Here is a 72089-nt window from a genome sequence, read left to right as displayed (position 1 = left end):
CAGATCTAATAAATTATTGTCGCCTATCTGGCCATATAGTAGAACACCAGACACCAGTGTCTCGTTCAGTATAGTCACAGCGGGCACCCGGGGCAGTCACATCACAACACTCGCAAATAATAACAAACCCTCTTTCGAGAAATATTCACGCTATTTTACCGACACAAATAAATATATTATTAACAGTTTTTTGTGTTTACGTTTATTTTAATTTCCTGTAATTGTTTCCGTAAACCACCACGGAACATAAGTATGTAAGGGCCAGATTTTGTTATTCTGGGATTTTTGGGGTAACTGAATACAAATACGTAATCAGGACCGATCCCCGAAGCATCTGGTGCTCAGGGTTACTCCTAGGGCACGTCATATGCTGGAGTCTCAAGGGTTTTCGGCACTAAATTAATAAAAACAGATTATTCGGGTGGTTGTTGGGGTTGCTGAACACGAATATCACACCAAAACTCACCTTCAGAGCACCTAGTGCCCATAATGTGCCCAGCTTATATTTACGTCATCTTCTGGAATTTCGAGTGTTTTCTGGTTTTCGAGATCGGTTCTGCTGGCGTATTCGTATTCAGCAACCCCAAAACCCACCGAGTAATCCATTTGACTTAATTTAGTGTTCGAAAACCTCGAAATTCCAGAAGATGGCCTATATTATATCAGTCACCCTGGATACTAGGTTCCCTAAAGGTCGGTTTTGATATCATATTCGTGTTCAGCAACACCAAAAACCTCCCGTATAATGTGTTTGTCTGAATTTAGTGCCGAAAACCCTCAAAAATCTAGAAGATGACGTGCCTCAGCAGTGACCATGGGCACCAGGTTCTCTGGGGACCTGTTCTGACGACGTATTCGTGTTCAGCTATCCCAAAAACCTCCGAGTAACCAATTTAGTACCAAAAACTCAAGATGACGTGCCTTAGTAGTAACCCTGAGCACCAGGTGCTCCGGGGGTCGATTCTGTTTACGTATTCGTTTTCTGTGACCCTAAAAACCCCCTTAATAATAAAATGTATCTTTTAATATACTTATTTTAACATTTTTAGTCACTTTTAGGTGCATATTATGCACTTTAAAGTGCAGTTATGCGTTTCCACCCATTGTTTAGTAGACTTTTTTACTGACGTCATTCTGAACACAGATAGATACAAGTGTGTACTTATAATTTTTTGGAAACGAATAGAACTTGAATTGACTATTTCTTGTTTTATTTTTACAATACTTAAGACAGCCTTTGCTAATAGTAGCCAACCAATTATTCAGCCGCGTACTATTGGTAGACAACATTTATTTTGTAAATTCTAATTTTAATCTCGCGTAGTTGATATTTATATTTTTTTACTAATTAAAATAAAAAAAAGGTGGTGGAGATAGTATACTATTCTACTCGCATGTAATGGCTATTATTCTATCTGATGAATTTACGACATTCACCTTTGGCTGTGTCACAAAACTTCATCATCATGAGTCATAACCATCATTACACATGCTCGTTGAATAGTAAAACCTACTAATATTATATCGTTTTTTACCAGTGTCTCCATTATAATTATCATTTGATGAAAAAATTAGACCAGTGTCGCTCTATATTTAAAAAAAAAATTCTTATACTTTCTTACTCACAGGTATACGATCAGTAGACACAGCTTGTAGTCTCCTTTTTTAGGATTTAAACGTTCCGTTTAGCTATGCAATTTGTAACACGATAACCAAAAGCAATAAACTTATTAGGGCAGTCAATGAGGGTATTTGGCTCCGAATTCTATCCTACTACATCGATTTACTGGATATTTTCACAGTAAGTAGGGAATAGATCGAGAAACAAAGTCTCCCCTATGCCGATGTGTGCTTATATCGTGGGGGTGGCTCCCACCCCTTCTCGTGGGTGGAAAATTTTTTGGTTAAAATAGCCACGGAAATGGCTAGAGAACCTAATTCTAAGCAAAAACTGTTCTATAATTTTTTTTTTTTGAAAATTAAATAATTTTTGAATTTTACGTGGTTGAATATTGACCATTTTCATTAAAAAATGACCCCTTTGCGGACGGCTTGTTGCGAATACCCTAAAAACTATGCATCTAACAAAAAAAATATATAAAATGTTTTTGTAGCTCATAAAAAAGCCAAAAAAAAATTCATTTGTTCATAATTCTTCTAATTATAATACAAAAAGAGATATGGTAGGAGAGAAGAGTTTGTTTTTTTGGTGTATGCTCAAATCGGTATATTTAAGCTGAAATGACAGAGAAACGGCAGATTTTACGTGTATGATAGTACTAATACTTTTTGTAGTGATTGCAAAGATCTTTAAAATGAGCAACATTAAATTACCATTACATTCAAATTGAGCGAGATATGCTGGAAAAAATTAATGACTAACGTATTTAAAAAAAAAAAGAATGTGTGTGTACTTTGTACTCACGTAAGAAGTTATACTTCTATTATAATATAATTTCAACGAAAGAAATATACCTACTTAACAGTTACAATACAAAAAATTAACAATAATTACCAAAAATGAACCAAAACTTAACAATGCCAAATATAAAAAAAAAAGAAAAAATATTAATCGTCCGGGATTTGAACCCGCAATCTCGCGATTTTTTGATCTCTGGTCCAATGCTCTACCAACAAGGCCATCAAGCCGCATGCTACTTACCTTTCAGATATACATAATTATACGTCACGGTGACAAGTGAAATATAAAAATAGATGTTTTATTATTTTACGCCCAAGGAAGACAAATCCAAAGACACAAAATTATAATAAAAAACCTTTTAAACCACCTTTTTCAAATTGCGCAAGTTGTATTATTAATATTAATGTTGATAAATGAAATATAAATATTTTGACGTTTCACAATTTGACAATTCACTTTTAACTGCAGTGCCTTAAAATTTTTAAAGCACTAGTGCCTTAAAGTAGCACTTTTCACGCTCCTATGAAGTCCTAAAAATTGCATTTTTAACGCGTTTGTAGAAAAATATATTTAAAAACACTAATATATTCTTTCCACACCTTTTCTGGACTGATACATATATAAATTAAAACATTTTGAAGTATAACTTCAAAAATATAATATGAAAACTATTTAAAAAGGCAGTATAACTATTAACTAACCTTTGTCGTTTCTCTTCCCACAAATTTTAAAACGCAACAACCATACATAACCAAACCGTCAACCGTCCAAACCACAGCTGCGCTACAGCTGCCATATTGGATAATTTTTGACATGTCATTTGAACATCCAATCAGAACAAAGTTATAATGCGCATGCACCGGGATCGTAGGTTTTAACATATAAAAATTCACCCTCATATCGCGCGTAAAGAAGTATAACTTCAAAAATCAGAAGTACATTTAACCCCTTATCCGTCAGAATTTAAATACATCGTTTTTCTTCTACAATACTTTTTATTGTAGTGTTATTTCTATGTTCAAAAAGTTGGACGGATTTAAAATGAATGTTTTTTGAAAAAAAAAATAAAATCATGTAACTCAAAAATCATAAGAGATACGAAAAAAAGATACTGCACAGAATATAGGATCTATTTAGATAAAAATTTTGTTTTTATTTTTCAATACTGTATCTCTTTTAATTTTCAAGTTGCATGAAGAAAAAGGACGATTTTTAAGAAAATTTAAAAATGCGCTCTATAATTGATCCTATTTGTTTCAAAAATCATTGATTTTAAACCCGTCCAACTTTTTAAACATACAAACAACACTATAATAAAAAGTATTGTAGAAGGAAAACGATGCATTTAAATTATGATGGATGAAGGGTTAGATATACTTCTCATTTTTTCTTAAAATACATTAGCCATCAATACATTTTTTGAAGTATATCTCGCTTAGTTTAGTTTGAATGTGATCGACATTTATTATTGCTCGTTTTAAAGGTATTTTCAACCACTACAAAAGTACTAATAACATTATACACGTAAAATCGATTTTTCTGTTATTTCAAGTTATCTTTTCTTAAATACACCGATTTGGGCATGCACCAAAAAAACTCTTCTCACCTACCATATCTCTTTTTGTATTATAAGTAAAAGATTTATGACCAAACGAATCTCTTTGTTTTTTTAAAAGCTACAAAAATACTTTGTATAGTTTTTTCGTTAGATGCATAGTTTTTAGGATGTTCGCAAAAACCGTCCGCAAAGGTGTCATTTTTCAATGAAAATGGCCAATTTCAACTGCGAATAACTCAAAAAGTATTGAGTTTTAAAAAAATATTATAGAACAGTTTTGGCTTAGAATTAGGTTCTCTAGCGACTTCCGTGGCTATTTTCACCAAAAAATTTTCCACATCCGAGAAGGGGTGGGAACCACCCCCAAGATAAAAGCACACATCGGCATAGGGTAGATTTTGAACAAAGAGCTAAGTAGAGGCTATTCCCAAATTTTTATTCCCAGAATTTGGAGGCAATATCCAATTCTTGCTCCCATTGACTGGCGTGTATGAAAAATTTCATTTTTTTAAATCTTTAAATTGATTCTGATGTCTGATCCTGTGTATATACAGGGTGTCCAGAAACTCTACCGACAAATGAAGAAGGAGATTCCTCAGACAATTTTAAGACAACTTAACCCAATTTACCTAGTCCGAAAATGCTTCCTAAGGGACCTAGATGTGTTTGAAGATAGCGTCTGGTAATTACAGTCGGAAAAATGAAAGAATTCCCATGAACGAACATATAAAACACGCTGCATTTTCCTGTCACCGTGTCACAAAGAAAATTGCTCAGCGCAAGTACATGTAATAATAATTATTACATGTACTTGCGCTGGCCAATTTTTTGTGTGATACGGTGACAGAAAAATACAGCGTGTTTTATATGTTCGTTCATGGGTATTCTTTTATTTTTCCTACTGTAGTTTTTCTTAAATAACTCCAGAACGCTTTAATTTACAATCATCAAATTGGTACGCTTATTTATTTTCCAGAGATAAATCGACTGAATCCATTGCGAATTTCTAGTACTGGTCATAGGCGTCCGTTTTGGGTAGTTCAACGGCTATTTTATCGCATAACTTTTTTGTCTTTAATTTTTAAGCATTTTAGACACTAGATTATGAATGAGGTATTCCAGTACTAAAAGTTACTCTTGCTTTAAGTTGGTAAAATACACCGTTTTTTTTTAAAATAATTTTCAATTTTTTTTTTAAATTAAAAAAACGAAAAATTTTCAAATCGTTTTTTCTATAAAACGGTATGTCCTACCGACTTAAAGTAAGAGTACCTTTTAGTACTAGAATACCACAAAATTTAATAATCTAGAGTCAAAAATGCTTATAAGTTATAGACAAAAAAGTCATGCGATAAAATAACTATTGTCCTACCCAAAACAGACGCCTATGACCGGTACTAGAAATTCGCAATGGATGTAATCAATTTACCTCTGGAAGGTAAATACGCATACCAATTTTCGTCTTTCTAACTTGAAGCATTTTGGAGGTATTTAAGAAAAACTAATTACATAACGCCATCTTCACAGAGCTCTAGCTCCCTTAGCAAGCATTTTTGGACTAGGTGAATTTGGTTAAATCGTCATAAAATTATCTGAGGAATCTCCTGTCTTCGTTTGTCGGTAGAGTTTCTGTACACCCTGTAGATATATCCGCATAAACAAAACGCTCGTAGTCAGGATCCTCACTTGCTGTCCCGAGACGCGAGTCTCCATCAGTCGATCGCGCGACCGTGAGTCTGTGGAAGTTGGAGCGTGCGCCAACGGATCAGGCTGGCCGAGCGGATCTCTGACGTCACATTGGAGGTTGGAAGCAACGTCATATCCAGCATCTCCCGTGGAAGCTCACCCTCGATGACCGTGAGGACGGTAGCGGATGGCAAGAAGTGGAGCAATCGGTGGCTGCGACTGGAGGGATTATTCGAGTGAAACTGCGAGCGGGATAAAATAGAACGCGAAAGAGGGTTGCGATAGGATACCGCTTAAAAGTAAAAATCTGTATACGTTGTATTGATATCGCTTACTAAAATACCATTATCGACCATTATAAATATTAACACTAATATCTAATTACCTATAAGATTCCACAAAAATATAAAAAATCATATTTGAAAATTATTGATTTTATAAATATTTTAATAACTATTTGTTTAATAGACCTGGATCCCGCGTACCAAAAAAAGTTGATTAATAGCAACCTGAAAATTTGTTAACAGCTTAACGGTGTCTAGTCGGACAAACTTTGATGTATGGGAACATCAGTTCCAACACGGAACTGATAGAAGTATTAATTGTGGAACAGGTTAAAAATTTGGAACGTCAGACTACGAAAACGTTCCATGTATTTTGTCGGACAGAACTTCCAATTGATTTGTTACCACATCATTAAACTCTCATGTAAAAATCAGACTGGTATTTATCAACAACTGGGCATTTTAATGAGTGGAACACGAAGAACATGTAAAATAACAGGAATCATGTTGGTTAGTAATAGCAGTCTGATTTTTGCATGAGTGTTTAATGAAAGGGTAACAAATCAATTGTATGTTCTGTCCGACAAAATACATGGGACGTTTTCGTAATCTGACTTCCCCTGTTCCAGTGTTCCGACTAGACACCGTTAAGCTATTAACAAATTTTCAGTTTACTATTCATCATTATCAATGGTGCTACAGCCCTATGAAAGAGCCTCGACCTTCCCAAGTCTATTACACTAGTCAGTCCTATCCATTGCCAACCGTTGCCAGTTTACTGCGCCTATTTTTCTCCCATCCTTATCTACACCATCCTTCCATCTAAGTTTTGACCTACCCCTACTACTTCCCATAGGTTGTGCCATAAGGATTCTTCTAGAAGGGTTGTTTTGTTATGCTGTAATCTTGCTAGATGTCCTGCCCATCTTAGTCTTCCTATTCTTATGAGAGATACTACGTCTTTACCACCAAATATATGTTTATAATATCTGTGGTATACTTCGTAGTTGTACCTCCTCCTCCAAAAACCATTTTCACAGATGCCACCGAATATGCCTCTCAGGATCCTTCGTTCAAATATAAGCAGAAGGTTTTCATCTGCTTTGGAGCAGTGGCGTAGCTGAAGATTGCGGGGCCCCCCGTGACAGTTTTTGTGGGCCACCGAATTATAAACATAACGGCAACTAATAACACTATAATTACTAAATAGGTGTAAATAACAATATTTGGCCTTTCTTTAATAAGTCTTCATTAGATAGCGTTAATAGATTTTTTGGGAATAAACATGAAAACCGATACATGTATCTTAATCCGACAAACCTATTAGTAAGTTGTTGCAATATTATATCTAAATTTACATTGAAAACATTAACTAAAAAACTTTTTGAAATTATACTTCTTTAGGCACGAGGGTGAATTTTTACATTCCCTGGCGCATGCGCACACCGACAGTATGTGGTTAGTTGCTAAATCATCCAAGTTATATATGTACCAGCGCAACTAAGGTTTGAAAATAATATATTAGTGTTTTTAGTACCTAAATATATTTATTATAATTTTTGTGTCTTTGGATTTGTCTTCCTTGGGAGTAAGATAATAAGTATTTTAACCATTTTTATATATATTACTTCAATTGATCTATTTTTCACCGTCGTTTGTAATTACGTCCCAGAAGCCGTAAAAACAAAACCCTGATGGGTTATTGGTAGAGCATTCGACTACATAACGCGAAGGTCCCGGGTTCAAATCCTGATACGGACAATTGTTATCCTTTTTTTTTTTTTAATTTTTGGTGTTGTTTTAATAAAAACATTTTGAAAGTGGTAATATCAAAATTAGTTTATTAATTAAATAAAATACAAATAAACTTTTAAGTATGTTTATATATCATATATCATAAATCATATAATAGAAGTATAACTTCTTACGTGCGTACAAAGTACACGCACGTTCTTTTTTTTTTGTTAAAAGTTATTTTTTTGTAGCAGCTGAGCTCATCGTAAAATTTTTTTATATGTTTTATCCGTTTATTTTAAATTCCGGTATAATACCCAACTATTCTGCTATTCTTGCTGCTTTTGCTAAAGTTTCGGAAAACGAATTTCTCATTTCTAGAATATTTTTTCAAAAACTTTTATGGCGACCGTTTACTCTGCCGTTTCAAATTGCAAAAGTGTTGATGTTAGATTAATAAAGTTAAGTATTTTAGATTGAATAGTAGCTAATGTTAACGACAAATTCAAAATTATTCATATGCTCTAATAATCCATTTACTTATCATTTTTCATCGTTGTTTAGATAGCAATGAAATTTTCGTTAAAGATTTCATTACTTGTCGAAAAGTTCGACACAAAGCCATAACAGCATCATGTCTTGATGACCACCGGGTTTCACATAACCTTTTAAGTTTTGGTAAACGCGATGAATCCAAATAAGTCATTCAAATAATACATATTACATCCTATCTTTTAACACTTGCACTAAAAAACATAATCTGTTTAATTGTATCCTAAAGAAACCAACTCCTGTACACCAACAACGGCATCATTCAACACTAGGTTCAGATTATGGGATGCACAATGAACATAGGAAGCTGTTTTTTCAATATCAGTTAATACGCCTTTGTACGCCTGAATATACACCACTCATAACGCTTGCCCCATCATACCCCTTTCCTCTGCAGTTGTGTACGGAAAGGTGCCTTGATTGTTTAAATTTTAGAATTTCATTTACAAGACCTTTTGCACTTTGGTCTAACATGCGAATAAATCCCAAAAACTTTCAACAACTTTTGCTTTAGAAGGTAAATTATTTTCATCGCAAGTTACATACCGGAAAATAATATGAAGCTGATCGTGTTTCGAAATATTTTGAGTGTTATCAAGAATTAGTGAATAAAATTAATTTTTTGTTTAATTAAATTAATCAATTTGTTTTCAGTTTCTTGAGCCTGCAAATTTATAACTTCGTTTCGTATTTGGGGACTCAAGTAATTTGTTTTTTTTTTTAAGTTATTGTATTTATCGATTCATTTAGCTAAAACAGGATCATATTTAGCTACTTAAAGAACCACCGACAAAAAATTACCTTTTTGGGATTCACTTTCATCTAAACTACCAAGATGTCCACGAAAGTACGAAACGCTAAATTGCACCCGAAAAGAGAAGAGTTACGTCAATTACCCGGTTCATTATTCCTTCCAAATTCCCTTATTTTGATGCTTATTAGGAAAATATGTTTTGGTCCCCAATTTAAAAAAGGTAGAAGTATTAAGTTTGAAGGCTTTAAGGCCTTGGAGATGGTCTATGTCTCCGATCCATATGTCAACACTGGTTTTATAAGGGTTTTGTATATGGTTATTTTGTTTTTTGGCCTAAGTTTCTGCTTTTCATATGTCTACTCAGTCCAAAATAGCACTTGTTCGCTAGGATTATTTTTCGCTTGATTTCTTCCGTCATGACGTCAGGGAGCATAAGTATGTGAATTTGTCCACCACTTCAAAGGTAGAGTTATCAACAGAGCATTGGTGATCGATGTTTCTGGCTCTATTGTTGGGTGTTGATGCCATCATCTTAGTTTTCTCCTCGTTTACTTTCAGGCCCATATTTTTTGAGGCATTTGAGAAGGTGGTATACATTTTTTCTAGTTTGCGTATTGTGCGGGCAACTAGGTCCACGTCATCGGCATATGCCAAAATTTGGGATGATTTATTAAAAATATTTCCTCTGTTTTCTATTCGGGCACCTCTGACCGCCTTTTTCAGAGCTATTTTAAAGAGGAGATGCGCCAGCGCATCTCCCTGTCGCAGCCCAACAGTCGTTTCAAACGTCTGTGATTGTTCGCCCTGTATTTCGACTTTGCAAACGACTTTACGCATTGTAGCCTTAACCAATCTGCTCAGTTTATCAGGAATGTGGAATTCATCCATGGCTTTATACAATTAATTTCTTAGGACACTATCATAGGCCGATTTAAAATCTACGAAAAGATGGTATGTGTCGATATTGAATTCATTGGTTTTTCCAGTATTTGCCTTAGCACAAAGATCTGGTCTGTTGTTGATAGACCAGGCCTAAAACTACTTTGATATTCTCCAAGAAGTTTCTCTGAATGTGCACTTAGGCGACCATATAAGATACTAGAAAATATTTTGTAAGCTGTATTAAGGAGGGTTATTCCCCTATAGTTTCTACATTCCAATTGATCACCCTTTTTGTGTAGCGGGCAAACGATTCCATTACACCACTCATCCGGAATTTGTTTTCATTCCAGGCTCTCAGTATTATTTTATATATTTGATTAGTCACAGCACCTCCATATGTAATAAGTTCCGCGGATACTCGTATACCATCACTTGCTGGAGATTTATTATTTTTTAGGAGTTTTATTGCATCCCGTACTTCTTGAATTGATGGAGGCTCTAATGGTGTATTGTTGGTTGCTCTTGGGTTTGGTTGATTTCGATCTTTCACTTCGATAATAAGTAGTTCTTTATAGTGTTCCACCCATCTTTTCAATATTTCTCCTTTTGTATTGAGTATGTGCCCCTCATTATCCTTACATAGTCTTAGCCTTGGTTTGAATTCCTTTCTTACATTATTCAGAGTTTTATAGAATGTTCTTGTTTGATTTTCCTGTTTTAATTCCTCAAGTTCTTCCAGTATTATATTTTCATAAATTCTCTTTTTTCTTCTATGAATGCACTTCTCTTCTCTTCTAAGGTCTTTATATTTTTGTTGCTTTTCTCGGGTTCTTTGCTGCATCTGTTTATATGCATCCTTCTTTCTTTTTGTAATGTCCTCACACTCAGACTCAGCATCGAACCAGTCATTGCATGATGGTGGTTTTTCTGGCCCTAGAATATTATTTGCTGCGTCTGTAATATTACTTTTACACATTTCCCAGTTGCTATTAATCAACTTTATACAAAAAAGAATAGAAATAAAACAAAGAAAGATAAATCAAAATAAAACAAAGAAACATAGTCAAATATAATGATATACATAATATACAAAATATTATAATGTAACTTACCTCCTTTACTTTATACTCAAAATTATATACTCAGTCAATTTTTTATTGTTCTTACGATTCAAGAGAGAAGAAAAGAAATAATAAATTTATATGTTGAAAATCAAACATTTATTGAAAAACAAAAAAAAATTAATCTCTGATCTCTATGTGTTACAATTAGAGATCTAGATTATCAAATAAACAAAGATGAAACGAAAAAGTTTTACGGACATAAAAATTATACCTTTACAATGAATGTCCTGTTTTCTTCTGTTGGTTGGTTGGTATGTCCAAAACGCTATTTCACTACGCGAAAAAACACTTCACTGTTAATAGCTACAGCAAACAGTACATAAGGTTATCCATTGTTTATAAAAAAAAATTATAGAAAAATTCAGCATTCAACTCGAACAAAAATTATTTAGTTAGACTCGAACATAAATTATTTAGTTAGACTCGAACATGATTATTGAAAGTTCATTAAACTGGAACAAAAATATACTTTTACTCGAACAAAAATTATCAAAAGTTCATTAACTTTGACCAAAATAAAGTATGTGAGCATACTCCATGTTTTAACTGCACTGTTAAACATAGTAATGCGAAAATTGAAACTCTTCTCTCCTACTTCTGGTTCTGACTGCTTAAAAGAAATTAGTTGATACTAAAAATGGTATGAAATTATAACGACGATTCGCTTAGAAACAGCGAAAAAATCGCCGGAGCTCACGATACACCATCTATATGCCGGGCTGAATCAACTCAGCCGGCTGGGAACTGGAAACTACATCTTAAAAAAAACTGACTGGAACTCAGAACTAAACTTAACTCGATGGCTGCACTACAGGAACTTAACTGAACATCATGATGGAACTAATGGAACTTCTTAACTCTATCCTTCTTAACTTGGGCTCCTTCTCCAAAAAAAAGCAGTTACCTCCTACCTTGACCAATAGCGGCCATACCAAACATTTCTGTACCAATCAGGTGGCAAGAAAACTTACTCAGGACATCCTACAAAATGAATCAATTTTTCTTTCGACCAATTACGAGCTCGCTATCTTTGCAATAACAAGATTCCTAAGTTCTCACGGAATGCGATGACTCACACTATACAGTTAGTTTTGAGAACCAATATTACTAAAGACATCGGCTTATTTTAGGTTGAGCCTTCCGGTTCTGATACACATACAATAGGTTTCTTGTCTGTAAATATCATAAAAACCCTTTACCTTCTAGTCTGCAACAGTCTACAGCATAGTAGGGGTCCTTTCTCTAGATATTTGGATATCGACGAAAATAACTCTGAGTCTATACTTAACGTGGGACCTCTTTGAAAAATGTTCCGTTTACAATTTTGTAGGATATAAACAATTTGGGGTACCTTAGTACACCAAATTTCAAAGAATCGTACGAACAACGAAACAAACATCCAAACCCGTGAGAAATGAATAACGTTATACTCTGCATAAAGACAGTACCGTTTTTCTCAGTATTGTAAACAACTGTTCAATATACACGGAGTAGCGAAAGTGTTACAAATGTAAACTGGGTCGGAGTTTCAAATATTTAGACGGTAATTTCGGGACTGTTTCAAACTAAGGTACATTTTAAATTTGAAAATCAATTTATGTGACGTTTCGATTCAGAACAGCTTTGTTTGTACATGGTTATGGTTTTATATTCAGCTTTTCGTCAATGCTGAAAAAATAGTATATTGTGCAACAAGTGCAGAAAGGTACTTTGAAAAGTATGAGCACAAGCGAATGCCGGAATTTAAACGAGTGAGAGATTAACTTTCTGCACGTGTTACACACTATACTTTTTCTACAACCACAGTTTTTGCTAAAAATAAAAATTACAATTTCCAAACGAAGATTTATTATAATATAAAATTATAAATTGAAAACTGTATTTAATTAATACTAATCAATTTAAACCCCTTATTCCTAAACAAGTTACACAGAAATCAGTTAAAATATGAATGCACTGCCTTAATTTGTTTGAATTTAATAGTAAATTATGCAACGAGCATTTAATGATGGTCATTATGAAGCGAGTATGAGGTTACGAAACGAGCTGTATGCGGCGAGTTGCGTATAGAGTACGAGCTTCATAATGATAATTAAATGCAAGTTGTATACACTATTTTTTCTATGATCATTCACAACAAAAAAAATTTTTAAATTTATTCAGTAGTTTGTCAGTTTGACGGTTTGTTTATATATTGAGAACTGTAAAAACGTATGTATTTGACTCGCCATTGGTCACTGCACTGCGCGTGTACCACCTTTATCCCGAATGCCATATCGCGATTCCATTGGTTGAAAATCTGTATTATGATACAGGTAGTGACATCATAATTGATATATTATAGTATGATAATAGAAAAACTATTTTAAATAATTATTACAAAATAATGTCATATTCGACGTTATATTTATGCAGTCACAGAGTTCCACCAAACCTACTTCATTCGACGTATCTTGTTACGGTTGCTAAATCCTTATTTGTTTATTTCATAATTATAAAATGTTTATTAAGAGGAAACAGTAGCGATCAACAGGTAGCAAAAACGCGTTCCAAGATTGCGGCTGTAATTTTGAATATTTTTTCGAGATATTTGGCACACGTATTCGTAATATAATAAAGAATGGCGGTACAGAGCCCAATTTGAAAAATATATTAATATGTGGAAATTACTCTGTAATTAAATAAAATATTATAAAAACGAGCCTGTACCGCCATTAAGAAGAACAAAAAAATACACTTTCTTCAAGTAAACTTTTTTATCCGATGCCTAGATTTTGTATCATTTTGGAACTACTAAATTTTTTTATTTCATTAGTAGTTCCAAAATGACACAAAATCTAGGCATCGGATAAAAAAGTTTATTTGAAGAAAGTGTATTTTTTTGTTCTTCTTACACCGAGAGAAAAAAATTCTTGACATAAAGAAACTTTATTAATATCTAAGAAATATCGACTTGGCATATTGCCTAAGAAATATATCGTTGTATGTAAGATATAATTTTCTAAAATATTTCAAATAAATTCTACTATAGCCAAAGAAATATATCTTAAACATGATTGAACTATCACTTTCTGGCAAACTTTAAACCCATTTATCAGAAAGAAATTACACTTGATGTTAATTAATTTTATTAGTCATAAAAATATATTTTCTACACATTAGAAAACTATTCTTTCTGAGCAATAATATTTCTTAGTAAGGAATATTATTATTTTACTATTAATAATTAATTTATTTAATGTTAAGAAATATATTTCGCAGAGATAAACGTATATTTAGAGTTAAGTTAATATTTCTTGAAAATAAAGTGATATTACATAAGGCGAAATAAATCATTGTGTTAAGGTAAAATCATTATTTATTAATAAAACAAGATATGAAACCTTATTATTACATACAAATATTTTCTCCACTCTCAAACCACTGGCTTCTACACAACAAGAAAAGTATGGAGAGGCAAATCCAACTTCCTCAAATTTTCTTTCTTTTGTTAATAGCACTTTGTATATCAGCAATTCACTAAAACAAAATCGTTATGTAGAAAGAGTAAACTTACTTTAATAAAACATTTTTTATAGAGATATAGATATTTATTTTGACAAATTTAGGAAATACCAAAAAAAACAAATACACGGCCCCACATAGGAACTATTAATACTAATAATAATCAATCATATTTATTTCAAACATGGCATAATTTAACCTACACATCTTTGTTTATTTTTTTCTTTTTGTTAATGAAATATTAATTATTTATCTGTATAATATTAAGTCACACAATAAACATTGTTTAGCTAAAACAAGAGGGAATATACAACCAATGTAAAACATTGAAGCAGACATAATAATATGTAATTTTCTTAATTTTTATAATCTAAAAGAGACAGCATACCTAATCATTAAGAAATTTTATTACGGGAAAGTGTTATTAGTTTACATCTAAGTCGTTTAATGCATATTAACTAATTCACGGTTTTCGGCAATAACATTTCTTAACCATAAACATATATTTCTTTTAGACTAACTGATTTCTTTATCTCAAATAAATTAACAGAAAAACTCCTCAGCGTTGCACCCGCCATGTTTGATATAGCGTTGTATTGTATATTTTTATAGAAGACGATACATTCAAGAAACCTATTATAGTTGATACATAAGTATACACATTTTTAAAAAGGTACTTACATGTATGAAGTTCTACCATTTCTGGAAGGCCTCGAAGTTGGTTAATAACTCCTTTCTTAATATTGTTCTGAAGCTATATATTATATAATTCTATCCCAGCTTTAAATTGTGACATATTTCCCAGTTAGAATAATAAGCTCCTTTATCTCAGAGTCGTCCATCATTATACCTAAAAAGCATATAAAGATACTATTATGTTTCTTTTTTAACCATTCGGATACGCAACGATATTATTATTACATCTTAAATTACTCAATTTACTTTTATTTAATACCTATATATGTACGTACCTTCAAAATATCCGATAATTTTTAAAGCACACCAATAAATCCAACATCCATCTATATGAACATGAACATATCACGCCATCTTGACAAACACTGACGACTAAATCATAAATAGTTAATCTGCGCAATTCTTTTGTGGAAGAAAATCTCTGTGCAAGTAACATTTCGGCATTAATGACAAAGTTTTTATTTCATAACCAGAGTTACTACAGAGGGTATTTCTGAAGAATTATTTCTTGTGGTTTAAAATATTTATTTGATTGCAAGAAAATTTCTTGTTCACAAATATAAATATGGAATAACTTAACATTATATTTCTTATACTGCAAAATATTTGTAGTTTTCAATTTAAGAAATAAAAACTTTAGGATAAGAAAATTAAATGTAACCATTAATGCATTTCTTAGTATTGAAGAAATTATCTGTAAGAAATTATTGAGTTGTGTTTAAAAAACTCGTTTCTTTATATGTGAACCGGTATGTTTAAGTTAATAGGATATGTTAACTTTTAAGAAATATTGCTCAAAGAAATCGGTGTTTTAGGAGAAAAGAAATTGTTCTCTCGGTATAATCTCTAGTATATTTTTCATATTGGGCTCTGTACCGCCATTCTTTATTATATTATGAATACGTGTGCCAAATATCTCGAAAAAATATTCAAAATTACAGCCGCAATCTTGGAACGCGTTTTCGCTACCTGTTGATCGCTACTGTTTCACCTTAAGAATAAAATTGTAAAATAAAATAGTTGTAACGTCCATAATTTAATTTCTATTCTATAGTTAAATATAATAATTGTCTTATAGGTTATAATATTTGTCTAAATTTTAACCACGGATGTAAACAGAATATGCCGAACTTTTCCACCTACCTCTGCCGAAAGTATATACTTTTCCGGACCTGATTGTAGGGAGCAAAGTTGTACTTTTCCTCCCTAGGGAGGAAAAGTAAAAGTGACGTCATGATATTTCATTCATGAAATATAACTTATTGACGCCCTGTACAATATCTATTTTCTATTACGTAAGTATCTATACATTTTAATGTTTATTTATAAAACACCCTGTATTTTGCAGAATGGTAAAAAACAATAAATTGTTATTTTGATTCACCAAGGTTTACATTATTAATTTGACTTATATTTGACAGTTGACAGTTATATTGTACCTACTTGTTAGTTTTAGTTCTAATAAATTTTGTTGGTTAGTTACATAAATAAATTAAGTAAAAATGAAAAAATGACTTGTTATTTGAGAAAGGTGGAAAAACCATAATATATAACATGGGAGTAAAGTGCCTTTTCCTCCCTTGAATGATTACTGCCCTCCGCTACGCGTCGGGCAGTAAACTTCCTAAAAAGTAGCACTTTCCTCCCTTGTTATACAAATAGCTATTCCGGCACAGAAATGTCACTTTTCTGTACACTAATGTCAAATATCTTATACTGTGAGAAAATATCAAGTTTGCTAACATAAAACTGCAGAAAAGTGCATTTTGAATAGTGGTTGTAGAAAAATGACTATTCCGATTTGGATCTTTGTAACATACCAAATGAATTTAATTCAAGAAATGGATAGAAGAATTTAAAGGAAATTAATTAACTAGAACTGTCTATGAATTTAAATTTTACAGTCTGTTATTTATGTCTCTTTCAAAACTCCCGATATCAAGAAAAAACTTGAATTTGCATGAGAACGGCATGTCGCAAGATTATTTATGGCCTCGATTGTCGCCGCATCCATTTTCAAAACGTCATTGATTCTGTGCTTTTGTTCAAGTACATTTCTGGGAGTGTTGTCTGTAATTCCTGAGAATGGCCTTCTGTTTGTGAGAATCGCTCCAATAAAATACAGTCAATAGGTTTCTGTCTTGAACAAAGTTTAGATCTGTTATAAAGTAATGTCATATTTTCGTTCGATATTTTAAGTATTTAAAACATTAACTGAGTTGGGGAAGTTAAATGTGTAATTTAAAATATTGTTTTCGCTCAATTTTGAAAAATTGAGAAAGCATTGAATTATCCACGTCCGTAGGTCCGTCCGTCTGTCCGTCCATCCGTAAACACAAACAACTCCACCGTCATTATACCAGATATAATGACAAATGAGGTGTTGAATGAAAGCCTATTATAACCTAAGGATGGTACTAAAGGTAAGAAAAACCTAGCACTTTCGGTTTTAGAAATACAACCCAAAGTACTGTTTTAAAGTCACCGGAATAGTACAGTGTGCGGCAAAATAAACAGTACTGAAATTAATATTGAAATGTGTATGATTATTTATATATCTATAGGTAATAGATGATACACCCTTGCAAACATTATTCACGACGCACGTTCCCAATAAAACAGATGTTAAATATGCCCTCTGACCAGTGGCGGATCTACAAGGAGAGAAAGTGAAGAAATTTCCCCCCTAACAAGGTCCAAAGTTAAAGAAAAAAAATTGTTCGAACATAAAAACGTATTAGCTGACATGAAACCTAAACCACTTATCCCTCTTCTTCATGTCATCATCATCATCAGTAGCTCGACAACCCTTTTTGGGTCCTGGCTTGTTCTAAGATTTTCCTCCATTCTGTTCTGTTCCTTGCTCTCTTCTTCCAGTGGATAATGTCAAGTGTTTTCAGATCTTGTTCCATGTATCTAAGTTTGGGTCTTCCCTTTGACCTTCTCCCTACTGGTGTTTGCTTCATTATGTGTTTTGGTGTTTCGGTCTCCAACATTCGTTCAACATGGCCCATCCAGCGCAGACGTCCGATCTTTATGGATGTTATGACATCTGGTTCGTTATATGCTGCGTATAGTTCAAAATTATATCTTCTGCGCCATACGTCATTTTCTTTCACCCCCTTATATATGTGTCTAAATATTTTTCGTTCAAACGTACCTAATAAGTTCTCATCTCTTTCCGACAGTGTCCATGTCTCTGATCCATATATAAGGACCGGTTTTATTAGGGTTTTGTATATTTTGCATTTGGTTTTTCTCGTGATGTTGTTAGATCTTAGATGTTTAATGAGTCAATTATATGTTTTATTAGCAATATGTATTCTTCTCTTAACTTCTTCGCTGACATTTTCATCTGCGGTAACTAGTGAACCTAGATATGTAAAAATTTTTACGCTTTCGATGTTATACCTGTGCTTACCTAACGTTGGTAGGTATTGTTGCTCTTTTCCTATTTTTGCGTTGAAATCACCATAAATAATTTTGATGTCATTCTTTGGACATGAATGGTATGCAGCTTCTAGGTCTTCATAGAATTTTTCTTTGACATCGTTTTCTTTTTCCCATCAGTACGGTTTTCTTTTCTTGAACATTCGTAACATGTGTGTTTTCTAGGATAGGGTTGTTAGCCCTACGCCCAACCCCCTTTTCAGAGGGCCATTTCTCCCTTCCTCGTCGGCCCTGACCCTACTTTCCACTGGGGTTGGTTACCCAATCTCCGGTAGGGTTGCTCAGGTTTACCAGGGTCCACCCGTGTGATTAAGTCACACTTCTTGGAGGTGAGGATAGGAATTGAGTAGGAGTGGCTAGAGGTGTTATCAGCAAGCGACACCTTGTATTGCGCATCACTACTCCTTTGAACCCCTTCTTCTTCATGTGCCGTGCTCTATTATCGAGCGTTGGCTATCAAATTGGCTATAGTAATTTTGTTGACGGCAGCTCGGAAAAGGGATGCAAAGGATATGTTAAACCATTCATTCAGGTTTTTAAGCCATGGCGTTCTTCTTCGACCTGGCCCTTTTCTTTCGTCTACAGTGCCTTGTATTATTAAATGGAGTATATTATATCTCTCTGGATGTCGCATAAATTCAACCCAATACACACGCTAGTTGGGAAAATTAAGGGAACTTAATGCCTATAAGTTATTATTTATATCTTTTATGTAATCTGAGTCTATCCTTTTGATGTATTTTGGTTGGTTTTTCATTGGAAGTTCCCCCCCTAAGGCAAATTTCTAGACCTGCCACTGCCTCTGACACGAAAAAATCTTTAACTTCTACTCCGTAATTTCTAAATGGCAGGCGGTGGATCTGTCTGACTCCTTCAGCATTCCCTCATATGTACGCGTCTCGTGGCGTTAGTTCTGGTTAGATGCAACTCCCCGAAATGATCGCACAGTATTCGAAGAGACTCCCTGGCAGTGTGACAGGTTGTCCCGTCCTGCTGAATCCATTGTTGATTTTAAGCTGAGGACAGTTTTCGTGACCTTTTCCTAATGACCAAAAATAGTACTCCACTATAAAAAAAATTTCTGCACAACTGAGAACCATTCTGAAGCATCTAACATTATCACGACATTCACATACGTTATAAAGACGTTCGGAAACCACTCGCCGTTTCGCCTGACACATACAAATTTGAGGCATACGAATTTCAGTACTGTTTATTTTGCCGCATACCGTACAAGCGATATAATAGTCGACACGCCTTAGCTAGACGAGAACAAATATATATAAGTACTTCCAATTTCATGACTGTCTGTCCGTCTGCCCGTCTATTCACAAATATATCTCCTCCGTTATTAATATAGATAGAATGACAAATGAGGTGTCAAATGAAAGCTTATAACCCAAGGATGCTATCAAAGATGATATATTTGTCCTCGGACTTCCAGTTTTAGAGTTGCAACCGGAAGTACCGTTTTATAGTCACCGAAAAATAGTATAAGCGATATATTATTCGACGTGCCTTAGCAAGATGAGAACAAAACATTATTTCCGGTTAAAAAGTTCTAACCGGAAAAGCCATATTATAGTCGCAGAAATAGTACATGTGACATATCAATCGAAGCGTATTGAAAATCGAGCTTGAATCTTTAGTTTTGGTTTTGAAGTCATTTCCGTTTGCAACAATTGCGACCGAAAGTTTAGTAAAAATTATTCAAAACATTATATTAAGTATTCAAAACAAAATTTTTTCATTCTCTTATTGTTAGATAAATATTTTTAATATTACGATTAAAAACACTACTCTGTTTAAAAAAAACTACAACGTTTATCCACTACTTCACAATGCCTTGTAAGTCTGTAACTTAAAAACATCCTTTGGAAATGTTGTGCGGTGCCGTTTCTTTGTGCTAGTTTTTTGCTTTGCCTAAAGGCGTAGGTAATATCTCTGCGAACAACATGACAGCAACATATAAAAAAGCAATCAAAGAGTGAGGAACAGTGACAGGATAGACTCACTTGGATATTCAAGATGTCTTGTGAGCCGTTGTGTTTCTGATCGTCAGTCGTAACAGCTGACACGCTCTCTCGGAGTGGAGAAAATATTTTTTGGATTCGACTTCGAAGTTTTAGGGAAATTGTAGAAATGCGGGAATTTTATGGAAAGACGGTGGCAAATGTGTGAAAGCAAATTGGCAAATTGAGAATGCTTTACCATTGTTTTTTAACAACATAACTCTTTATTTAATGCTAAATTGGGCAAAAAAGTAGAATATTATGAACATTTAATTGGCAATTATGGCTACGGGCAAAGAAACGATAGAGGAGAAATGCTTCTTAATTTCATGAATGAACATAACATGTACTCAATGAACTCCTTTTTCAATAAAAAACCAAGCAGAAAATGGACATGGATGAGCCCCGATAAAAAGACAAAGAATGAAATAGATTATATCTTAACGAAAAATAGAAACCTAGTAAAAGACGTAACGGTATTAAATCAGTTTGACCTAGGAAGCGACCATAGAGTAATAAGAACAAAACTAGTAATAAACAAAAAACTAGAAAGAAAAAGAATACATGAAAAAAGCTACAAATTGACATCTGAAGAAATAAAAAATAGTGAATTTAATAAAAAGATAATGCATGCATTAAATCAAGTTAACATGCAGCAGATAAACTCCAATGATATTGATGATTTGAATAACCTTATAACCGAAACAGTGAACAAAAGCATTCTGCAACTGAAAAAACCAACAACAACACACAATGAATTAGATAAAGAAATATTACAACAAATAGAAAAAAGGAAGATCTTAAATAAATCTAACTAAAAGGGAACCGCAGAATATAGAGAACTTAATAGGCAGATTAGAAAAGGAATCAGAAAACGAAAAAGAAAAGAAGAAACATTATTAACAACAACTATTGAAAAAAATAAGAGTATGGAATGCCTCACACCGACACTAGGACGACGTCAGATAATATCATTAATGGGAAAAGACGAAAATGAAATCACAACTAGAGAAAACATACTGAAACGAATAGAAGAATTTTACACGGAACTCTACAAAACACATCAAGAAGACGATGAAATGAGACCAGCACGGAAATTAATAAAAAATGTTGGATCGGAAATAATGCCAAAAGTAACAATTTCAGAGATAACTACAGCATTGGGAAACATGAGGAGAAATAAAGCTACAGGAGAAGATAGTATTACTACAGATATGATATTAGAAGGAGGTAAGGAACTCATTGCAATTGTAACTAAACTTATAGAATAAAGCTACAGGAGAAGATAGTATTACTACAGATATGATATTAGAAGGAGGTAAGGAACTCATTGCAATTGTAACTAAACTTATAGACAGTTGCTTACACCAGGGCAAAGTCCCCAAGAGCTGGAACAACTCTAAAGTAATCTTATTACACACGAAAGGTGATAATCGAAAGTTGGAAAACTACAGGCCCATCAGTCTATCGTCACACCTATTTAAAATACTCACCAAAGTCAGAACTACCCGACTAACAAGAAAATTAGATGAATGCCAACCATATGAACAGGCAGGTTTTAGAAAAGGCTATTCAACTTCCGATCACCTGTTAACCACAAAAATATTAATAGAAAAATGTAACGAATACAAGTTTCCAGTTTTTATAGCATTTGTAGACTACGAAAAAGCTTTCGACACTATAGAACACACGGCCGTAATAAACGCAATGCAAAATTGTAGAATAGACAGCAGATATTAACTTAATAAAAGAAACTATGAACCAAGCTACAGCTATATACTACCTAAATGAAAATGAATACACGAACCCTGTACCATTAAACAGGGTAGTCAAACAGGGAGACACTCTATCACCCAAACTGTTCTACACGAACCCTGTACCATTAAACAGGGTAGTCAAACAGGGAGACACTCTATCACCCAAACTGTTCCCCTTAGTTTTGGAGGACGTTTTTAAAAATCTAAATTTAAAATATAAGGGAATAAACATCAATGGCCGCTACCTCAGTAATCTACGATTTGCGAATGGTATAATCCTGATAGCTACTGACCTACAAGAACTGCAAACGATGCTTTCAGAACTACACACAGAATCTTTTAAAATAGGACTGAAAATGAATTTAAACAAAACAAAAGTCATGCACTCCGAAGAAACGATGACAATAATAAACAACAAAGTTATAGAAAAAGTGGAAGGATATATATACTTAGAAAAGAAAATAATACTAAATAGGGAAACTCAAACGGAAGAAATAAAACGAAGAAGAAAGTTAGCATGGGCAGCATTCAGCAAACTGAACTATATACTCAGAAATCAGCAAATTAAACTACATCTCAGATCTAAAGTTTTTGATGCATGCATTATTCCGATATTAAAATATGGGGCACAAACATGGACAATCACAAAAAAGAATATGAACATACTCAGAGTCACTCAACACGCGATGGAAAGAGCAATGCTTGGCATATCACTTAAGGACAGAAAAACAAACACATGGAAGACAGAAAACCAAAGTCACCGATGTGGTACAAAAATCACTAAAATTGAAATGGGAATGCGCTGGACATGTAGCTAGGAGCGATCTTAAAAAATGTCACAGAACAATTCTAACCTGGAGACCATACGAACACAGAAGACCCAGAGGCAGACCTCCTATGAGATGGACAGATGATCTGAAACGAACTGCAGGGAAAAATTGGCTACAAGTAGCGTACAACAAAACACAATGGAAAGGAAGACTTGAAGAGGCTTATGTTCAGATGTGAACGTGAATGGCTAGACGAAGAAGAAGAAGAACTCTTTATTTACACGCGTATATTCCATTTCTTCAGTGCCCCATTTAGGCAGATTTTGAGTGTTGGAAATAGCCTGCTGCTTTGCCTTAGTCCCATATATTTATTCTAAAATTTTCGGAGAACTGGTTATTTTTAGACGAAGTAGTTTTCAATCCTAATAGTAAATTATTAATATTAAAAATATTAAAAATATTACTAAAAGATTTTTAAATTGAAAACTTATTGGTACACTTTCCTGGTGACACCTCCAAGACTTCTACAATTTGCAAGTAAAATGGATGCTGCAGTGAAGACGAGAGGGAAGGAATTCTACACTATGCAATTCACATCCCCCGTCTGTAGCTGGTAAAGTTCCAACGGAAAATTGCACCTAGTTACTCTACAGAGTAATATGACTATAAAATAAAAATGTATACCATTTTTATTCAGCTGCAATGCGAAGGCAAAACTATATTACTTTTCAATTAGAATACGGAGTGCAGTCCAGTCCCCTGAATCGCGATTTTCGGCTCTTATTAACTAACGTAGGCACTGTTCTCCATATTTTAACTGATTTGCATCGAGAGGTTTTCCCACCCATTGCAACTGAAGTGATGATAGTAGGTGGCTAGCGCCATCTGGCATTGAAAGACGAAGTAGTTTTCAATCCTAATAGTAAATTATTAATACTGAAAATATTAAAAATATTACTAAAAGATTTTTAAATTGAAAACTTATTGGTACACTTTCCTGGTGACACCTCCAAGGCTTCTACAATTTGCAAGTCAAATGGATGCTGCAGTGACGACGAGAGGTAAGGAATTCTACACTATGCAATTCACATCCCCCGTCTGCAGCTGGTAAAGTTCCAACGGAAAAATGCACCTAGTTACTCTAGGGAGTAATACGACTATAAAATAAAAATGTATACCATTTTTATTCAGCTGCAATGCGAAGGCAAAACAATCTTACTTTTCAATTAGAATACGGAGTGCAGTCCAGTCCCTTGAATCGCGATTTTCGGCTCTTATTGGAGCCTTCATCGGAAAGAACGTAGGAACTGTTCTCCATATTTTAACTGATTCGCATCGAGAGGTTTTCCCATCCATTGCAACTGAAGTGATGATAGTAGGTGGCTAGCACCATCTGGCATTGAAAGACGAACTAGTTTTCAATCCTAATAGTCAATTATTAATATTGAAAATATTAAAAATATTACTAAAAGGTTTTTAAATTGAAAACTTATTGGTACACTTTCCTGGTGACACCTCCAAGACTTCTACAATTTGCAAGTCAAATGGATGCTGCAGTGAAGACGAGAGGGAAGGAATTCTACACTATGCAATTCACATCCCCCGTCTGCAGCTGGTAAAGTTCCAACGGAAAAATGCACCTAGTTACTCTAGGGAGTAATACGACTATAAAATAAAAATGTATACCATTTTTATTCAGCTGCAATGCGAAGGCAAAACAATCTTACTTTTCAATTAGAATACGGAGTGCAGTCCAGTCCCTTGAATCGCGATTTTCGGCTCTTATTGGAGCCTTCATCGGAAAGAACGTAGGCACTGTTCTCCATATTTTAACTGATTCGCATCGAGAGGTTTTCCCACCCATTGCAACTGAAGTGATGATAGTAGGTGGCTACCGCCATCTGGCATTGAAAGACGAACTAGTTTTCAATCCTAATAGTCAAATATTAATATTGAAAATATTAAAAATATTACTAAAAGGTTTTTAAATTGAAAACTTATTGGTACACTTTCCTGGTGACACCTCCAAGACTTCTACAATTTGCAAGTCAAATGGATGCTGCAGTGCAGACGAGAGGGAAGGAATTCTACACTATGCAATTCATATCCCCCGTCTGCAGCTGGTAAAGTTCCAACGGAAAAATGCACCTAGCTACTCTACGGAGTAATACGACTATAAAATAAAAATGTATACCATTTTTATTCAGCTGCAATGCGAAGGCAAAACAATCTTACTTTTCAATTAGAATACGGAGTGCAGTCCAGTCCCTTGAATCGAGATTTTCGGCTCTTATTGGAGCCTTCATCGGAAAGAACGTAGGCACTTTTCTCCATATTTTAACTGATTCGCATCGAGAGGTTTTCCCACCCATTGCAACTGAAGTGATGATAGTAGGTGGCTAGCGCCATCTGGCATTGAAAGACGAAGTAGTTTTCAATCCTAATAGTAAATTATTAATATTGACATGTAGCTAGGAGCGATCTTAACAAATGTCACAGAACAATTCTAACCTGGAGACCATACGAACACAAAAGACCCAGAGGCAGACCTCCTATGAGATGGACAGATGATCTGAAACGAACTGCAGGGAAAAATTGGCTACAAGTAGCGTACAACAAAACACAATGGAAAGGAAGACTTGAAGAGGCTTATGTTCAGATGTGAACGTGAATGGCTAGACGAAGAAGAAGAAGAACTCTTTATTTACACGCGTATATTCCATTTCTTCAGTGCCCCATTTAGGCAGATTTTGAGTGTTGGAAGTAGCCTGCTGCTTTGCCTTAGTCCCATATATTTATTCTAAAATTTTCGGAGAACTGGTTATTTTTAGACGAAGTAGTTTTCAATCCTAATAGTAAATTATTAATATTGAAAATATTAAAAATATTACTAAAAGATTTTTAAATTGAAAACTTATTGGTACACTTTCCTGGTGACACCTCCAAGACTTCTACAATTTGCAAGTTAAATGGATGCTGCAGTGAAGACGAGAGGGAAGGAATTCTACACTATGCAATTCACATCCCCCGTCTGCAGCTGGTAAAGTTCCAACGGAAAAATGCACCTAGTTACTCTACAGAGTAATATGACTATAAAATAAAAATGTATACCATTTTTATTCAGCTGCAATGCGAAGGCAAAACTATATTACTTTTCAATTAGAATACGGAGTGCAGTCCAGTCCCTTGAATCGCGATTTTCGGCTCTTATTGGAGCCTTCATCGGAAAGAACGTAGGCACTGTTCTCCATATTTTAACTGATTTGCATCGAGAGGTTTTCCCACCCATTGCAACTGAAGTGATGATAGTAGGTGGCTAGCGCCATCTGGCATTGAAAGACGAAGTAGTTTTCAATCCTAATAGTAAATTATTAATACTGAAAATATTAAAAATATTACTAAAAGATTTTTAAATTGAAAACTTATTGGTACACTTTCCTGGTGACACCTCCAAGACTTCTACAATTTGCAAGTCAAATGGATGCTGCAGTGAAGACGAGAGGGAAGGAATTCTACACTATGCAATTCATATCCCCCGTCTGCAGCTGGTAAAGTTCCAACGGAAAAATGCAACTAGTTACTCTACGGAGTAATACGACTATAAAATAAAAATGTATACCATTTTTATTCAGCTGCAATGCGAAGGCAAAACAATCTTACTTTTCAATTAGAATACGGAGTGCAGTCCAGTCCCTTGAATCGAGATTTTCGGCTCTTATTGGAGCCTTCATCGGAAAGAACGTAGGCACTTTTCTCCATATTTTAACTGATTCGCATCGAGAGGTTTTCCCACCCATTGCAACTGAAGTGATGATAGTAGGTGGCTAGCGCCATCTGGCATTGAAAGACGAAGTAGTTTTCAATCCTAATAGTAAATTATTAATATTGACATGTAGCTAGGAGCGATCTTAACAAATGTCACAGAACAATTCTAACCTGGAGACCATACGAATACAAAAGACCCAGAGGCAGACCTCCTATGAGATGGACAGATGATCTGAAACGAACTGCAGGGAAAAATTGGCTACAAGTAGCGTACAACAAAACACAATGGAAAGGAAGACTTGAAGAGGCTTATGTTCAGATGTGAACGTGAATGGCTAGACGAAGAAGAAGAACTCTTTATTTACACGCGTATATTCCATTTCTTCAGTGCCCCATTTAGGCAGATTTTGAGTGTTGGAAATAGCCTGCTGCTTTGCCTTAGTCCCATATATTTATTCTAAAATTTTCGGAGAACTGGTTATTTTTAGACGAAGTAGTTTTCAATCCTAATAGTAAATTATTAATACTGAAAATATTAAAAATATTACTAAAAGATTTTTAAATTGAAAACTTATTGGTACACATTCCTGGTGACACCTCCAAGACTTCTACAATTTGCAAGTCAAATGGATGCTGCAGTGAAGACGAGAGGGAAGGAATTCTACACTATGCAATTCACATCCCCCGTCTGCAGCTGGTAAAGTTCCAACGGAAAAATGCACCTAGTTACTCTAGGGAGTAATACGACTATAAAATAAAAATGTATACCATTTTTATTCAGCTGCAATGCGAAGGCAAAACAATCTTACTTTTCAATTAGAATACGGAGTGCAGTCCAGTCCCTTGAATCGCGATTTTCGGCTCTTATTGGAGCCTTCATCGGAAAGAACGTAGGCACTGTTCTCCATATTTTAACTGATTCGCATCGAGAGGTTTTCCAACCCATTGCAACTGAAGTGATGATAGTAGGTGGCTAGCGCCATCTGGCATTGAAAGACGAACTAGTTTTCAATCCTAATAGTCAATTATTAATATTGAAAATATTAAAAATATTACTAAAAGGTTTTTAAATTGAAAACTTATTGGTACACTTTCCTGGTGACACCTCCAAGACTTCTACAATTTGCAAGTTAAATGGATGCTGCAGTGAAGACGAGAGGGAAGGAATTCTACACTATGCAATTCACATCTCCCGTCTGCAGCTGGTAAAGTTCCAACGGAAAATTGCACCTAGTTACTCTACAGAGTAATATGACTATAAAATAAAAATGTATACCATTTTTATTCAGCTGCAATGCGAAGGCAAAACAATCTTACTTTTCAATTAGAATACGGAGTGCAGTCCAGTCCCTGGAATCGCGATTTTCGGCTCTTATTGGAGCCTTCATCGGAAAGAACGTAGGCACTCTTCTCCATATTTTAACTGATTCGCATCGAGAGGTTTTCCCACCCATTGCAACTGAAGTGATGATAGTAGGTGGCTAGCGCCATCTGGCATTGAAAGACGAAGTAGTTTTCAATCCTAATAGTAAATTATTAATATTGAAAATATTAAAAATATTACTAAAAGATTTTTAAATTGAAAACTTATTGGTACACTTTCCTGGTGACACCTCCAAGACTTCTACAATTTGCAAGTCAAATGGATGCTGCAGTGAAGACGAGTTATTTTTACTTTTAAACCAAGTTTCGCAAGTATAATTTTGTTTTCTACGCCCGTCTGTCCGTCCGTCCATATGTCTGTCTGTTTGACGGTAAACACAACTCCTCCGTCATTATACCAGCTAGAATAACAAAAGAGGTGTCGAATGAAAACTATAAATGTATATTCCAAGGATGGTACTAAAGGTGAAAAATTTTACCTAGGACTTCCGGTTTCAGAAATTCAACCGGAAGTACTGTTTCAAATTCTCCGGAATAGCACAAGTGATATATTATTGGACGCGCCTTAGCATGATGAGAACAATTATGTACTCCGGTATCATGACTGTCTGTCCGTCTGTCCGTGAGTCCGCAAATTCTTCAATAACTTCTCTGTTATTAATACAGATAGAATAAAAAATGAGGTGTCAAATGAAAGCTTATAACCCAAGGATGGAATTAAAGATGAGAAATTTGATCTCGGGCTTCCGGTTTTAGAAATGCAACCAGAAGTACTGTTTTAAAGTCACCGAAATAGTACAAGCGATATATTGCTGGACGCGCCTTAGCAGGAAGAGAACAAATATACACTTTCGGTTTCATGACTGTCCGTCCGTCCGCGAATATAACTCCTCCGTTGCTAATACAGATAGAATGACAAATTAAGTTGGCTTTATGTATTAGAGTTGAAACCGGAAGTACCGTTTTAAAGTTACTGAAACTTAGCAAGATGAGAACAAGTCTATGGTTTTGGATTTTATATCATTTCCGGTTAAAAATATCTAACCGGAACTGCCACAGAAATAGTACATGTGGCGTATCAGTCAAAGCCTATTGAAAAGTCAAACTTGAATCTTTAGTTCCGGTTTTGAAGTCATTTCCGGTTAAATAATTATGACCGAAAGTTTAGTAAAAATAACTAAAATTTGTGAAATCGTATATCAATCGACGACGACGCAAAGTTACACGCGCGAATAGTTCAAATATGGACTTCCGGTTATACTTTCGATCACTTTGGGTGAAAACCTAGGACTTACGAAGTCCAATTACTTGTTAATAATAGTCTTCATAAGGGTATTGTATCATAAGCTATCATTTTCCACAAATAATAGATGAGTTGATCTATCTTCACGTTCGTTTTCAAAAGGGTTTTCATAACTTTCAGTACAAAGTGAAAGTAAGAGTGTTGGTCACTGAGATGCCATGATAGTTCTTGCAGCCTTTCTTATCCACTTTTTTATGGATCGATGTAATCCATCTTCTTTCCAAGTTTTAAGAATATTATCTCTGTGTAGGTATATTGAAAAAGATCTGTCAGCATATTAACAAGCATTGATGTTGCATTTTTAAAAGTACAGCAGGAATTCCTTCTATTCCATAGGCTCTTTTATTTTTCATGGTTTTTATAAGTTTCGCAGCCAGGTAGTCCCCGATATTTCTATATTTTTTAAGTTATACTTCTTTAGGTCCGATGGGAGTGAAATTTAATATGCGAGAATTCATCAAAAATCTTGTTCCCCAGCGGAGACTTATTATACCTTTGCTCTGATTGGGTGTTCAAATGACATGGCAATAATTATTGTTCAATATGGAGGTTACGGATAAACAAATATTGTATATTAGTTTTTATTGTTGTGAGGACACAGACAAAAGCAAGTTTATAATTGTAGTAACTTTGTAAATAGTTTTTAAAAAATTACATAGGTACTTACCTATTTGGAAAATGTATGTACCTACCCATTAGTAGGTAATGCTTTGATTTACATAATTTGATTACCAACAAAATTTCTACCACTCTTCATCTAACATACCTATTGTTTTCTTACTCTATGTTTTGTTGTATTTTAATTCGCTTTGTGAATACACACACACACACACACACACAAACACACACACACACACACAAACACACACACACACACACACACACACACACACACACACACACACACACACACACACACACACACACACACACACACACACACACACACACACACACACACACACACACACACCCACACCCACACACCCACACACCCACACACCCACACACCCACACACACACAAACACACACACACACACACACACACACACACACACACACACACACACACACACACACACACACACACACACACACACACACACACACACACACACACACACACACACACACACACACACACACACACACACACACACACACACACACACACACACACACACACACACACACACACACACACACACACACACACACACACACACACACACACACACACACACACACACACACACACACACACACACACACACACACACACACACACACACACACACACACACACACACACACACACACACACACACACACACACACACACACACACACACACACACACACACACACACACACACACACACACACACACACACACACACACACACACACACACACACACACACACACACACACACACACACACACACACACACACACACACACACACACACACACACACACACACACACACACACACACACACACACACACACACACACACACACACACACACACACACACACACACACACACACACACACACACACACACACACACACACACACACACACACACACACACACACACACACACACACACACACACACACACACACACACACACACACACACACACACACACACACACACACACACACACACACACACACACACACACACACACACACACACACACACACACACACACACACACACACACACACACACACACACACACACACACACACACACACACACACACACACACACACACACACACACACACACACACACACACACACACACACACACACACACACACACACACACACACACACACACACACACACACACACACACACACACACACACACAATTAGCCTACCGTACCACATGACAAGTACGTGTAAGTGGTCAAGTCGGGTGACGGGTGTGTGTAAGTGAATTTCAACTCTAAGCACGCGGGTTCGAATCCCAATGCCAGTTTTTATTTTTTATACATTTTAAGATTTTGAATATATTTGTTATATAATTTTTTTCAGCAAATGCGTATTTTGTTAAACTGTTTGCCAACAATTATTGTTCAGAAATCATTTTTTTTGTGCATTTTTCAATGTGATTGTGTGTGTTTTATTCTTTTATTTTTTTAATTTTTGGTATTGTTTTAATAAGAATGTTTGGAAGTAGTAAGTATTAAAATTAGTTTAATATTTAAATAAAATATAAACAAACTGTTTAAAGTACATATATTAATTTCGTTGGAATCATATAATAGAAGTATGACTTCTTACGTGAGTTCAAAGTACACACACATTCTTTTTTGGTCTATACATTTGCTCGCTTCTGATTGTTTGATGGAGATACTCAGATCTGGATTTTTGTAGGTCTTTTGCGTAGCTAATTATTGTAAATACGTTGTTAGAAGGAGTGAGGACCAGTGACAGGATAGACTCACTTGGATATTCAAGATGTCTTGAGAGCCGTTGTGTTTCTGATCGTCAGTCCTAGCAGCTGACACGCTCTCTCGGAGTAGATAATATATTTTTTTGATTCAAAGTTACGTAGCAAAATTGTAGAACTGCGGGAATTTTGTGGAAAAGCAGATGGCAAATTGGCAAATTGAAAATGCTTTGATATTGTTTTTTTAACAATTTAACTGTTTTGTTGAATGGGTTGCATGTGCGAGTTCATTTTGAATGAAGTAAAAAACAGACGTACTAGCAATCATTTAATTTTTATTTTCCGACGACGGTATCGCTCTCTACAATATGTGTGGTTATAAAAACGATGCTATAAAATCCATAAGATCAAGCCAATATTTAAAAAATACATATATTTATGTTACTAGTATAGTATAGTTGATCTAAAAGATGGCATAACCCAGACATCCAAAGTGAAAGTTATCCTTCAACACCAAATTGTTCTATATGGTCCACACAATGTCCAGAAAAATATCACACCATTTTGAGCGACGGGTTGGGGGGGGGGGGGAGAGGGGGAGAAATCAGTAAATTTGTAGTTTTTTAAATTTTTCGCCAATATTTCTAAAACTATGCGGTTTAGCATGAACAACCTTCTATACAAAATTGTTCTACATTAAATTTGAAATAAAAAAGACCCTATGCATAATCTTTCTAAAATGAATGGTTCCAAAGTCACGGAGGTAGTATAGTATAACTCCTAACCCAAACATCCAAAGTAAAAGTTTTCCTCCAACACCAAAATGTTTTATATGGTCCACATATTGTTCAGTAAAAAGTTACACCATTTTGAGCGTCCGGTTTGGGAGGGAGATGGGAGAGAAGCCGGTAAATTAGTAGTTTTTTTTACGTTTTTCGTCAATATTTCTAAAACTACGAGTTAGCGTAAACAATGTTATATACAAAAATATTCAACATAAAATTTAAAACAAAAAATGTTCTATACATAATTGTTATAAAATCAACGGTTCCAGAGTTACGGAGGGTGAAAAGTCGAGGTTTTCGATACTTTTTATATTATTTGGGCAATATTTATGATATAACTATACCAAAAACCCAGACATCCAAAGTGAAAGTTATCCTCCAACACCAAATTGTTCTATATGGTCCACATAATGTTCAGAAAATAGTCACACTATTTTGAGCGTCGGGATTGGGGGGGAGAGGGGGGAGAAATCGGTAAATATAAAAAGTATCGAAAACCTCCACTTTTCACCCTCCGTAACTCTGGAACCGTTGATTTTATAACAATTATGTATCCAATCTTTTTTGTTTTAAATTTTATATAGAATATTTTTCTATAGAACATTCCTTACGCTAAAGCATAGTTTTAGAAATATTGACGAAAAACGTAAAAAAACTACTAATTTACCGACTTTTCCCTCGTCTCCCCCCCAAACCGGACGCTCAAAATGGTGTAACTTTTTACTGAACAATATGTGGACCATATAGAACAATTTGGTGTTAAAGGAAAACTTTTACTTTGGATGTCTGGGTTAGGCCTTTTTTTGGAAGAATTATACTATACTACCTCCGTAACTTTGGAACCATTCATTTTAGAAGGGTTATGCATAGGGCCTTTTTTATTTCAAATTTAATGTAGAACAATTTTGTGTAGAGGGTTGTTCATGCTAAACCGCTTAGTTTTAGAAATATTGACGAAAAACTTAAAAAACTACGAATTTGCAGATTTCTCCCCCCTCTCCCCCCCAAACCCGACGCTCAAAATGGTATGACTTTTTTCTGAACATTATGTGGACCATATAGAGCAATTTGGTGTTGGAGGATAACTTTCATTTTGGATGTCTGGGTTTGGGTCTAACTATACCATACTATACCGTTAAAACCCGATTTCAGTTAAAACTCGAATTTACTAGGAAAAACTAATTTTAACTACGCGCTTTGACAATTCTAGTTTTGACTAGTCAAAACAACATTAAACTGCTAAATTCAGTTAAAACTAGAAATCTTGAACAAATTTCAATATTATGTACCTGAATTTTTACATTTTTGACATAATTGAACCTATTGCGATTGGTTATGGAGGTTGGGATAGGTTGAAGACTAAAACCGCCAGAAAATACGCAAATATAACAATTGATATGTTTAATAATTTTATATTATTGTGTGAAACCTGCCAACGGAAGAAGAGTGAAGCGAAGGGGGGTCTTGTGTCGAACCCTATATTTCATTCAGAAATGAATAGTCGCTGTTTAGTACAGGGCGGATCTGTTTTGAGATGGACGTTGAGAGGTGACTCTAATTTTTTTGCAGCAGAAATTGCTTGGAAACAATCCATATAATAATAATTGAGTTATCCTCTTACTGAAAAAGGTCCGGAACATTATTTAAATAATCAAAATGTCAAAAAATTAGGGAAAAAATCGATTTTTTTCTTCGTTTTTTGATTATAACTTTAAAAGTAGATCGGTACTCACCGGAGGGACCGCAGACGTTCGGAAACAATTAGCGTCTCTTTGCAAAGACAATGACGTCGACTTTGCAAAGTAACAAGACACTTACTCAACACACACACTACACATTACTCCCCTGACTTAGTAATAAGTTATACAATTACGTGGCTAAAGGTTCTAGTTCTAAACCAAAGCCAGAATCAGAGAAAAAAAAAAAAAACTAAAGTATTCACTTCCCAGAAAAATTGCAAAAAATAAAAGTTGCATAATTAAATTTCCTACAATACAAGATTGGTTAAAATTTTTTAAAATTGTTAGCCTTGTTGCAAATTACCCAGAAAAAATTTATGATACGATAAAGCAATACTGTGAATTTAGTTAAAATCGGTTCAACAGATTTCGCAAAATAAATTTTCTAATACAGCTTTCGCAAAAAAAATATTCATTTTTTAAAAATGTTGCAGAATTGAAAATAAAACAGGTAGCAAGTTATATTTTTTTACAAATAGAAGAATACTGTACCTTTCATTATTCGCAATTTGCAAAATTAAAATCGGTTAAGTACCACGGCGTCAGGAAATTTTTTAAATAAACATTAATTTTTGGTGCTACGCGCAGGCAGCGGTGTTCGATTCACACAAGTTGATATACACCAAAATTTCTTCAAATCTTTGTCTAATATATTATTTTCTTACTCTATATTTTGTTGTATGTTCATATTTTAATTCCACAAAAATCAAACTAAGTTGATTATTGTTTGTAAAAAATTGTTTAAACAATTGCATATGTTTAAAAATAATACACTTTTATTTTCTAAGGTAAAATATATGAACAAAGAAAGTTTTTGCTACAAAAAGTGCTATTTCAAAGGACAGAGTATGTGTTTTTATTTTGCAATAAACAAATTTATTTATTTATTTCGAAATGTACTAAAAATTAAAATTGATCAATCGTTATCAAAGATCATTGGAATGCCCAATCAGAGCGAACCTATCCGCTGTCCTGCGCGTAGCACCAAAAATTAATGTTTATTTAATAAAAAATCCTGACGCCCCGTGGTAGTTAACCGATTTTAATTTTTTAAATGGAAGGTACAGTATTCTTTTACATGTAAAAATGTCTGCTTTATTTTCAGTGCTGTAACATTTTGAAAAAATTAATTTTTTTTGCGAAAGCTGGATTGCAAAATATATTTTGCAAAATCTATTAAACCGATCTTAATGAAATTAAGTAATTACAGTATTGTTTTATCATATCATAAAGTTTTTCTGGGTGAAATATGAAGGTCCTAAGTGTAGCATAAATGGTTGAAAAACGTAAAATGTGAATACTTGTTTTTTTTATGGCTTTTTCGTAATTATTGCTATTTTCCAACAAGGGTGACAATTTTTAAAATTTTCAGTTAATCCTATGTTGTAGGAAATTTAATGAGGCAACTTTTATGTTGGTGCAAATTTTCTCGAAAATTAACACTTTTAAAGTTATAATCAAAAAACCAAGAAAAAAATCGAATTTTTCCTTCACTTTTTGACATTTTAATTATTTAAATAATGTTCCGCTCCTTTTTGAGTGGGAGGATAACTCAAATATTATTACATGAGTTATTTTCAAGCAATTTCTGCAAAAAAATATGAGTCACCTCTCAACATCCAAATGTACTAATATCTTACAGATGCGCCCTGGTCTAGTTAGGTATTTGATCGATATGCAATCACAAGAGGATCACGGCTACAAAATTTGTTTTGTTGAGGACATTAAAACGGAAGAGGCCATGCATTTGGAAAATAGTTTGGTAATGCAGTTATAAATGAGATAATGTCATACTGGCCTGAGGAAAAATTAGTTGATGGAAAACCAAGGCACAGCCAGAGTCAAGGTTCAGTCGAGCGAGCTAACCAAGATATCAAGAAAATGTTAGCAGCCTGGATGCAAGACAATAACACAACAACGTGGTCAAAAAGATTTGAGTTTTTTACGTTTACGATCTTGTCCAGAGTATATTACGTTTTAGAGAAATTATTTACAAACAACCGGGGTAGCAAATTATTTACCGGGTTTTCATTGAATCTGGCAATTACTGAAACGTTTAGTAAAAACTAGTTTTGACTGAAATATGCTTAGTCTCAACTAGAATTAAATGAAAATATTTGATAGTACTTGTTTTCACTAGTTAAAACTAGAATTGTCTAAAGCCCATAGTTAAAACTAGATTTTCCCAGTAAATTCGGGTTTTAACTGAAATTTGGTTTTTACGGTAACATATATAAATTAAAACCACAGACAAATACATACTGGCAAAAACAAACGTTCTTATGCCCGAAAACTAATGCAAATGTATGCGGTCTGTGATTATGTAATGTGAACGTGTTGTACTTACATGCCGTTACAAGGAGCTATTTCTATAGTCTTCAATAACATGACTTATTGCGCAAATTATGCTAATTGGGAGAGGATCGGATAAACTGATAATGCTGCATAGGTTAACAAGTATATGGGCAAGTTCTTGAGGGTAGAGAGAAAAGTAGCGAAAGACTGCCAACAAATCTGTGTTTGATATTTTGCTTGTGAAATAGAATAAAAAGTGATGTCATATATTTAATTTTTAATATGTAACGGCATTGTTTATATAGGGAGATAGTTGGTCAGCCCAATAGAAAAATTTGTTTGATTCAAATTGAGACAGTCACCAGATGTCCCCACAATTTCTGTCAGATTCGCAACGTCAAAATGCATAGACACCAAGTTGGATACGATACTATTCATAACACCCCAACTCGCATACATATTAACAAAAATTAATATATTTGGAAGAATATATTTAGAAATTGAATTAATGGCGTCATGCTACTATAGATTATATATATAATAGCATGACATTAATTCAATTTCTAAATATATTCTTCGATATATATTTATTTTTCTTAATATGTATGCGAGTTGGGGTGTTATGAATAGGATCGTATCCAACTTGGTGTCTATGCATTTTGACGTTGCGACCCTGACAGAAATTGTGGGGACATCTGGTGACTGTCTCAATTTGAATCAAACAAATTTTCTTATTGGGTTGACCAACTATCCCTATATAAACAATGGTAACGGTTTTAATGTTATCTATATTTATATTTATTAAAAGCTTTTAGCCCAGTAAATGAACGTGAAATACGGCGATACCGTGTAATTTTGAGGGGCAACTCCGAATTGCATGAAAATTTGGATTTAGGTTCTACTTACCTTCCGCTTTAAAGTTGAAATTGTGAGGTTGGTTGCTTTTACTTGGGGGGTGACAGTCGCTCCTTCTCGGGGGTGAAAAAACATACATTCAAGATAAGACTGGAAATGGATAAACTGACCCATTCTAAGAAACTTTCGTTCTATAGAGATTTTTATGTAAGTCAACACTTTTCGAGTTATTTGCGATTGAAAATGTTTATTTTTCGACAAAAAACACTACGTTTTCAGACGGTTTTTGGCAAATAACTAAAAAAGTAAATATTTTATCGAAAAAAATATCTTTGGCAAAATTATAGATTATAAAAACCGAAAAAAATGGAGTATCATTAAAGTCTATAAATCGCGTAAAAACAAAGTTGTAGCTCATGAAAAATACGTTCTTATTCGTCTAATTACAAATCGAATATTTCAAGGTGAAATCACCGAAAAATTAAGCACTTTTCGGGAAAACCCCATTCAAACTTTATTAACTGTTTAAGAAAAGCTTTATCTAAATTGTTTATAAAAGTTCCTAGCATTAAAAATAAGCGAGATAAGCTCAAAATAAAGTTGGCCCCTTTTTTTTGTTAAAATATTATGAAAAGCTTTAGCTTCCCAAAACGAAATTAATCGTTATAGCTTTACAAACAATTTACTTACTTATCTATTTTTTATATGATCTGTCAGTTTCACCGGTTTAAAGTACTTATTTTTAAAGGTGTATAGTTAAAAAAACTTGAACGGGTCACTAATCACGAGTGTATGCAAATTTTGAACAGCCATATCTTCCAATTTTTATCTTACGGAAAAACAATATAAAACTAGCGTATTCATAATAGCAAAACCTACATTTTTTTACTGTTTAAGATTTTTCTTATCACTAATACTTTTTAAGTTATTTTGAGAAAAGGAAATTTTTCAAAAATTTTTAGAAATTCTTTTATACTATAAAACCAAATTTTTTTGAAAATAAGCACTTTAAACCAATTACGCTTACAGATCTTATAAACAATACACATACAGTTAAAATAAATGGTAACGCGGTAACGATTAATTTTATTTAGGGTGCTAAATAGAGGGAGACTTTCACGATTTTTTTTTACCAAAAAGAGGGGCGAACTTGTTTTTTCAGTGTAACTTGTTTATTTTTGATACTAGAAACTTTTGTAAAAAATAAATATAAAGCTTTTTTTAAGTACTTTAAGAATGTTAATAAGCTTTTCCCGAAAAGTGCTTAATTTTTCGGTGATTTCACGTTGAATTATTCGATTTGGAATTAGACGATAAAGAACGTATTTTTTGTGAACTACAACTTAGCTCTTACTCAATTTATAGACTTTATTGATACACCATTTTTTTTCATTTTTTTTCTAAGCTACACTTTTGCTAAGAATACTTTTTTCGATAAAATATATACTTTTTGAGTTAAATGCGAAAAACCGTCTAAAAACGTAGTTTTTTTGTCGAAAAATCAACATTTTCAATCTGGAATAACTCGAAAAATATTGACTTCCATAAAAAAACTTTACAGAACGGAAGTTGCTTATAATCTGTCAATTTATCAATTTCCGGGCTTATTTTAAACACGCGTTTTTCACTCCCCGAGAAGGGGTGACTGGTGACTGTCACCCCCCAAGTAATAACAATAATATCGTATGGCATTTTTGCTAGGGAGATCCTTTCGGACAGGTTCCGGCGCCATTTACATCTTTAACCCTGTTTCAAGTAACTAATGTCGATGTACATACTAGCCCAGGGGGACCGACGGCTTAACGTGCTCTCCGAGGCACGGTGAGACGGCTCATATCATTTTTAGAAATGAAAAATTGTTTGTCGTTTTCAGGGCTCGAACCCACGTGCACTGGCGTATTAGGCCAGCGATTATGCCGTTGCGCTACGGCCGCTCTAGTACCCCCCAAGTAAAAGCAACCAATGGCACAAATTCAACTTTGAATTGGAGGGTGAGTAGAACCTGAATCCAAATTTTCATGCAATTCGGAGTTGCCTCTGAAAATTACACTCCAAAACGGATATTTATTGGGCTATTTCTATTTATTTATGTGTTACTGATTGTAAGACTAACAACTGTTTGGACAATTATAAGACTGACAACTGATTGTAAGACTATTTGGATCAAAAGAGTTAATATCTGAAATTGGTGTTAACTCTGGTTATTGTAACCAAAATGTTAAGGTCATTACTCCTAGATGTTCTTAGACCAGAAGCAGTGGTTGGAAACAGAAAGGAAATCGTTAGAAAACAAATAAATGATTGTATCAGCAGTCATATGATTATATGATGTGAGTAAATTAACGTCAATGTAGGTACCTGAAACTGAAAAGAAAAGAAAAAAAACGATAGGTTCAGTTGTGGAGTTAGGTAAAAATAAGTAAAAAATAATAATAATAGATTCAGTTGAAAGTTAATTGAAAGTAGGAAAAGGAAATTGTTTATTAATTGAAACAGAGAAGAATTTTTTTTTGAAGAAGAAATTTTAGTAAACTATTATTTAACAGTTTATTAAAATTTCTTGTCTGTGTCAATTAATAATGCAATTTATCCTTCTATATAAAAAATTCAAGATCTTTTATTCGATTATAGTGGCCTGTCGAAAAAACTACGACCACTACACTGCCTCTGGGGGGCAGGACTGAAACAGATAGAGAGAGAGAGAGAGAGAGAGAGAGAGAGAGATAGATAGAGAGAGAGAGAGAGAGAGAGAGAGAGATAAAGAGAGAGAATGAGAGAGAGAGACAAGAACATTTCGTTGTCAAAATGCAAAATACTACTAAATTAAACAAAAATGTTGTTTAATATTGTAAAAATTGGCAATATTTATGAGTTCCGTTCCTGGGACGACTTTACTGAAAGATAGTTCATTCCATTACATGAAATCAACCCCAACTCAAGAATACTCGTCACAAAAAATCATAGCATGCGATCTGTCTTTAAAAAGACAACCAAATGCAACGATGACAGTAAAATTCTCGCGTTAGAGATTCCATAGTAAATCACAAGGGAAAACCAGGAAAAAAATATCGTGATACTATCCCGACATCGTAAGTATTTGGTCTTACATTTAATTTACTCTCAAAAACTAATACCAAATTCTGACTTTATATGTTTAAATTATAAATAATATTAAAAATACATAGATATATAAGTAATACTAAAATATAAAATATGTACTAACTCGATATATTATTGACTTACTAATCTTGATATTTTCTTTCTATTGACTTCCTATTTTAGTATGGGTAAGCACATCCTACTGCATTCTACCGAGGAATTTGCGATACAATTGGTTTCATTTAGCATTAAATCATTAAATCCTTATGATAGAGCCAAAATGACTTGTTCTAACGAAAATTCATTTTTAGAAGAAAAACAATTGTTAACATCTGTTTTATTAAAAAATGATTATCCTTTATCGTTTATCAATAAGGAATTGTCAATATTGGATCGAATGGAACAGAACAGCTTAGAAAGGGGTCCTACAACATTCAAAAGAAATAATACGAGGAAAATATCAATACCATATAAAGAACTATCCGAGAAACTTAAAACAATAGGAAATAAATTCAACATTTCAACAACATTCAAAACAACAAACACATTGAGATCTATTCTATCTAAAACTAAACCTAACAATGAACAAGAGAGAGAGCAAAGAATTGCATTTATAAAATAACTTGTGAATGCGAACAATTTTATTTAGGTGAAACATCAAGGCCATTAAACGTTATAATAAGTGAACATCGATCTTATACCTATTAAAAATAGAGAATTTTATAGATCTCTGATATTTCAACACCCATGGGATAATGAACATAGAGTTCAGTGGAGAGATTTAAGTATAGTCCTGAAAGAATCAGATAGTAAAAAGAGAAAAATCAAAGAAGCGGCTCTAATTATGCTAAATGAAACCAATTGTGTCGAAAATTCCTCGGTAGAATGCAGTAGAATGTGGTTACTCATACTGAAACAGGAAGTCAATAGAAAGAAAATACCAAGATTAGTATGTCAATAACATATCGAGTTAGTACATATTTTATATTTTAGTATTACTTATATATCTATGTATTAATAATATTATTTATAATTTAAACATATTAAAGTCAGAATTTGGCATTAGTTTTTGAAAGTAAATTAAATGTAAGACCAAATACTTACGATGTCGGGATAGTATCACGAGGTTTTTTTCTGGCTTTCCCTTGTGATTAACTATGGAATCTATAACGCGAGAATTTTACTGTCGTCGTTGCATTTGGTGGTCTTTTTAAAGAAAGATCACATGCTATAATTTTTTTGTGACAAATATTCTTGAGTTGGGATTGATTTCATGTAATCGAATGAACTATCTTTCAGTAAAGTCGTCTCAGGAACGCAACTCATAAATATTGGCAATATCATTTTAAAGTCTTTAAAATGTAGAATATATGTCTGAATTGCCAATATAAATGAGTCAGATTAAATAAATTATTAGAAGAATTTGTTACTGAGCAACAACATTTTTGTTTAATTTAGTAGTATTTTGTATTTTGTATTTTGATAACGACACCCGATTTGGGCGTTCAAACGTTAATTAAATCATTTTTTCAAGTTAATTGTGGCTTATTTTCCATATAAATAATTAATTGTTTAATTTTAATTTAAAAATAAAATAAAATATTCAAGCACGCCTTTGCTTGAAAATGGCGAACATTATCTTTAACCTCGGACGATACAGTGTGTAGAACAACACACCACACGTTTGTATTATGGGAAACATAACTGAGTGTTTATGTGTGTTTTGCGATTCATTAACAGTTTTTTCATAAAAAATAGCAGTAAAAGTTTTTCATATATTTATATTTCGTTATTATATTCTACGATATTATTATGGCGTTTATACTTCCAGATAATATACTAGAGACTTTACTTTGCAGTTTTTGTCATAAATATTTATCAGTGAAACCGGTAAAAGTTTATCCAAACAGGCTTATACAATGTGGAAGATGTGTTGATAATGAGGAACCTTCAATCCAAAAATCAGAAGGAGTAGAGTCCCTGTATGGAATGATTGCTCAAAACATTTTGTTTAAATGTGTCAACAGATTTGATGGATGTCGACGATTGTTAGCATATTCTCAGGTTAGGGATCATGAACAGGTAAGATTTTTATACACATATAAAGGGCACAGCCGGGTAAATCAGGGGCGTCATTTGGGCGTCCAGGGGGAATTTGCCCCCCCCCCTGGCCCTGAAAATGACTGAAATTTACAAAAAATACATCAATATTCATCATAACATCATATATAATGTATTGTATATATAGTGCTTGCCCCCCCCCCCCAAATAAAATTTCAAATGACGCTCCTGGGGTAAATTGATAAAAATTGCCATCAACTCGATTCGAATTCCATATAGGTCACTGTTTAGCATATATACATATAGTGAAACTAACTTTCTGAAATTTTTAGCCCCCTAAGTGGTCATGTGACCCACCTAGAGCCTAATTAGGGTTTTTATGTTTTTATTTTCATCTCAACCGCATCGAGAAATAGCGAAAAACTTTAAATAAAAAAGTTGTAAGATTTAAAAAGTTCTGTCCGATAATTTTTTTTTTAATTTTTGGCGGGAACTTTATATTTAAGAACGATTTTAATATTTTAAATGAGTATAAAAAAATAACTAAGACATTCGTTTTCACGAAAAAAATATATAACGTGTATTTTTGCATATTATTTCACCCTGAATTTTTTCAAATTTTTAAAATTGGTGAAGCGCACCTTTAAAAATAAAAAACCGCATTTTTTCGGTTTTTTTTGTTTTCGTTTTTTGATATAATTTTATACATATTTTTCAAAAAAGGTAACACCGTCACAAGAATAGGTAAAAAACTGAAAAGTAGTTGGGGTTTGTTTAATAAAATTTTTTTGTAATGCCATCCATTTTCATGATAAAGGGCGTTGAAAAAATAAAATTTTACACATTTTTTACGATTTTGCCGAAACTACTGGCAACACTCTGACAAAATTTGCCGAGTTTTAAGATATAGTTGTTGTGCAATTTTTGACATACAATTAAGAATTTTATATTTGTCATTGGCGGGCATAGGGGTAATGGTCTGAACCTTTTAAAGAAAAAAGATAGTACGCCACTGACATATTTCAAATTAACAATCGTTTTTGAGTTCCTCGTTCAATTTGTGACAAAAAATCTATCTACCTATTTTTTCATACGACGCGCCATTTTTATTAAAAAAATAAAACATCTTAACCCTTACAAAGTATTCGAACTTCTAAAAATATAGTCCAGGGTAATAAGCTAGAAATAGACCATGTTCGGGACACTCACAGATCCAGGTAGCTGACTACTTTTTTAGTTATTATAGACCTATAGGAAGAAAACCTACCTGTTTCCTGCCTAAAGTTCGCGTCCGTTTTTTAATTATTAACAATTTAGTGCAAAAATCGCGATTTTTTCGATATTTTACGCCCCATTCAAAAGCTAAACAGTTGACATAAAACTATTATATTTAATTTTTTAGAACATTGAAAAACCTTCAAAATGTCGATTTTTGAAAGTTAAAAATTAATTTGTTGCTACGCAAACTGCAAAATAAGTGAAAATCGTTATTTGTTAATACGTTTTACTAAAACTACTTTAGAATTTTAGTGTTTCACCAAAAATTGTGTATTTGGGGTACTTAATAAACCCCATATAATTTGAGACCGATCCATTAATTAGTTTAAAAGTTATTCTATTTGTTTATTCCAGAGAGCTTTATTTTGCAATAACATAAGACAGAAAATAATAAAGATAATGCAATTCTGCGTATGTCAAATGAAAGTAGAACAGTGATACTCTCAAAATGTACTAAAAAAAGGTAAAAAAATTATCTCATAATATAGTCAAAAATACTAATGCCAAATTTTTGTAATTTTGTAGTTTATAAACATTTAGAACAACTTTAAAAATATTGTCCGTAGAAAAATCATTGTACATATTCGAAAAGTTGACATTTTACACGAATTTTTAAAAATGTTTATTTGGTGACTAGTCGTGGTAAGTGAAGGGGGAGCTAGGAGCCGACAAATGCACAAGTTCAAAAACTAAAAAAGGCAAACTTAAAACTACTATCATTTTCTATATCTCGGGATCTGCTGAATATATTTTGATCTTTCTTTTTTTTTTAATTTTTTTATGAAATTTTTCTGTACATTACAAATATGTAATTCGTCTATTTGCAATTTGACATTTATTAATTAATAAAAAGTTTAATTTGTTTAAACAATTTTTCAAAAATTTTTTTTTTCAAAAATACATGTTTTTAATCAGACTATCATTATTAATCATACAAAAAGTTAAGGTATACTTTAATAAATAAATTATCTTCAATAAATAATTATCTAATAAAAATATTTTATTTATTAAAGTGAACTTTAACTTTTTGTATGATCATTAATGATACTATAATTAAAAAAATAGATTTTTGTAAAAAATATTTTTTCAAGTATTGTTTAAACACGACTAATTATTAATTAATAAATTTGTAAACAAATTGCATATTTGTAATGTACGTAGAAATTACATACAAATTAAAAAAAGAAAGATGAAAATCCATTGAGCTCATCCGGAGATACAGAAAATTGTATTAGTATGAAATTTCTTTTTCGGTATTTTAACTCAGTGGATTCGTAGGTTCCCCCTAGTAACCGTTTGAACTACAATTTTGAAAAATCGTAGAGGATGCTGTTATGATACAATGTTTATACAATTTTTTTAACAAAAACTACAAATCCCATTATTTAAAATGGCATCAATGAAATTCCTTAATTATTATAAACAAATTAGCTGTGAATTAAAAAAAAGACATGGCTAACTTTGTCCCTAATAAACCCAGGCTATTTTTTTTTATTTGAAAATTCGTGTTAAAATACTAGCTTTTCGAATATATAAAAAGATTGTTCCTCCGGACAATATTTGTAAAGTTATTCTAAATGTTTATAAACTACAAAATTTCAAAAATTTGGCATTAGGATTTTTGATTATATTGATTATTTTTTTATCTTTTTTTAATACATGTTGATACTATCACTCTTCTACTTTCATTTGGCATACTCAAAATTGCCCTATCTTCATTATTTTCTGTCTTATGTTATTGCAAAATAAAGGTCTCTGGGATAACCAAATAGAATAACTGTTAAACTAATTTATGGATCGGTCTCAAATTTTAAAGGTTTGTTAAGTATCCCAATACCCAACTTTGGGTGAAACACTAAAGTTCTAAGATAGTTTTAGTAAAAGTTATTAACAAATAACGATTTTCATTTATTTTGCAGTTTGCCTAGCAACAAATTAACTTTTTAACTGTTAAAAATCGGCATTTTAAAAGTTTTTCAGTGTTCTAAAAAATTGAATTTTGTAGTTTTATGTCAACTATTTAGCTTTTAAATGGGGTGCAAAAAATAGAAAAAAATCGCAATTTTTGTACTAAAGTCTAAATTGTTAATAATTAAAAAACGGACGCAAACTCTAGGCAGGAAACAGGTAGGTTTCCATCCTATAGGTCTACCATAACTAAAAAAGTAGTCAGCGACCTGGATCTTTGAGTGTCCCGAGAAAATCCTTATTACCCTGGACTAATAGTAGTTTCTACATCTACATAAACTCATACATCCATTATAAAAACTAATTCGAATACTTAAGCGTTAAGATATTTTATTTTTTGCAGCAAAACGGCGCTGCATGAATGCTAAATCGTATGAAAAAATGAGAAGATAGTTTTTTATCGCAAATTGAACGAGGAATTTAAAAATGATTGCTAATTTGAAATATGTCAGTAGCGTACTATCTTATTTTCTTTGAAAAGTTCAGACCATTACCCCTATGCGCCCCAATGATAGATATCAAATCCTTAATAATTGTATGTCAAAACATGCACAATAACTACCCCTTAAAACCCGCCAAGTTTTATTACAATGTTGCCAGTAGTTTCGGCAAATCGTAAAAAATGTGTAAAATTTTGTTTTCTTCAACGCCCTGTATCTTGAAAATGGATGGCGTTACACAAAATTTTTATGAAACACATCCCAATTATTTTTCAGTTTTTTACCTATTCTACTGACGGTGTTATCTTTTTTGAAAAATATGTATAACATTGTATCAAAAACGAAAAAAAAAAACCAAAAAATGCGGTTTTTTATTTTTAATGGTGCATTTCACCAATTTTAAAAATTTGAAAAAATTCAGGATGAAACAATATGCAAAAATACACGTTATATATTTTTTTTTTCGCGAAAACAAATGTCTTAGTTATTTTTTTATACTCATTTAAAATTTTAAAATTATTTTAAAATTTAAATTTCCCGCCAAAAATTAAAAAAAAAATTTATCGGACAGAACTTTTTAAATCTTACAACTTTTTTATTTAAAGTTTTTCGCTAGTTCCCGATGCGGCTGAGATAAAAAATAAAAACATAAAAACCCTAATTAGGCTCTAGGTGGGTCACATGACCACCAAGGGAGCTAAAAATTTCAGAAAGTGAGTTTCACTATATATGCAAAATGGTGATCTATATGGAATTCGAATCGAGTTGGGGGCACTTTTCATCATCTTACCCGGCTAGGCTCTTATAGACGACACATGGTTCGTTTTTTGTTCATACAGTTCAGTCTACACAAAAAGTGCTAATAAATGTTTTTGTTCAAAATTTTGTCAGCTAAAATAGTTAGCATCAGAACTAAATATAAACAAAGTGTTACCTCAAAATTTGGAAAAGCATCGTTTATATTATTTTCTTTTAGTAGTTGGTATATTTGAAGTTCTTTGCTTATATTTGATGAGCTGATTTCCTTTTTAAATGAATTGTACCGGATGAACACATCAGGTTTCATCTAAATCATTGCTATAAATGTTGGTAAGCTTTAGTAAGTGAGCTTCAATTTCATTGAGAGATAAATTTTCCAATTTTCCAAAATGATGCAAAAGTCCAAATTTGGAATGAATGGTTCATATGCCGAAAACCTCTGACTTAATAAATGATCTATAATAGCGATAAAATTTTGAGTTTTAAACTTCTCTGATGTTCTCATATCTTTCTAAATTGTCACGTTTTGACTGTACAATTTATTTACGTGATCTAAGTGATGCCACTCTTGAATTAGGGTCAATATTTAGATCTTGAAGAATACGACTTGTGCTGTTTGTCCTCCCTAATATCCTCTCTGTTTCCAGTAAACACATTCGATTATAGGTACAAACCATTTGCAATGTTACGAGTATTTTAAATTGTTGCTCATAGTCTTCCGAAATTTTGGATAATGCTCCTTTAATCTGATTATAACCTTTAACTAGTTCTTTTGCGGCATCACTCCTATGACCATCTAGTAGTATTTGCTCTTTTAGGAACAATAATATTTTTGCCACGGTCTGCGTTGTTGTCCCTTAAAGACTCATCTTTTAAACGTTCTGTTAAGTTGTATCTATATGTAAAAGAAGTGAAAAATACTATGGCTAGTTCTTCTAAGGAATGAAAGAATGCGGTGCTATGCTAATGCATGATAACACTCAGTTGCAGCTTTTGAAACTAAATTTAGAGAGTGGGCGACACCATACGTGTGTGCTCCGTGCTCGGTGTAGCAGCTCCACAGAGTGGATACGTTGGTGCTCGCCCCACGGCGCTCATCCTCTTTGATTCAACCGGTTTGCGGTTTATATGTAGGGGAGCGCATGTCGTATCCATTTGAGCAGCTACACCGAGCACGGAGCACCCACGTATGAATAGGTTCCTTTTTATTCTATAATTTCAGCCTGAACACCATTATATTTTCCACTTATAACTGACGCATTAACGTAGGAGGGCCTCCTGCAGTTTTTCGACTCGATATCATGTTCTTGCAAAAATGTCATTAGAAAATTAAATATATCTTCTGCTTTATGACCGCGATTTGGCAAAAATATGGCAAACCTTTCAACAGGAGTGAAACGTTCTATGTAACGAAATATCACAGTTAATTGATTGGTATCAGCTGAATAATATTTTGACTTCTTAATCCTTGAAACTATTTCATTAATACATTTTGACTCATCAGATGTACAATTTTAACTATTTATGGGAAATAAGCCACAATATTATTAAAAAATGATTTTTATTAACGTTTCGACGCCCAAATCGGGTGCCGTTGTCAAAATACAAAATACTATTAACATAAACAAAAATGTTGTTGCTTAGTAAAAAAATTCTTCTAATAATTTATATAATTTGACTCATTTATATCGGCAATTCAGATACATATGATACATTTTAAAGTAGAAGACTGTAAAATGATATTGCCAATATTTATGAGTTGCGTTCCTGGGACGACTTTACTGAAAGATAGTTCATTCGATTACATGAAAGCAACCCCAACTCAAGAATATCCGTCACAAAGAAATCATAGCATGTGATCTGTCTTTAAAAAGACAACCACATGCAACGGTGACATTAAAATTCTCGCGTTAGAGATCTCATAGTAAATCACGAGGGAAAACCAGGAAAAACCTCGTGATACTATCCCGACATCGTAAGTATTTGGTCTTACATTTAATTTACTCTCAAAATTAATACCAAATTCTGACTTTACTATAATTTTGTTTAAATTATAAATAATGTTAATAATACATGGATATATAAGTAATACTAAAATATAAAATATGTACTAACTCGACTATTGACTTACTAATTGTGGTATTTTCTTTCTATTGACTTCCTCTTTCAGTATGGGTATCCACATCCTACTGCATTCCACCGAGGAATTTGCGACACAATTGGTTTCGTTTAGCATAATTAGAGCCGCTTCTTTGATTTTTCTCTTTTTACTATCTGTTTCTTTCAGGACTATACTTGAATCTCTCCACTTAACTACAACATTCACAAGAAATAATACGAGGAAAATATCAATAGCATACATAAAAGGACTATCCGAGAAACTTAAAACAATAGGAAATAAATTCAACATTTCAACAACATTCAAAACAACCAACACATTGAGATCTATTCTATCTAAAACTAAACCTAACAATGAACAAGAAAGGACAAAGAATTGTGTTTATAAAATACCTTGTGAATGCGAACAGTTTTATATAGGTGAAACATCAAGACCATTAAACGTTAGAATAAGTGAACATCAATCTTATATTAAAAATAGAGAATTTGATAGATCTCAAATATGTCAACACGCATGGGATAATGAACATAGAGTTCAGTGGAGAGATTCAAGTATAGTCCTGAAAGAAACAGATAGTAAAAAGAGAAAAATCAAAGAAGCGGCTCTAATTATGCTAAACGAAACCAATTGTGTCGCAAATTCCTCGGTGGAATGCAGTAGGATGTGGATACCCATACTGAAAGAGGAAGTCAATAGAAAGAAAATACCACAATTAGTAAGTCAATAGTCCAGTTAGTACATATTTTATATTTTAGTATTACTTATATATCCATGTATTATTAACATTATTTATAATTTAAACAAAATTATAGTAAAGTCAAAATTTGGTATTAATTTTGAGAGTAAATTAAATGTAAGACCAAATACTTACGATGTCGGGATAGTATCACGAGGTTTTTCCTGGTTTTCCCTCGTGATTTACTATGAGATCTCTAACGCGAGAATTTAAATGTCACCGTTGCATGTGGTTGTCTTTTTAAAGACAGATCACATGCTATGATTTTTTTGTGACGGATATTCTTGAGTTGGGGTTGATTTCATGTAATCGAATGAACTATCTTTCAGTAAAGTCGTCCCAGGATCGCAACTCATAAATATTGGCAATATCATTTTAAAGTCTTCTACTTTAAAATGTATCATATGTATCTGAATTGCCGATATAAATGAGTCAAATTAAATAAATTATTAGAAGAATTTTTTTACTAAGCAACAACATTTTTGTTTATGTTAATAGTATTTTGTATTTTGACAACGGCACCCGATTTGAGCGTCGAAACGTTAATAAAAATCATTTTTTAATAATATTGTGGCTTATTTCCCATAAATAGTTAAAATTGTAAAAATGCCACAAGAAAATAGCTTCAGAACAACATCAGATGTACAATTTCCTCACATATGATTGATGAAAGACAGTCGATATGTCCTCTCCAGGATTTGAATATTTATTAATATGTTGATCAAAAATTGATCAGATTACTTATAACTGGAGTATTCCCAAATAATTTTCATTTTGTGATGAACCCGACATCTCAATTTCGCTGCGAAATGCTAAATCTCGTTCACAAATAAACTTTATAACACTAAAATTAGTTACCAAGTTCCAATAATTCTTTATTTCTTCGGCCTGTTTTGCTATTTCAGTATCAATACGCTTTCGTGTGCTTTAGACTTTATACATTTCGTGATCCATAAGCCTACTATCTGCATGTTTCCAATCACAAAATAGTCTGTGGCTAAAATTTGTACGAACACTAGATGAGAATTTACAAACGAAGCGCAATACACTCACTCAGTGAAAGGTGAAAAACATAACCATGAACAATGTATAATTATATTATCAATCCTACGCTTCTTCATTTTATACTTATCATACATTGTTAAGTTCCGATATCTCCTGCCAATATCTGTTTAAATGAACCTCTTATGTTTGGGGCTTTCTTTGTGGGGCCCCGGGCAGCTGCCCAACCTGCCCCCCCTTAAATCCGGCCCTGGGGGTAATTCTGCTTGAAAATATAATGACTGTTTGCTTTGTAAACATCATCACCATCATCATCATGCAACCTCTTCTGTCCACTGCTGGACATAGGTCTTTCCCATTTTTCGCGTTCTCTCCACACTGTGCGTCTTGTTGCCATTTCTTGGATATTCGTTTAATGTCGTCCATTCAGCGTGTTGGTGATCGTCCACTACTGCGTTTGTCTTCTCTTGGGCGTCAGTCAATATACAGGGTAGCGAGGAAGTATGGAAACACGGTAATTTCTCGGAAACCGCTTGAACGATTGTTATAAATTTTGGTAAGTAAGGGTATTCTAATACGGTGGATATTATAGTGGTAATTACATTGTTGTCAAATCTTCCGTTTTTCTGGAAATCTAATTAACTTTCTTATTTTAAATGGAACACCCTGTACGTTTTTTGTGTTTTGAAGTCCTTAAGAAATACTGATTATTTTTTATGTTATGTTCCCTATACCTAAATGCTATAATTTCGGAGTTATTGCTACATTTATTTAAAAAAAATTAAACAAATTATACAAATTTATTTTTTTTTTTTGACCGGGTAGATATTATTTTAGGTTCTTTGGGTCATTGGGAACAAAAAAGGTCTTTTGTAATTTTCCTCACAAGTTAATCTTTTCAGAGTTATAAACATATTAAAGCTGAAAAAAATCGAAAAATGACGATTTTCTGGGTTCAAAAACATAAGTAAAAAATATTATTTTTGAAACTATGAAGTACCTAAATTCAAGTTCAAAACTTATTTTATCAGATGCCGATAAGCGATTTGGTCCTATTTCATTGTAAAACATTATTTTTTAGTTGTTAATGTAGCCCGATAGCCCGTCCTCGCATATGAGATTTATTAACAATTAAAAAAAAACAATGTTTTAGAATAAAATATACCGAAAATTGTTATAGAGATCTGATAGAACAAGGTTTGAGCTTGAATTTAGGTACTTGGTACTTTTAAAAATGATTTTTTTACTTGTTTTTTTGAACCTTGAAAATCGTCATTTTTCGATTTTTTTCAGTTTTAAATTGTTTATTACTCGGAAACGAGAAACTTTTGAGGAAAATTACAAAAGACCTTTTTTGTTCAGAATGATCCAATGAACCTAAGATAATGTCTACCTGGGCCAAAAAAATTGATTTTTATAAATTGTTAAAATTTTTAATTAATAAATGTAGCAATACCTGACTCCGAAATTATGGCATTTAGGTATAGGGAACATAACATGAAAAATAATCAGTATTTCTTAAGGACTTCAAAACACAAAAAACATACAGGGTGTTCCATTTAAAATAAGAAAGTTCATTAGATTTACAGAAAAACGAAAGATTTGATAACAATGTAATTACCACTATAATATCGGCCGCATAAGGATACCTTTACCCACCAAAATTTATAAAAATCGTTCGAGCGGTTTCCGAGAAATTACCGTGTTTCCATACTTTCTCGCTACCCTGTATGTCCGCAGATGCTTCGTTTCCGAGATACGGGATGTTGAATTTTTTCTTAGAAACTGACGATTTATTTATTTCTCTAAAACCGGTTGAGGTATGCAAATAAAAATTGGTAGGTTTTAAGAGGTAGTTGATGCGCATTTTTTGACATACAAATAAGAATTTTATATTCGCCATTGGCATGCATACGGGTAATATGACAATAAATAAATCGTTAGTTTGTAAGAAATAATTCAACGACCTGTATCTCGGAAACGAAACATTTGCGGACATATGTTTATAAAGTTAACGGTCACTATTTTTCATGCAGAATTACCCCTTAAAGTTTGTCGCACATATTTAGAAACACCCTGTACTGATGAAGGACGCGGCCAGTTGTTAAAGTAGCTAACTTTTTTATAAGCCAACACAAGCAAATGAATAAAAAAACAGAATGTTAAGGAAACCTAATGCGAACTTTCAGAACAACAATTTGATTGGTCCCACCGGTAAACAATGAAAAACCTGTTTAGCAACAATTCTATTACAGCGATATTATTAAAAAACAAGGCTATAACATATCAAAAAAATCACTTAAATCGGATAACAGGTTTAGGAAATTCGAGATTGACATTAAAAATTACCAATTTTGTGTGCCGCCCGTTTTCTCTAACGCGCAGTGTATATCTATTATACTAGTAACGTCATCTATCTGTGTTTGATGACGTAATCGATGATTTTTTTAAATAAAAATAGGGGTCGTGTGATAGCTCATTTGAAAGAGTATCAAATTCTCTATTACCTAAGTAATATAAACATTAACATAACTTTTTATATATGATTTCCAAAATAACTTTTTAATTAAATTCTTCTTCGTCTTCTTCAACCAGTTTGCATCCACTCCTCGACAAAGAGATCCCCATCAGTTATATACTCTTCTCTGCTTTGTGCTATCTGGCGCCAGTTTGTCCCCATCTTTGTTTTGATGTCTTCTAGTTTTTGTGGTTTTATCTACGTTATTCGTCCACCTTTGGTTCTTTTGCCGTTGTGTGTGTCCTACCAAGTTCCGTTTTGAGGCGCTCAGAGCGCCAGTCCATAATTTCACCTAAACGCTTTTATTCTATTAAAGTACTTTATTTAAGTATTTCAAATATAGAGGGGCTCAACCGATGCTTGAGCCATTTATAGTTTAACGGCTATAAATAAAGTTCATACTAAACCCTTTTTAGGGTGCGTTAGTGCGTCAACGATAAAATTGTCGACATATACTAACCCAGAATGACAATTTTAATTTTACTCCAGCCCTGAGAGCACACAAAACAGAATTCTATTTTAGTGACGTCACGTTGCCTAGTAACCGTCGATTCTCCCATTATGAAGTTCTATTTTGTGACGTCAGCAAAATAGAATTCTATTTTGCTGACTTTTCCTTCTGTTACCATCTTGTTTAACATTCGTTCCATTTTTTTTTTCTATTTCTTGTTATTAGCACAATATCATCAGCGTATGCTATTACTTGTCCTTCTTTCGTTCGGAGGGTGCCTTTGTTGATCTTCCTGACGATGTATTCAGGGCCGCGTTTAGGTCAATTGCCGCCCTAGGCAATTCTCTAGTAGCCGCCCTTCAAACATGTACCATTTTTGCGAAAAAAAATGCAAGCAGAATTTTTTCTTTAGGGAGCGTTCAAGCATTATGTAACGCGATTTTTGAAGATTTTTGACCCCCCCTCCCCTCCCCCTACGTAACGCAATTTTTGAAGATTTTTGACCCCCCTAACCTGCGTTACGTAATACTTGAACGGTCCCTTAAATAAGAAATGTATTGTTTGGAAATGTATTAAAATGAGGAACATAGAATTTATAAAAAATAGTATTTTACACAAGTGAGAAGAACAAAAATCACACTGATCACAGTATGGTATGAATTCACTTTTGACCGGTGAAAATAAACACATAATGTTTTACATAAAAATGAAAAATTATGATTATGTATAATTTGCAATTTGCACTAGTATAAGATAGGAATGTGTTGCGATAGCAGTAGCCGTTATTTTTTAACTGTTATTTCACTGAAGCTACTTCACACTGTTACATCATTTTCATAATATCTAACTGAAATATTCAGGTACCTGACTACTTTTTTAATTATTGTAGACCTATAGCAAGAAAACCTACCCGTGTCCTGTCTAGAGTTCACGTCCGTTTTTTTAATTATTAACAATTTAATTTGTATGTAATTTCTACATACATTACATATATGCAATTTTATTATAAATGTATTAATTAATGCAGCGTCTAATGTGTTTAAAAATTTCTTGAAAAAATTATTTTTTTCCAAATATGTAGGTACCTATTTTCTTAATCATATCATTATAGTATGGTATAACTAGATCCAAACCCAGACATCCAAAGTGAAAGTTATCCTCCAACACCAAATTGTTCTATATGGTCTACATAATGTTCAGAAAAAAGTCAGACCATTTTGAGCGTCGGGTTTAGGTAGGAGAGGGGGGAGAAATCGGTAAATTCGTAGTTTTTTAAGTTTTTCGTCAATATTTCTAAAACTATGCGGTTTAGCATGAACAACCTTCTATACAAAAATGTTCTACATTAAATTTGAAACAAAAAAGGTCCTCTGCATAATCCGTCTAAAATGAACGGTTCCAAAGTTATGGAGGTAGTATAGTATAATTGGTCCAAAAAAGGCCTAACCCAGACATTAAAAGTAAAAGTTTTCCTCCAAGACCAAATTGTTCTATATGGTCCAGATATTATTCAGTAAAAAGTTACACCATTTTGAGCGTCCGGTTTGGGGGTAAATAGGGGAGAAATCGGTAAATTAGTAGTTTTTTATGTTTTTGGTCAATATTTCTAAAAATATGCTTTAATGTTCTATACAAAAATGTTCTACATTAAATTTAAAACAAAAAAGGTCCTATACATAATTGTTATAAAATCAACGATTCCACAGTTACGGAGGGTGAAAAGTGGAGGTTTTCGATACTTTTTATATTTTTTCAGCAATTTATAATATTTTTACTGATTGAAAGAAATTTTCTTTAACAGGATTTGCTATTTCAGTGGCCGATGGTATGTTAGTGATAAGCCCTTGAAGAAACGTCAACCTCACCACCCAAAATCATCTTCAATTGCCCAAGTAATATAAAAAGTATCGAAAACCTCCACATTTCACCCTCCGTAACTCTGGAACCGTTGATTTTATAACAATTAAGGATAGGACCATTTTTGTTTTAAATTTTATGTCGAACGTTTTTGTATATAACATTGTTTACGCTTAAACATAGTTTAAGAAATATTGACGAAAAACGTAAAGAAATAACTCATTTACCGACTTCTCCCCCATCTCCTCCCCAAACCGGACGCTCAAAATGGTGTAACTTTTTACTGAACAATATGTGGATCATATAGAACAATTTGGTGTTGGAGGAAAACTTTTAATTTGGATGTCTAGGTTAGGCCTTTTTTTGGACCAATTATACGATACTACCTCCGTAACTTTGGAATCGTTCATTTTAGAAGGATTATGTATGTATAGGGGCATTTTTTATTTCAAATTTATTGTAGAACATTTTTGTATAAAAGGTTGTTCATGCTAAACCTCATAGTTTTAGAAATATTGACGAAAAACGTAAAAAACTACGAATTTCCGACTTCTCCCCCCTCTCCCCCCCCCAAACCCGACGCTCAAAAAGGTGTGACTTTTTTCTGAACATTATATGGACGATATAGAACAATTTGGTGTTGGAGGATAACTTTCACTTTGGATGTCTGGGTTATGTCATTTTTTTAATCAATTCTATCATACTATTATTGATCATAGAAAAGGTTAAAGTACCTATATTTTAATAAATAAATTATTTTTATTAAATAATAATTTATTGAACATAATTTATTCATTAAAATACACCTTAACTTTTTCCATGATTAATAATGATAGTATCATTACAAAAAATGGATTTTTGAGAAAATATTATTTTTTCAAAAATTGTTTAAAAAATTAGACTGTTTATTAATTAATAAATGTCTAAACAAATTGCATATTTGTAATTTACACAAAAGTACATACAAATTAAAAGAAGAAATATCAAAATTCATTGAGTAGATCCCAAGATATAGAAAATGGTAGTAGTTTAGTTGCTTTTTTAGTTTTTGAACTCGTGCATTTTTCGTTTTCGAACTGTTTTAATTGCTGACCTATAGGATGAAAACCTACATGTTTCATGTTTCCTGCCTAGAGTTCGCGTTCGTTTTTTAGTTATTAACAATTTAGTGCAATCAACGCAGAAACTCCCCCTTCACTTACTATGACTAATCATCATTTTTGAACTACATTTTTAAAAATTCGAGTAAAATATCATCTTTCCGAATACCTATGTAAGAAGATATTTTGTAAATGTTTATAAACTAGTATTTTTTACTATATTAGATAATTTTTTATCTTTTCTTAATACATTTTGATAGGATCACTTTTCTACTTTCATTTGGCATACGCAGAATTGTCGTACCTTCATTATTTTCTGTCATTTGTTTTTGCAAAACAAAGGTCTCTGGGATAAACAAATAGAATACCTAACTTTTAAACTAATTAATGGATTGGTCTCAAATTTTGGCAGTTTGTTATGTACCCCAATACCCAACTTTGAGTAAAGCGAAACACTACAGTTCTAAGTTAGTTTTAGGAAAAGTTATTAATAAATAACGATTTTCAGTTATTTTGCAGTTTACGAAGCAACAAATTAACTTTTTGACTTTCAAAAATCGTCATTGTGAAGGTTTTTCAATTATCTAAAAAAATAAATTTTGTAATTTTATGTCAACTATTTAGCTTTTTAATTGAGTGCAAAAAATGGAAAAAATCGCATTGATTGCACCAAATTGTTAATAATTAAAAAACACGATCTCTAGACAGGAAACATGAAGGTTTTCAATGTTTTCATCCTATAGGTCAAGTCCACAATAACTAAAAAAGTAGTCAGCTACCTTGATATTAATTTCATTGTCCCGAACATGGTCTATTTCTTGCTTATTTCCCTGACTGGAGTATTATATCAGTGCGACGACACGAATTTTATCTCCTTGTAATAATACAGTTTGAAAATCCCAACTCTAACTCGATTTCCTACTGGTAATCTTTAGTTTCTGCAATATGTGCAATATTGATGTTTTGACCGTGTTTGCGGAGCTTCTGGCGGCCCAATAATCACTAAATTTATGACTTCCGTTTTTTTTATGAATAGTGTTAGGTTTAAGATAACAGAATGCTATGTTTGTTTTATTTTTGATATGAATGCAATTTCTTTTATTTGGAAACGAACGCCCACTTCTATTTAATTGATGGATGAATGATGAATATACATATTTGTTATTCGATTTTAATTTTTAAATACAAATATTTTTTTGTACAGTATTTTTGCCGCCCCAGGGCCGTCATTTGATAGGGTTAGGGGAGGCAGTTACCCCCTCCCCTGAAACTGAAAATGACTGAAATTTACAAAAAATACTTTCAGTTTTCATTATTACATCATATAATATATAATGTATTGTATATTATAATGCTTGCCCCCCATCAAAATTTCAAGCCCCTGCGCCGCCCTCTCACAATTTGCCGCCCTAGGCAGCTGCCTATATTGCCTAATGGATAAAGCAGCCCTGGATGTATTCTAGGGAAAGATTAAACAGAGTTGCGGATAATGAATCTCCTTGTCTAACCCCTTTATTGATGATTTTAAAATTATAATTGAATGCTATGCTGGAACAACGTTGTAACCGCCAATACTTTCATATGTACATATGTGGGTTTTACATAGAAAAACGTTCTAAACGTGCAAAATAATGTACTGCCGACTGTGGGGAATATTATGAGACTTAACTTGCTTGTTTTGGTAGTTTGAAAATTAGTCAATCTTAATTAACTAATTAATTAACGTTTCTTAATTTCACGTGTACTTAATTTTTTATTTTTAAAACAACGTTTTAACCGCCTTATTTCCACACAACAACGTTTTAACCGACGGGGATTTAACACGTTGTTTTATTAAAATATAGCATATAAGTTCATAAATGCTTGATTTGTATTATAACCTAAGGTTATTTTTGTTGATATTAATGTTATGCATCCTTTAGTCTATCATATTTTATTACGCTCATAAATTTTTTTTTCAAAATAATCAATTATAAAGTGTTTTTTTCAATTTGTCAACAAAATGTGATTTGGCGTTTACAACGTTGTTCCAGCATAGCATTCAATTATTAAATGTTTTTAGGTATGCTGGGCTAAAATTCACGAGTGTCCAATTTGTAATGAAAACATGGCGAGTCTTATGATGCTTCCTCACTTTCGTTCAAACCATAAAGATGTTATATTGGATTATCCTGCGTTTGTTTTCGAGTTAAATGATGATGACATAGAAATGCCTAGTGTTTATTTATATCAAGAAGACGATAATTTGTTTTTCCTGTATATTAGCTATAGAAAGTCAGAAAATACAATAAGATTAGATTTGGAATATACTGGGAACTCTAAACTTGCTAAAAATATATACCATGAATTTACTGTAAGTAGTGATAACAAAGAATTTGATGTTGTATTAAACTCAAAACCTTGTACTGATGATTTTTTTTATGTGGATATCTCTAATATGTCAAATTTAATAAAAATTGAGTTTAAAATAATTGATCGTAATCTAAAAGTTTTGACGGCACCTGAAATTAGTATTGCTGTGAGGAAACCTCTAAAATGGTTCATAGATAATCCACAAGGAGGTCAAATCGAATACCGATCAGAATTTAATCTAAAATGCGCTATATGCCAAGCGTACTGCATTTTTTCATTGTCTACATGTCCAGTTAAGTATTACTACATTGACGAAGAAAGTGATTATGTTTGTTACTATTGTAATCAGTTTTTCAAACTTTTTCTTGAAACTGATGAGTCAAGTGCTAAAAAAGCAATTCCCACTTATATATTTAAGACCATGAAGTTCTTCAAATGGAATTGTAGTACTTGTTGTAGCGTGATTGAATTTTCAGATATGCAATCACATGAAATTAATTGTAAACGAGGTAGACAATTTAGTTGCCCTATAGCAAATTGTTGTGATAGTGCAAAAGGAATTGCTAACCAAATGATCCAACATTTAAAAAATCGGCATAATTTTATGGCATTTGGGTCTCACTTTAAACTACCTAGAAATTTTTTAAAATGTTATGTATTTTTTAGAGAGGATATTGTATTTTTACGTGCAACTGATACATTAGATTTTACATCAAGTCTGGACCATAGATCTATTCACGCGGAACTAGTAATAAAAACTGACAATGTTGAAAAAAGACCATATGCCTTGTTTTTCAATACCAACAATGAAATTTTAAGAGATCATTCCAAGTTTGCATCTGATAGTGAAGTATTTGTAAAAGTTTTTGTAGACTAATTTTTTTTGCCTTCTGTGCATGCACCCCAGTCCAATTTTTTCTCATGACACCCAATACAATATAGTTGTGACCTTCACTAGACTGTAAAGGTCCATTGTGTTAGTTCCATATGCTTCCGCACTTGGTCTGCAGTCTCCATTCTTCTTCTTCTTCGTCAGCCTTCAGTAATCCAACTTTGGACATAGGCCTCCTCCAATTCAATCCAGTGTTGTCTATTTTGTGCCACCTGTTAAGTTGTGTCCTCCAAACTTCTTTATGTCATCGGCCCATCTCATTTGTGGCCTTCCTCGACTTCTTTTCCCTAACCACGTTCTCCATTGTTGTATTTCGTGATTCCATCTTTTATCCTTCAGTCGGGCATTGTGTCCTGCGAAGCTTCATTTTATTTTGGCAACATGTTCTCCTGCGTCTTTTACTTTGGTTTTGCTTCTAATCCATGTATTTGTTTTTTTGTCTATGAGCCTCACCCCGAGCATTGATCTTTCCATCGCTCTCTGTGCCTTTACTATTTTATCCATATTGGCCTTGGTGAGTGTCCACGTCTGTGAACCATACGTAAGTATAGGGAGGATACACTGATCGTAAACTCTGGTTCTCAAATATTGTTCTATTTTAGTGTTTTTCAAGATCCAACTCAGTTTTCCAAATCCTGCCCACGCTAACCTTATTCTTCTGGTAATTTCGGCAGTTTGGTTTTCTTTGTTAACTTTCATTATCTGTCCCAGGTAGATGTATTCGCTTACTGTTTCTAAATCTATGTCATTTAACGTTATTTTTGTAATGTTCGGTGCATTCGTCATTATTTTTGTTTTTTCCAAGTTCATCTTAAGACCTACTTTTTCCGAAGCTTGAAATAGTTGCGTCATCATGGTCTGTAATTCTTCGAAACTTGTAGCGAATATTACAATGTCGTCAGCATATCTCAAATGACTTAGTTTTCTTCCATTAACATTTATTCCTTTATCTACCCAGTTAATATCTTTGAACACGTCTTCAAGTCCCAGTTTGAACAGCTTTGGTGAAATAACGTCTCCCTGGCGAACTCCTCTGTTGATTGGTATAGCTTTGGTTTTCTCATCTATTTGTACTCTCATTGTAGCTTTCTTATAAATATTATGTATGAGTATTCTCTATCGAGAATCTATCCTGCAGTTATTCATAGCTCGCTCTATTGCACAAAGTTCTATGGAGTCGAATGCCTTTTCATAATCAACGAAGCCAATGTATAAGTTCAAGTGATATTCATTGGCTTTCTCTATTAGCGTTCTGACTATAAGAAGATGATCCGCTGTACTGTAATCCTTTCGGAATCCTGCCTGCTCTACTGGTTGATAGCTATCAAGCTTCAACGATAACCTATTAGTTATTACTCTCATAAACAGTTTGTACATTTGGGACAGCAGGGAAATTGGCCTATAATTCTTCAGATCACTCCTGTCTCCTTTTTTGAACAGAATTATTGTCAAACTTTCTTTCCAATCATCTGGGACATCCCCTTTGTGAAGGCATTTGTTGAAAAGCTTTTTCAATCCTTCGAGAATAATTTCACTTCCCTCCTTTAACATTTCGGCAAGTATTCCATCTGGTTCCGGAGCCTTATTGTTCTTTAGTTGTGCCATAGCTTGTTTTATTTCGAAGGATTCTATATTAGGGAGTACTTCTGAGTTGACATTTATTATCTTTTTCTTAAGAGTTTCCTTTGCAGTGCTATCTGGGTCTTTGTTTGAGGAATATAAATCACGGTAAAATGTTTGTGTAACTTTTAGGATTGGGTTCTTTTCTCTTGTTTCTTTTCCATCTTTATCTTTTAATGAGATTATTAGAGGCTTTCCTATGTTTGGTCTTAGGCACTTTAGACCTCGGTTCTTTTCTATAATTTTTTCTACCTTGTTTTCATTGTAGATCCTTAAGTCTTCCTTTACTCCCTTCTTTATTTGTTTATTCAATTCTTTGAAACCGTCGGTGTTTCGCTTTCCTTCGCTTAGAAATAGGCGTCTCTTTTCCATCAACCGTTTTGTTCCAGCGCTTATTTTGTCTTCTTTACTTTTCGTTTTCTTTGCCACAGTCAGGCCTGCTTTCAAGAGCTTTCGTTGCATTTCTCTATTAATTGTGTTCGTTCATGTCGGTATTTTCTTGTTGATAATATTCTACAAATTCTTCTCTTAAGACTTCTCTGTACTCTTCTCCCTTCTGTCGGATTTTAGTTTGATCTATCTGATTACAATTATGTGGCCTGTTTCTACGAGTTTTGGTCTGTTTAAAAACAACCTAATCGCTCTCGTTTTTCGTCTTTTTATCGGGAGATATCCACGTCCATTTTCGGTTTGCTTGTTTTTTGAAATATGTATTCATGGCATATAAATTTTGTTGTTCTAAGAAGTTATATAATTTTTCTCCTCTTGCATTTCGTGTGCCATAACCATGCATCCCTATTTAGGTTTCAGTATTTTCTTCTTTTTTACCTAATTTTGCGTTGAAATCTCCCATAATTATAGTATATCTTGTATAATTTTCATCTAATGCTGTTATCAGATCTTCGTACAACATTTCAACTTCCTCATCCTGATGTGATGTTGTGGGAGCATACACTTGTATTACCTTTACCTTAGTTTTATTATCTAGGTCTACTATAATATAAGCTACTCTATAAGAAACGCTTTTATATGTTGAAATGTATGGTGTGAGATACTTTTTGATAAGGAATCCTACTCCACCATATGTTTCGTCTATTTTCCCTGTATAGTACAGGCGATTTCCAGAGTTTAGCTGCATGCATTGTTCGCCTCTTCTTTTCACTTCTGACAGTCCTACAATATCCCACTTTATCTTGGATAGTTCTTCTTCTAATTCGTGTACTTTTTCATCTTTAGCCATCGATTGAATGTTGTATGTGGCTAGTAGTAACTTTTTTTGTTTGGTCGTATCTATTTTGGAGCGTTTTGTTGAGCTTGTGCCTCCCCCAGAATCCGAGAGGCTGACCGTTTTTCCGGTGTGGGATTCTGAGCTGCTTGCTCTACCCACCTGGGGAACCATTCCATTTTGTTTCAAGTTCAACATGTTTTATTTTTGAGGGGTATATTGGCATTAAAACACCATGCTTGCCAGGCGGGTTGGTGAGTGTTCGCAGTATCACAGCCGGTTAAATCAATATCAGATTGTCGCCTGTGACTTTGTGGAACCGCACCTGCCAGGAATTGTATTCCACAGCCACGGGCCACTAATGACACAGCTGCTGACCTGTATCATGTCTGAACCCTAAAATCGGGGGGTCGCCACTTCCGCCATACACACCGTACCGAAGATGTTCTTCTCCGCCATGGATACCGTTGTGGTCTTCATCCGTTACCCTGGACAAGGGACACTAAGCAAGTACTAGTTTCCCGGGTCAGGAAACTCCTGGAATCTGCGGAGGGCAGAGATTGATTCACTTTCCCTGGTAGGACTGTCCAAAGGAGTTCCTATCCGCTACCCATGCAGTCTCCATATGCAGTCTCCATAAGCAGTCTCCATATAAAATAAAATTACTTGTCTCTTGCGATTCAGTGCCTTTTATATCCCTAAATTTTATATCCCTAAATATCTCAGTTTCTCTATTATCGCATAGACTGCAACTGAGCTCTTCATTGTATATACCTAACGTGTGTAGGTGTCCTTTTACTGGAAAATCTCCAGTTAGGAAACCAGTAGTCATTTTGAGCAGATTCCTGTTCATTTTGCGTAGTTCTTCAGTACTTTTCGCGCATGTGTGATAAATCTCTTCCCATGCCTTTGGGTGGGAATTTTTTCCCAGTGTTCTTTGTGTTTTCTTCGTATCCGGCTTCTTAATCACTCTCTTAATGCAGGTTCTGGACCGAAGTATCTTGTTACTAATCCTCGTCTAGCAAGTTCGTCAGCTTTCTCGTTGCCAGCGATCCCCTCGTTATGTTCCGCCAGGGTGTCAAGTTCTTCGGGGTATTCCTGCTCTCTTTAAAGCACTCAAAGCCGCTTGGCTGTCTGAACAGATATTAATTCTCTTATTAGTAGTATAAGTCCTCAATCTGTTTATCCTTGCACAGTGCATGGTTGCATATACCTCTGTCTGAAATACAGAGGCATATTCTCCTAGTGAGATGGAACCGTTATAGTCCCTATCTTCACTATGTACTCCTGATCCCGACTTATCTTCTGTCTTGGACCCATCTGTATACCAGGTATGGCCCTCATACTTCGGATGTCTACCAGGATTTCCCCATACCTCCCTGTAGTGTATTTTTACCTGGAAAAGTATTTCCATTTTATATTTGGGGACTGAATGGTCTGTTGTCATCTCTCATATCGGATCTCCTCATATATCCTTGGTGCTGCAGTCTCCTTTGCCCACTGCAATTTTACTTTGATTTCCCTGCAGTCTATGTAACCCCATCCTTACCTCATCCGTCACTATGATGTGTAAGGGAGGAAGGTCCAGTAAGGCTTCCATTTCTGCAGTTAGTGTGCCTCTCATTGCACCTGTTATGCCGAGACAGGCAAGCCTTTGTATCTTGCCTAGCTTCTCTAGACCAGTGCTGGCATTTTGGTCTCACTTTTTGGGGTATTTGGGGCATTTTGGTATTTGGGGACTGAATGGTCTGTTGTCATCTCTCATATCGGATCTCCTCATATATCCTTGATGCTGCAGGCAGTCTCCTTTGCCCACTGCAATTTTACTTTGCTTTCCCTGCAGTCTATGTAACCCCATCCTTGCCTTATCCATCACTATAATGTGAAAGGAAGGAAGGTCTAGTAAGGCTTCCATTTCTGCAGTCAGTGTGCCTCTCATTGTACCTGTTTTGCCGAGACAGGCAAGCCTTTGTATCTTGCCTAGCTTCTTTAGACCAATGCTGGCATTTTGGTCTCACTTTAAACTACCTAGAAATTTTGAAAATGTTATGTATTTGTAAGAGAGGATATTGTATATTTACGTGCAACTAATACATTAGATTTTACAACAAGTCTTGACCATAGATCTATTCAAGTGGAACTATTAACTAAAACTGCCAATATTGAAAATAGACCATATGCCTTGTTTTTCAATGCCAACAATGAAATTTTAAGAGATCATTCAAAGTTTGCATCTGATAGTGAAGTATTTGTAAAAGTTCTTGTAGAGTAGCTAAACTAAATACTGTGTATTGAAAGACTGAGGTTCCATTCCCTGTGGAGGACAAAATTTTTAATTTTAATTAATTCACTTTTTTATCTTTGATTAATTATTATACAATTAACTAAATTAAATGAAATAAGTAACCAGTTAATATATTCCAAATCTAATTCATATTTAACATGGCCTTTATGGGGCGGATAGGTACAACACAGCATATTTTTTGAGTGAATGTATCTCAGGTTTAAAGAAAGTGAAAGGAAAACCGTAAATATAGGAGAGTGCAATTAAAACGACAACATGCGTTGTTTCGGAAAAATTCAAACAAGCTTATATTTTTGTAAAACTTTTTTTGTTAGTTTATATACATATTAAACTAAAAAGTTCTATTCGCAGATTTGGCCGCTAATTGTTTAAAAACTGTTTTCTGCTAGCTTCATTTTCCTAATTATTTTTTACATAGGTTTTTACATAAAGTTTTTACTTAATATTTTTGTGACATTTTTTGTAATAATTTTTGAATGTATTTTTTAACTAATAAATGTTTACAAACTATAGCCATTTTAATTGGCATTGCTTTATATCAAGACCATTTTTGATACTTATAGTCCAGGAACCGAAGCTTTTCACCTCGCAATTTTTACAGAATTGATCGATTTGCTTGAAAATTTGAAAATAAATAGTGGATAGTCCAAGGATCAAAATCTATATGATTCCGAAAGGCGCTTTTACCATGAGGGTGGTTACCACCCCATCTCGTGGGTGGAAATTTTTTATTATATTTTGACCGCAAAAGTTAATAAAAACGTTCATTCTAAGCAAAAAATGTTCTGTTTATTGTTTTGATAAAACTAATAGTTTTTGATAATTTATTCGCTATTGCAAGCGTTAGTTTTATATCAAAAAAATCAATGTTTTTCGATATAGGTACTCATTTACGATTCACTCAATTTTTGGCCATAGAAAAAAATTTTTGACACCAAGTTCTTGGGAATTAAATAACCTACAATTTCATATTTAAACATTTTTTCGTATCTCTGATACTAATCTTTCTAATCTGAAGAGAATGGCATTTTTTACCAAACTACAAAAATTCGTTAGTCGCTGCTAACTCCAGTTTTTTTAAAACTAATCATTTTAAGCCAGTCGAACTTCCAGAATCTTTTTTTTTTCTCTGATTCTGGCTTTGGTTTAGAACTAGAACCTTTAGCCACGTAATTGTATAACTTATCACTAAGTCAGGGGAGTAATGTGTAGTGTGTGTTTTGAGTAAGTGTCTTGTTACTTTGCAAAGTCGACGTCATTGTCTTTGCAAAGAGACGCTAATTGTTTCCGAACGTCTGCGGTCCCTCCGCAGAGTACCGATCCCACAAGGACAGAAACTATTTTTCATTTATTAATTTATAATAAATGAAAAATTTCTGCCCCTTGCTTCTAGAATCTATTAATAATACATAAATAAAGAAGACTGATTAAGGCCAATGACTAAAAACACCGCTAACTTACATTATTGTGATTCCAATTAGACTTCTTCATTTTTTTTTTTTCAAAAAAATATATTGATTTTTTAACCGCAACATTTTTATTTTTGATCTTAAAAAGTTTGGTAAGAAAGATTTTTGTATATTTTTACAAGATCTATAAGGCTATTAATATTAAATCCTTTTAAAAACCTTAGTCGCAAAAAGAGGTGACTTTGAAAGGGGTTAGTAACGGTGGTTTTTGCATGTTATTACAAGTTCTAATTGTCAATAGCTCACTTAATTTTTGCCGCAGAAAAAATGTTTGCAAGCCAAGTTCTTGGGAATTAAATAAGCTACAATTTTATATTAAAACATTTATTCGCATCTCTGCTGCTAATCTTTCTATTCTGAAAATAATTGCATTTTTTACCAAACTACAAAAATTCGTTATTCGCTTTTAACTTCATTTGTTTAAAAACTAATCATTCTAAGCAGGTCAAACTTCTAGAACCTATTAATAATACACAAATAAAGAAGGCCAAATAACGTCAATGACTAATTTTAATTAGGGTGGTGATTAGGAGGTTGTATCCTATCACTTTTTCGCTGAAAAAAATAGGGACTGATATTCTATTCATTATAAATCACTTAATTTTTTAGCTACAGACTTTTTTTGGATTTTTGGAGATAGATAATTTTAAATACTTTAAAATAGTTTACATAAGTTATCCGTCTTTTGACTTTGAAATTACAATATTTTGTATTTGACGAAGAAGAGCTAACATATAATAAAGTATAACTCGATTACTATTGATCTTACAGAAAATTAAAAAAAACCGTTTTGTTTATTTTTTCAAAAGGTACATTTTTGTTAAGTAAAGTGGTTATGATAAAACGAAAACTTTTTGAGTTATTAGTAGAAAACTGATTAAAAACATTGATTACTTCGATATAAAACTAACACTTTCGATAGCGAATAAATCGAAAACTATTCATTTTTTTAAAAAAATGTATGGAATATTTTTTGCTCGGAATGGATGTTTTTACCAATTTTTGTGGTAAAAATATAATATAAAATTTCCACTCCCGAGATGGGGTAGCAACCACCCCCAGGGTAAAACCGCTTTTCGGCATTATATAGATTTTGATCCTTGGACTATCTACTACTTATCCTCAAATTTTCAAGCAAATCGATCAATTCTGTAAAAATTGCAAGGTTTTGTCCTATTTTAAGCTTCATTACTTCGACTATTAGGTATTCTTGAGTACTTTGACAAGTGTTTAGTAAGTATATTTTATCAAATACATCTTCTCGCGTTATTTAAGCTTGAATACATACTTAGATTTAAGTATTCGCCGATTAAAAAAATTAACATTCAATTACCCATAACTCACTTTGAATGAATATTAAAGAGAATTCAAGTATTCAAGTATTCAAGAATTCACCCGCAGGGTAAAAGTGCAAGTTGGCACCATATCACTTTTGTTTCTTGAAGTGTCCTATAACTACTCACCAATTTTCATTAAAATCGATGGAGGACGGAGGTTCAAGGAAATCGGAAGTGAAAACCTACAGTGACTGTACTATATATATTTTTTTAGTTTTCTTAACTATACCCAATAGAACACAACATTGCCCTTTTCCAAAAGGCGTAATCATTAATTCCAGAAAGCGAAGCTGTATTTGAGTACACGATCCCGAAAAGGAACCAATTAGACGGTAAGCAATTCTCAAACGAGATAATTTCGTTACCCCGATTGCAGAGACAGAAAAAGGATGAACGAGATCAGTGACCGAACCGTCAAATCAACCTCCGATCGCTGATCCTGCCATTACATTCACCACCAGAAACTATTATTTTGTAACGTCAGAGATAACAGCGAAAAGAAAGATGGAAAAAAATTGGAAAAAAGTTGGATTAATGGCAGGAAGGCAGTTACTTCGAAGGGATTTTACAGTCATAAATTGCCAGCAACTTCAGAATCTTGGGCTTTATAGATATTATCTTATAAATAGCTTCAGTCTTCCAGTCTTTTAATTTATCTTATTTTGAAAATAACATCTACGAAATAGTGCAACTATATTTACTGCGCGTCAGAGAAAACGGACACCCAACAACATCGGTCATTTTGGCTTTTAGCCTTATTCTTGACCAATATCGCTGTAAGAATATTGTTGCTAGACATGTAAATTGTAATTGTTTACTGATACTCTGGGCTGAAGCGTCTAATGTCTTCTGATTGATGAGTAATGGTCTCTGGGTTTAATTAGTTAGGTAGTAGAGACAATGGACTGTTTAGATTTGTAGAGATAAGATATATATATATATATATATATATATATATATATATATATATATATATGCATTTAGTATAGCAAAAATGAATAAATGTGTGTGTTTGTACGCAAATGTGAAGAAGGTGACCTGGCTATATGTTCATAAATTGTATCAATGTTAGAGAAAATATCGCACCTACCTTTAAAATGGGTGTAATTGGCCGGTATTTCCAGGAGTGGATAGCATCTCCGTGATGGGACCGCCACCCGGGTGGTAAACTAGGCAAATGTGTCTCGTTGGACGTAGAATTTAATTTCGTACTGAGTTGAGTTTTGTCTTCCTTGTTCCTTGGCAAGGTTCAGGTACCGCCCTTTCGGGGCAAAGAAAACACATGTGGTTCCTTGAAACACATTCTAGCCTGATACATGTGCCAAGCAAACTTTTGTCAAAGTGAGTGCGTTTTCTCTTTCAACAAGAAAATATTTATGAACAACCAGTGGTGTAGCAAAGAAGGATTTAACTATGAACTCTATTATATAAAATGGAGTTAAACTATGTATATATTTATTATAAGAAAACTAAGAGGGTATTTGTTATTACATAATTAACTAGTCATATGCTTAACTATAAAAAACTAATAAACTAAAATACTAAAATACGTTGCATACTTTCCCAAACATGGGCTAATTAGCAAAATACAAGGAAAAGTTATTTAATAGCAATTTTATTGCTGGAATCGAATCTTATGATTATATTTAATAATATAGGTATGCAAAGTCCGCAGATAGTGTGCTACTTTTTTATAAACAAAATGGCGCCCGAAAATCGTAAATTTTTTTCAATGTTTGCTCTATAACTCCAAAGATTTTAACTTTACACCAAAAACACTCACATAAAAATTCACCATAATTAAATTCTGCATAGAGGCGTGTTTTTCCCGATTTACTTCGATGAAAATTTTTCCCGGAAAATTCGGGTTTCTCCAACAAAATCTTTAATTTTCAACTAAAATTTTAGATAAGTAATTGTCTATCAATAATTAAATAACTTGGTAATATAAAAGCTCTTTTTGTATGTGTTATAATTCCAGAAGCTGATGGAAACTGAATGAACAGTTTAGCAACAATTGGATTGTTGATTAAAAATTTACGGTCGCTGTAATAACCACAATAATTACGATACATAAGAATAACTATCATTTGTGTATAAAAAGACACTGTACCTATCTAATATACTTTACAGAATTAAAATTGGACTATTTAGGCGGTCTCAGGAATGTTTTAAAATTATAAACAATTTTTTGGCTTATAAACAAACAGCATATCTCGGGAAGTATTAAATTAAATTAAATCGTGAAAAGGGTATTGGAAAAAAAGCGGCAGGGCGCTTCTTTTAAAAGAAAAAACGTTTAATTGTGATGAGTGATTTCTGAGATACAACCGGTCAAAGTTGATCGGCATTTACGGCAAAGATATAAACAACAGGATCAAATTTTCAAACCATCACCTTTTTATTTTGGTCCTTTTTCTCCACACCTATTTTTATATCTTTAAAATACTCCTAACATATATTATTATATTAAAAATTATCGATATTACGAGTGAAAATTGCCAAAAATAGCAAAAGTCCAATCAAAAATTAGGTTGGAGAAAATGTTATCTCTAAGTTCAAAATCGGTATACGTTAAAAAATTAATTTTGTCGGCTTCCCATGGAGCAATTTTCTTCATTATTGTTTTGTTCCCAAGTAACTCGAGTAGAACCATCTAACTAAAGCATTATTAAATTCCAAACTTGCTTTTGTTCTGTTATAATAGATTAATTTACTTTTAAGAAAAGAAAACTACATATTTTTTCCAGTTGTAGACTTTTTCAGATAAACTTACTACAAGTGTACCTTTTAACGTTTAACACACAAATATTATCATATAAAAAGCTGAATAATTATTTAAACAATCTTTATTTAAACAAGAAGGAAGAAAATTACTCCATGGGAAGCCGAGAAAATGCATTTTTTAACATATATCGATTTTGAACTTTGAGATTACATTTTCTCCAACCTAATTTTTGATTGGAATTTTGCTATTTTTGGCAATTTTCACTCGTAATATCGATAGATTTTTATTATAATAATATATGTTATGAGTATTTTAAAGTTATAAAAATTCTTGTGGAGAAAGAGGACCGAAATGAAAAGGTGGTGGTTCGAAAATTATGATCCTATTGTTTATATCTTTGCCGTAAAAGCCGGTAAATTTTGACCGGTTCTACCACAGGAATCACTCTTCACAATTTAAGGTTTTTTCTTCTAAAAGAAGCGTTCCGCCGCTTTCATTTAAATACCGTTTTCACGATTTAATTTAATTTAACATTTCCCGAGATATTCTATTTGTTTAGAAGCCAAAAAATTGTTTATAATTTTAAAATATTCCTGAGGCCGCTTAAATGCTCCAATTTCAATTCTGTTTTGTACATTAGATAGGTACAGTGTCTTTTTATACAAACATCATAGTTATTCTTATGTAACATAATTATTGTGGTTATTACAGGAACCGTAAATTTTTAATCGACAATCCAATTGTTGCTAAACTGTTCATTCGGTTTCCATCGGCTTTTGAAATTATAATCTATACGAAAAGAGCTTTTATACTTCCAAGTTATTTAATTATTGATAAACAATTATTTATCTAAAATTTTAGTTGAAAATTTAAGATTTTGTTCGAAAACCCGCATTTTCCGGGGAAAATTTTCGTCGAAGTAAATCGGGAAAAACACGCCTCTATGCAGAATTTAATTACGGTGAATTTTTATTTGGGTGTTTTTGGTGTAAAGTTAAAATCTTTGGAGTTATACAGCAAAAATTGAAAAAAACACGATTTT

The 72089-nt window shown here is 33.3% G+C and overlaps 1 protein-coding gene across 1 annotated transcript; it reads left to right on the top strand.

Moving 5' to 3' along the window:
* The first annotated feature begins 42529 nt into the window (after positions 1 to 42529).
* On the top strand, positions 42530 to 65958 carry LOC114328034 (uncharacterized). Its single transcript, XM_028276774.2, has 2 exons — positions 42530 to 42912; positions 59182 to 65958. Exons 1-2 carry the CDS (start codon positions 42643 to 42645, stop codon positions 60346 to 60348), a joined length of 1437 nt encoding a protein of 478 aa, XP_028132575.1. The 5' UTR covers positions 42530 to 42642; the 3' UTR covers positions 60349 to 65958.
* Positions 65959 to 72089: the final 6131 nt, after the last annotated feature.

This window comes from Diabrotica virgifera, chromosome 9 (assembly GCF_917563875.1).
Source record: "Diabrotica virgifera virgifera chromosome 9, PGI_DIABVI_V3a".
NCBI classification, from domain to species: Eukaryota; Metazoa; Arthropoda; class Insecta; order Coleoptera; family Chrysomelidae; genus Diabrotica; species Diabrotica virgifera.
Note: the sequence above shows the minus strand (reverse complement) of the source record. Positions and strands in the feature narration are given on the sequence as shown.

Bases quoted from the DNA above. Each gene is read 5' to 3' on its own strand.
- LOC114328034 (XM_028276774.2), top strand. From the start codon at position 42,643: ATGGCGTTTATACTTCCAGATAATATACTAGAGACTTTACTTTGCAGT. The intron at 42,913-59,181 runs GTAAGATTTTTA...AAATGTTTTTAG, and splicing joins AGGTTAGGGATCATGAACAG to GTATGCTGGGCTAAAATTCA.